The 72,089-nt window shown below is 42.0% G+C and overlaps 1 protein-coding gene across 3 annotated transcripts; it reads right to left on the bottom strand.

Moving 5' to 3' along the window:
* Nucleotides 1-47,752: 47,752 nt before the first annotated feature.
* Nucleotides 47,753-70,499, bottom strand: CHAF1B (chromatin assembly factor 1 subunit B). 3 transcript variants are annotated; one of them, XM_049874815.1, is made up of 14 exons: nt 70,415-70,499; nt 69,630-69,821; nt 68,861-68,993; nt 66,090-66,207; nt 65,618-65,721; nt 61,702-61,798; nt 59,729-59,813; nt 58,817-58,910; nt 54,445-54,514; nt 54,240-54,355; nt 51,964-52,126; nt 50,501-50,935; nt 48,601-48,695; nt 47,753-48,037 (listed from the first exon to the last, which is right to left on the bottom strand). In XM_049874815.1, exons 2-14 carry the CDS (start codon nt 69,753-69,755, stop codon nt 47,946-47,948), a joined length of 1,728 nt encoding a protein of 575 aa, XP_049730772.1. In that variant the 5' UTR covers nt 69,756-69,821; nt 70,415-70,499; the 3' UTR covers nt 47,753-47,945. The 3 variants fall into 3 exon arrangements, with proteins under 3 accessions (XP_049730772.1, XP_049730770.1, XP_049730771.1); XM_049874813.1 differs by lacking the exon at nt 70,415-70,499 and having other exon boundaries at nt 69,630-69,936; XM_049874814.1 differs by lacking the exon at nt 70,415-70,499 and having other exon boundaries at nt 54,264-54,355; nt 69,630-69,935.
* Between the last annotated feature and the right edge of the window lie 1,590 nt (nt 70,500-72,089).

Below are 72,089 nucleotides of genomic sequence, written 5' to 3'. Positions count from 1 at the left end.
GAGAGACAGCATGCAGAAATCCAAAAGATTAACAATAAACTTACAGAATTAGACAACACAATACGAAGTCAGAGGAGCAGACTCGAGCAATTAGAATGCAGACTGGGAAATCTGGAGGACCAGGGAATTAACACCAACATAGCTGAAAAAAAATCAGATAAAAGAATTAAAAAAAATGAAGAAACTCTAAGAATCATGTGGGACTCTATCAAGAAGGATAACTTGCGTGTGATTGGAGTCCCAGAACAGGGAGGGAGGACAGAAAACACAGAAAGAATAGTTGAAGATCTGCTGACAGAAAACTTCCCTGACATCATGAAAGACGAAAGGATATCTATCCAAGATGCTCATCGAACCCCATTTAAGATTGATCCAAAAGGAAAAACACCAAGACATATTATCATCAAACTTGCCAAAACCAAAGATAAAGAGAAAATTTTAAAAGCAGCCAAGGATAAAAGAAAGGTCTCCTACAAGGGAGAATCAATAAGATTAAGTTCAGACGACTCAGCAGAAACCATGCAGGCAAGAAGGCAATGGGATGACATGTACAGAGCACTGAAGGAGAAAAACTGCCGCCCAAGGATCATATATCCAGCAAAACTCTCTCTGAAATATGAAGGTGAAATTAAGATATTTACAGATAAACACAAGCTTAGAGAATTTGCAAAAACCAAACAAAAGCTACAAGAAATACTAAAGGAAATTGTTTGGTCAGAAAACCAATAATATCAGATACCAGCACAACACAAGGTCATAGAACACAACATCCTGGTATCAACTCAAATAGGGAAATCACAAAAACAAATTAAGATTAATTAAAAAAAATGCTCAAAACAGGGACTCATTGAAGTCAATATATAAAAGATCACAATAATCAAAAAAAATCAAAAAGAGGGACTAAATACAGGTGGCATAGAACTGCCATATGGAGAGGGATACAAGGCGATATAGGACAATACAAGTTAGGTTTTTACTTAGAAAAATAGGGGTAAATATTAAGGTAACCACAAAGAGGTATAACAACTCCATAACTCAAAATAAAAACCAAGAAAAACGTAATGACTCAGCAAACATAAAGTCAAACACTATGAAAATGAGGATGACACAATTTACAAAGCAAAACGTCTCACCACAAAAAAGTAAGTGGAAAAATGAAATTGTCAACAACACACATAAAAAGGTATCAAAATAACAACACTAAACATCTACTTATCCATAATTACGCTGAATGTAAATGGACTAAATGCACCAATAAATAGACAGAGAGTCTCAGACTGCATAAAGAAACATGATCCGTCTATATGCTGCCTACAAGAGACACACCTTAGACTTAGAGACACAAACAAACTCAAACTCAAAGGATGGAAAAAAATAAGCAAACAATAAGCAAAAAAGAAGAGGAATAGCAATATTAATTTCTGACAAAATAGACTTTAAACTTGAATCCACCACAAAGGATAAAGGACACTACATAATGATAAAAGGCACAATTGACCAGGAAGATATAACCATACTAAATATTTATGCACCCAATGACAGGGCTGCAAGATACATAAATCAAATTTTAACAGAGCTGAAAAGTGAGATAGACACCTCCACAATTATAGTAGGAGACTTCAACACACCACTTTCGGAGAAGGACAGGACATCCAGTAAGAAGCTCAATAGAGACACAGAAGACCTAATTACAACAATCAACCAACTTGACCTCATTGACTTATACAGAACTCTCCACCCAACTGCTGCAAAATATACTTTTTTTTCTAGCACACATGGAACATTCTCTAGAATAGACCACATATTAGGTCATAAAACAAACCTTTGCAGAATCCAAAACATCGAAATATTACAAAGCATCTTCTCAGACCCCAAGGCTATAAAAGTGGAAATCAGTAACAGAAAAATTAGGGAAAAGAAATCAAATACTTGGAAACTAAACAACAACAAAAAAAAGCTGGGTTATAGAAGACATTAAGGAGGGAATGAGGAAATTCATAGAATGCAAAGAGAATGAAAATACTTCCTATCAAAACCTTTGGGACACAGCAAAAGCAGTGCTCAGAGGCCAATTTATATCAATAAATGCACACATTCAAAAAGAAGAAAGAGCCAAAATCAGAGAACTGTCCCTACAACTTGAACAAATAGAAAGTGAGCAACAAAAGAATCCATCAGGCACCAGAAGAAAAGAAATAATAAAAATTAGAGCTGAACTAAATGAATTAGAGAACAGAAAAACAATTGAAAGAATTAACAAAGCCAAAAGCTTGTTCTTCGAAAAAATTAACAAAATTGATAAACCATTGGCCAGACTGACTAAAGAAATACAGGAAAGGAAACAAATAACCCGAATAAGAAACGAGAAGGGCCACATCACAACAGACCCAACTGAAATTAAAAGAATCATATCAGATTATTATGAAAAATTGTACTCTAACAAATTTGCAAACCTAGAAGAAATGGATGAATTCCTGGAAAAACACTACCTACCTAAACTAACACAATCAAAAGTAGAACAACTAAATAGACTCATAACAAAAAAAGAGATTGAAACGGTAATCAAAAAACTCCCAACAAAAAAAAGTCCTGGCCCGGATGGCTTTACTGCAGAGTTCTACCAAACTTTCAGGGAAGAGTTAACACTACTACTACTAAAGGTATTTCAAAGTATAGAAAAGGACGGAATACTACCTAACTCATTCTATGAAGCCACAATCTCCCTGATACCAAAACCAGGTAAAGACATTACAAAAAAAGAAAATTACAGACCTATATCCCTCATGAACATAGATGCAAAAATCCTCAACAAAATTCTAGCCAATAGAATTCAACAACATATCAAAAAATTAATCCACCATGACCAAGTGGGATTTATACCAGGTATGCAGGGCTGGTTTAATATTAGAAAAACCATTAATGTAATCTACCATATAAATAAAACAAAAGACAAAAACCACATGATCTTATCAATTGATTCAGAAAAGGCATTTGACAAAGTCCAACACCAATTTATGATAAAAACTCTCACCAAAATAGAAATTGAAGGAAAATTCCTCAATACAAAGCCAACAGCCAACATCACTCTAAATGGAGAGAGCCTGAAAGCATTTCCCTTGAGAACGGGAACCAGACAAGGATGCCCTTTATCACCGCTCTTATTCAACATTGTGCTAGAGGTCCTAGCCAGAGCAATTAGGCTAGACAAAGAAATAAAGGGCATCCGGACTGGCAAGGAGGAAGTAAAATTATCTCTATCTGCAGATGACACGATTTTATACACAGAAAACCCTAAGGAATCCTCCAGGAAACTACTGAAACTAATAGAAGAGTTTGGCGGAGTCTCAGGTTATAAGATAAACACAGAAAAATCACTTGGATTCCTCTACATCAACAAAAAGAACATCAAAGAGGAAATAACCAAATCAATACCATTCACAGTAACCCCCAAGAATACTTAGGAATAAATCTTACCAAAGATGTAAAACACCTATACAAAGAAAACTACAAAGTACTACTACAAGAAATTAAAAAGGACATACTTAAGTGGAAAAACATACCTTGCTCATGGATAGGAAGACTTAACATAGTAAATATGTCTATTCTACCAAAAGCCATCTATACATACAATGTACTTCCGATCCAAATTCCAATGTCATTTTTTAATGTGATAGAGAAACAAATCACCAACTTCATATGGAAGGGAAAGAAGCCTCGGATAAGCAAAGCATTACTGAAAAAGAAGAAGAAAGTGGGAGGCCTCACTCTACCTGATTTCAGAAGCTATTATACAGCCACAGTAGTCAAAACAGCCTGGTACTGGTACAACAACAGACACATAGACCAATGGAACAGGATTGAGAACCCAGATATAAATCCATCCACATATGAGCAGCTGATATTTGACAAAGGACCAGTGTCAGTTAATTGGGGAAAAGATAGTCTTTTTAACAAACGGTGCTGGGCATAACTGGATATCCATTTGCAAAAAAATGAAACAGGACCCATACCTCACACCATGCACAAAAACTAACTTCAAGTGGATCAAAGACCTAAACATAAAGACTAAAACGATAAAGATCATAGAAGAAAAAATAGGGACAACCTTAGGAGCCCTAATACAAGGCATTAACCAAATACAAAACATTACCAAAAACGACGAAGAGAAACCAGATAACTGGGAGCTCCTAAAAATCAAACACCTATGCTCATCTAAAGACTTCACCAAAAGAGTAAAAAGACCACCTACAGACTCGGAAAGAATTTTCAGTTATGACATCTCTGACCAGCACCTGATCTCTAAAATCTATATGATTCTGCCAAAACTCAACCATGAAAAGACAAACAACCCAATCAAGAAGTGGGCAAAGGATATGAACACGCACTTCACTAAAGAAGATATTCAGGCAGCTAACAGATACATGAGAAAATGCTCTCAATCATTAGCCATTAGAGAAATGCAAATTAAAACTACGATGAGATTCCTTCTCACTCCAACAAGGCTGGCATTAATCCAAAATACACAAAACAATAAATGTTGGAGAGGCTGCGGAGAGATTGGAACTCTTATACACTGCTGGTGGGAATGTAAAATGGTACAACCACTTTGGAAATCTATCTGGCGTTATCATAAACAGTTAGAAATAGAACTACCATACAACCCAGAAATCCCACTCCTCGGAATATACCCTAGAGAAATAAGAGCCTTCACACAAACAGATATATGCACACCCATGTTTATTGCAGCTCTGTTTACAATAGCAAAAAGCTGGAAGCAACCAAGGTGTCCATCAAAGGATGAATGGATAAATAAATTGTGGTATATTCACACAATGGAATACTACGCATCGATAAAGAACAGTGAGGAATCTGTGAAACATTTCATAACATGGAGGAACCTGGAAGGCATTATGCTGAGCGAAATGAGTCAGAGGCAAAAGGACAAATATTGTATAAGACCACTATTATAAGATCTTGAGAAATAGTATAAACTGAGAAGAACACATACTTTTGTGGTTAAGAGGGGGGAGGGAGGGAGGGAGGGAGAGGGTTTTTTTACTGATTAGTTAGTAGATAAGAACTGCTTTAGGTGAAGGGAAGGACAATACTCAATACATGGAAGGTCAGCTCAACTGGACTGGACCAAAAGCAAAGAAGTTTCCGGGATAAACTGAATGCTTCAAAGGTCAGCGGAGCAAGGGCGGGGGTTTGGGGACCATGGTTTAAGGGGACTTCTAAGTCAATTGGCAAAATAATTTTATTATGAAAACATTCTGCATTCCACTTTGAAATGTGGCGTCTGGGTCTTAAATGCTAACAAGCGGCCATCTAAGATGCAACAATTGGTCTCAACCCACCTGGATCAAAGGAGAATGAAGAACACCAAGGTCACACGATAACTAAGAGCCCAAGAGACAGAAGGGGCCACATGAACCAGAGACCTACATCATCCTGAGACCAGAAGAACTAGATGGTGCCCAGCCACAACCGATGACTGCCCTGAGAGGGAGCACAACAGAGAACTCCTGAGGGAGCAGGAGATCAGTGGGATGCAGACCCCCAAATTCTCATAAAAAGACCATACTTAATGGTCTGACTGAGACTAGAGGAATCCCGGCAGTCATGGTCCCCAAACCTTCTGTTGGCCCAGGACAGGAACCATTTCCGAAGACAACTCATCAGACATGAAAGGGACTGGACAGTGGGTAGGAGAGAAATGCTGATGAAGAGTGAGCTATTTGTATCAGGTGGACACTTGAGACTGTGTTGGCATCTCCTGTCTGGAGGGGGGATGGGAGGATAGAGAGAGTTGGAAGCTGGCAAAATTGTCACGAAAGGAGAGACTGGAAGGGCTGACTCATTAGGGGGAGAGCAAGTGGGAGTACGGAGTAAGGTGTATATAAACTTATATGTGACAGTTTGACTTGATTTGTAAACGTTCACTTGAAGCTCAATAAGAGTTAATAAAAAAAACTCAGCTGGTATTCCATCAACTCCTGGAACCCTGTTTTTCTCCAATGCCTTCAGAGCAGCTTGGTCTTCCTTCAGTACCATTGGTTCCTTCTTATATGGTACCTCCTGAAATGGTTGAATGTTAACCAACTCTTTTTGGTATAGCGACTCTGTGTATTCCTTCCATCTTCTTTTGATGCTTCCTGAGTCAATTAATATTTTCCCCACAGGATCCTTCGATATTGCAACTCAAGGCTTGAATTTTTTCTTCAGTTCTTTCAGTTTGAGAAATGCAGAGCGTGTCCTTCCCTATTGGTTTTTCAACTCCAGGTCTTTGCACTTGTCATTATAATACTTTACTTTGTCTTCTCAAGCTGCCCTCTGAAATCTTCTGTTCAGCTCTTTTGCTTCATCATTTCTTCCTTTCATTTTAACTATTCAAGAAAAAGTTTGAGAGTCTCTTCTGACATCCATTTTGGTCTTTTCTTTCTTTCCTGTCTTTTTAATGACCTCTTGCTTTCTTCATGTATAATGTCCTTGATGTCATTCCACAACTCGTCAGGTCTTTGGTCATTAGTGTTCAATGCGTCAGGTCTAGTCTTCAGATGGTCTCTAAATCCAGTCTGGGATATACTCCAGATCGTATTTTGGGTCTCATCAACTTGTTATGATTTTCCTCAGTTTCTACTTGAACTTGCATATGAGCAATTGATGATCTGTTCCGCAGTCAGCCCCTGGCCTAGTTCTGACTGAAGATACTGAGATTTTTTCATCGTCTCTTCCCAGAGATGTAGTCAACTGATTCATATGTATTCCATCTGGTGAGGTGCATGTGTATAGTCACCGTTTAAGTTGATGAAAAAAGGTATTTGCAATGAAGAAGTCCTTGGTCTTGCTAATTCTATCATGCAATCTCCAGCATTGTTTCTATCATCAAGGTCATATTTTCCAACTACTGATCCTTCTTCTTTGTTTCCAACTTTTTCATTCTAACCACCAGTAATTATCGATGCATCCTGATTGCATGTTCAATCAATTTCAGACTGCAGAAGTTGGTAAAAATCTTCAATTTCTTCATCTTGGCCTTAGTGGTTGGTGTGTAAATTTGAATAATAGTTATATTAACTGGTCTTCCCTATAGGCTTATGGATATTACCCTATCACTGACAGTGTTGTACTTCAGAATAGATCTTGAAATGTTCTTTTTGATGATGAGTGCAACACCATGCCTCTTCAAGTTGTCATTCCCAGCATAGTAGACCATATGATTGTTTGATTCAAAATGGCCAATACCAGTCCATTTCAGCTCACTAATGCCTAGGATATCAATGTTTATGCATTCCATTTCGTTTTTGATGACTTCCAATTTTCCTAGATGCATACTTCATACATTTCACATTCCAATTATTAATGGATGTTTGTGGCTGTTTCTTTTCATTTTGAGTCGTGCCATATCAGCAAATGAAGATCCCAAAAGCTTTACTCCATCCACGTCATTAAGGTCTACTCTACTTTGAAGAGGTAGCTCTTCCCCAGTCGTCTTTTGAGTGCCTTCCAACCTGAGAGGCTCCTCTTCTGCCACTATATCAAACAATGCTCGGCTGCAATTCATAAGGTTTTTCACCGGCTAATTCTTTTCAGAAGTAGACTTCCGGGTCCTTCTCCCTAGTCTGTCTTAGTCTGGAATCTCAGCTGAAACCTGTTTGTCATGGGTGACCCTGCTGATATTTGAATACCATTGGCATAGCTTCCAGCATCGCAGCAACATGCAAACCCCCACAGTAAGACAATCTGACAGACACATGGGGGATCATGGATTGGCAGACTCAATACTGTTAAGACAGCAATTGTTCTCAAATTGATCTATGGATTCAACTCAATCCAAATCAAAATTCCTGCAAGTTTTTTTGTAGAAATTGATAAGCTGATTCTAAAATTTACATTGAAGTGCAAAGCACTTTTTATAAAGTGGAACAAAGTTGAAGAATTCACTCTATTTACCTTCTAGACTTACTAGAAAGCAATAGTAATCAAGAGTTTGGTATTGTTGACATACAAATAGGCATATAGATCCACAGGGCAGAATGGACATATAGATCGATAGAACAAAATAAAGAATCCAGAAATAGACCCCTACATATTTGTTCAATTGGCTTTTTTAATTTTTAAATGTATTTTGTTGTTGTTGTTGAGAATATACATAGGAAAACATACACCAATTTAACAGTTTCTACATGTACTATTCAGTGACGTTGATTATATTCTTTGAGTTATGCAACCATTCTCACCATCCTTTTCTGAGTTGCTGTCAATTGGTTTTTGACAAAGGTGCTGAAGGAATTCAGTAGACAAATGAAAGTCTTTTCGAAAAATAGTGCTGGATCCACCGGACATTTGTGTGGGAGTGGGATATAAGCAACAAATACTTTTGCATTAACTCAAAATGAATCATAGACCTAAATATAAACCTAAAACTATAAAACTTTTAGAAGAAAACATCAATCCAGAAACTGTGGAAAAATATTCACAACACATATATCAGACTTGTATTCAGAATATATAAGCAACTCTTATACCTCAGCAATAAAGAGATCATAATCATACAAAAAAGAAAATGAGCAAAAGATTTGAACAGATAATTTACAAAAGAAGTTATATAAATATCTCACAATAAACATATGAAAAGTTCAATATCATTAGTGATAAGGGAAATACAAACTAAAACGATAATGAGATACCACAACACATTCATTAGAAAGGTAAAAAAAAAATCTTTACCTACTATACAGCCACCATAGTCAAAACAGCCTGGTACTGGTACAACGACAGACACATAGGCAAATGGGACAGAAGTGAGAATCCAGACATAAATTCATCCACCTATGAGCAGCAGATACTTGACAAAGGCTCAAAGTCTGTTAAACAGGGAAAGACAGTCTCTTTAACAAATGGTGCTGGCATAACTGGATATCCATCCGCAAAAAATGAAGAAAGACCCATACCTCACGCCATGCACAAAAACTAACTCAAAATGGATCAAAGACCTAAATATAAAATCTAAAACAATAAAGATCATGGAAGAAAAAATAGGGACAATGCTAGGAGCCCAAATCCATGGCATAAACAGTATACAAAACGTTACTAACAGTGCACAAACACCAGAAGAAAAACTAGATAACTGGGAGCTTCTAAAAATCAAACACTTATGCTCATCCAAAGATTTCATCAAAAGAGTAAAAAGACGACCTACAGACTGGGAAAATAATTTCAGCTACAACAAATCCCATCAGCATCTAATCTCTAAAATCTATAAGAATCTGCAAAATCTCAACAACAAAAAGACAAATAACCCAATTTTAAAAAAATGGGCAAAGGATATGAATAAGCACTTCTCCAAAGAAGACATCTAGGCGGCTAATAGATACATGAGGAAATGCTCACGATCATTAGCCATTAGAAAAATGCAAATCAAACTACAGTGAGATGCCATCTCACCCCAGCAAGGCTAGCATTAATACAAAAAACACAAAATAATAAATGTTGGAGAGGCTGTGGAGAGATTGGAACACTTATGCACCGTAGTAAGAATGTAAAATGGTACAACAGCTTTGGAAATAGATTTGGCTCTTCCTTAAAAAGCTAGAAATAGAAGTATCATAGGATCCAGCAATCCCACTCCTTGGAATATATCCTAAAGAAATAAGAGTCATCACATTAATAGATATATGCACACCCATGTTCATTGCAACACTGTTTACAATGGCAAAAAGATGGAACCAACCAAGGTGCCCATCAACAGATGAATGAATAAACAAATCATGGTACATTCACACAATGGAATTCACACAACGTCTTTTTGTTGTTCTTTATTGTTATAAAGAACAAAGGATGAATCCCTGAAACATCTCACAACACAGAGGAATCTGGAAGGCATTATGCTGAGTGAAATTTGTCAGTCACAAAAGGACAAATATTGTATGAGACCACTATTATAAGAACTCAAGAAAAGGTTTAAACACAGAAGAAAACATTCTTTGATGGTTATGAGGACAGAGAGGAAAGGAAAGGGGTATTCACTAATTAGATAGTAGACAAGAATTATTTTAGGTGAAGGGAAGGACAACACACAATACAGGGGAAGTCAGCACCACTGGACTAATCCAAAAGCTAAGAAGTTTCCTTAATACAACCAAACACTTTGAGGGATAGAGTAGCAGGGGTGGGGGTCTAGGGACCATGGTTTCAGGGGACATTTAGGTCAATTTGCATAAGAAAGTATACTAAGAAAATGTTCTGTATCCCTCTTTGGTGAGTAGCATCTGGGGTCTTAAAAGCTAGCAAGCAGCCATCTAAGATGCATCAATTGGTTTCAACCCACCTGGAGCAAAGGAGAATGAAAAACATCAAAGACACAAGGAAAATATGAGCCCAAGAGACAGAAAGAGCCACATAAGCCAGAGACTCTATCAGCCTGAGACTGGAGGAACTAGATGGTGCCTGGCTACCACCAATGATTGCCCTGACAGGGAATACAACAGAGAATTCCTGATGGAGCAGGAGAAAAGTGGGATACAGGCCTCAAATTCTCATAAAAAGACCAGGCTTAATGGCCTGACTGAGACTGGAGGGGACCCAGAGATCATGGCCCCCAGACTCTTTGTTAGCCAAAAACTAAAACCATTCCCAAAGCCAACTCTTCAGACAAAGATTAGACTGGACTATAAGACACAAAACGATACTGGTGAGGTGTGTGCGTCTTAGCTCCAGTAGATATCTGAGACTATGTGGGCAGCTCCTGTCTGGAGGCAAGATGAGAAGGCAGAGGGGAACAGGAACTGGTTGAATGGACATGGGAAATACAGGCTGGAGAGAAGGAGTGTGCTGTCACATTGTAGGGAGAGCAACTAGGGTCACGTAACAATGTGTGTATAAGTTTTTGTATGAGAAACTGACCTGAATTGTAAACTTTCACTTAAAGTGCAATTAAAAAAAAAATGGTTTTGACTAATAAACTCCTTCAATTTTGAATAAAAAAAAAAAAGTGGGCAAGGGACATGAACAGACACTTCACCAAAGAAGACATTCAAGCGGCCAACAAAAACATGAAGATATGCTCACCATCATTAGCCATTAGAGAGATACAAATAAAAACAACAATGAGATATCATCTCACCCTAGCAATAATGGTAATTAAACAGAAAACAACAATGCTGAAGAGGCTGTAGGGAGATTAGAACTCTCATGCACTGTTGGGGGGCTTGTAAAATGGTACAGCCACTGTGGAAAACAACATGGCACTTCCTTGAAAAGTTAGAAATAGAGATACCTTATGATCCAGCAAGCGCACTACTAGGTATATATCCTAGAGAAATAAGAGCCATGACATGAATAGACGTATACACACCCATGGTCATCGCAGCATTATTCATAACAGGAAAAAGATGGAAACAACCTAAGTGCCTGTCAATGGATGAATGAATAAACAAATTACGGTACAAACACACAGTGGAATACTACACAACATTAAAGAATAACGATGAATCCGAGAAACATCTCACAACATGGATGAACCTGGAGGACTTTAAACTGAGTGAAGTAAGTCAATCACAAAAGGACAAATATTGTATGAGAACACTATTACAAAAAGTCAAGAAAAGGTTTACACACAGAAAGAAACGTTCCTTGATTGTTACCAGGGTAGGAGGCGGAACAGAGAAAGGGAAAATCACTAACTAGACGGTAAACATGTATTAATTTGGGTGACGGGAAAGGCAGTACACAATAAGGGGGATGTCAGCACAACATGACCAAGGCAAAGAAAGACGCTGAGAAGAACACAAGGTAAAAGGAAATAATGGTAAATACATACACAAGCCTGCAATAACAGTCAGTTACGAGGGGATACGTAGGTAGACATGTAATGGAAATATTTGTTGTCCTGATCACAGTGATGGTTTCAGAGATGTATGTGTATGTATATGCAAGTATAGAAGTCCCGTGGTGGTGCAAATGCTTAACGTCCTTGGCTGCTAATTGAAAGTCTGGCTGTTTGAACTCACCAGGGATGCCTGAGAAGACAGGTCTGGCGATCTGCTTCCAGAAGTTCACAGCCTTGAAAACCCTACGGAGTACAGTTCTACTCTGCACAGATGGGGTCGCCATGCGTCAGAGCCAACTCTACGGCAACATGCGTGTGTATACACACATAAACTGACCGAGTTATACGTATTATGTGTGTACAATTTAATGAACTTCAATTATAATTGAAAAATATTGACTTAAAGATGTCATCCACTTCAGAGATAAAATAAAAAATCTATTGCTCAGAACTGGGGGAGTCCTAGGATAAAAAATCCGTATTGAGCACTGAATCTATTAAATATAAATTATATCCATATAATTCAGAAATTCTAATGACAAGAATGTAATTATTATAATTCCTGGGGGAAGAAGGGCTATTTATTTATTTTTAATTGACAGTGATATAAAGTAGGACAAAAACTGCAGAACAAGAAAATGAAAGTGGGGGCGGGAGGAATAGGCGGTCCAAGAGTACTAATTTTCTCATCTTTTACATAAAAGAATAAAGAGGGACGGTTTTTGTTAATGAGGTTGATACATTGTGAAATCCAGGCTTAAGCCTACTAGAGTTATAAAGGTAATTACTAGTACAACTCAAACAGACTCTATGCCTTCGAAATTCAAAGACAAAAAAAAAGAAGTCCAAAAAAAGAGAGTAGAGGGAGAGAGCAGGCTGTCTCATTAGGGGGAGAGTAATGGGGAGTGTGTAGCAAGGTGTATATGGCTTTTTGTGTGAGAGACTGACTTGATTTGTAAACTTGTACTTAAAGCACGATAAAAATTATAAATAAAAAAAAGTACACATAACAAAAAGTAGAAAAATAAAAAGCAGCCAAGAAGTGTTATAAAACACACGCCAAAAAATATGCTTTCCAACAAATTTAATCAATTCTAAAATAATCTGATAAACGCAATAAAAACAAAATTTCTCACATTGGATTAAAAAATAAAATCTAAGTCTATGCTGAATCAGAAAGGCTAAAAATAATATTAGAGGCAAAATGATTGGTAAATTATGGGTAAAACTTCAGGTAAATAAAAATCAAGCAAGGGAAGGTGGATAATACTAGTATTAGAGAAAGCTAAGCTAAGGGACTGGGTTGGTAAGCTAAAGGAAAACTCCTTGGGTTATACACAAAACTCACTTTATCACAATGACCTTTATAAATCCATAGTGAAAAGATACCGCTCCTGAACTGGAAAAAAAAATGACAGAAAGACATTAATAGTGAAATGTTTGAATTCGCTTCTTTTGGTCACTATCACCAAGTAAGAAAAAAAAGATACACATGGTCTGAATAATCAAATGAATAAGGTTGATTTTATACAGGCAGTCCTGGATTTCCAACAAGTTCCGTTCCTAAATCTGTCTTTAAGTCAAATTTGTACTTAAGTCAGAACAGTTAGGTACAGTTCATATAATGCCAGTTAGTCAAATGTTTGTCTTAGTATATAATATATAGTGTACTTTTCTAGGCATAAAAAACATTACAGAAATATTTCCAGATACACTAAAACATCTTTAACATAATAATACAGTAATAACAATAATAATGTCTTGTGGCCATGTGTTATTATGAACCATTGTATGTACCTCGAATTTTTAATATAATAAGCTTTATGGGGGTTAGTTCTTACCTACGGGTTGTACGTAAGTCAGACATTCATAACCCGGTGACTGCTTGTACATGTATATCTAACTCCGCATCTTGAAAAAAAAGAGAAAGTACAGTACACCATCTTTTCAAAAACAATAGAAGACTTACACAATTTTACAATATATTAGATCACAAAGGAAACCTCAGTAACCCCCAAATAGTGAAATAGAAACCAGATCCTCAGGTTATCATAAACCTAAAAATAATAAAGTCAAAGTAAAAAATATATACATCCAACCGATCAGAAATGTAAGAATAAAAAATCTTGTTTTTCTTTATTTCAAAAAGGAAATCAAACTGGAACTGCAGCCTGTGTATAAAATTACTGCCATGAAGATATTATATACCCAAATCCCTCGGGACAGGGTCAAAACTGAAGGCAAAGTAATAATTATATACTTAAACACTTCATGGAATACAAAAACTAATTTAGCGTTCTGGGGAAAAAAGCTAGAAAAATTAATACAAAACTTAAATGAAACAGAAGAGGGGAAAATAAGAAAAATTGAAAATGAATTCAAGAGCTAGTTCTTTTTGAAAAACAAAGTGGAAAAACCACAAACTAGCTTCATCGCTTTCTTTAAAAGGCAGATGTGGAGGAACACAAACACATAAAATCAGGATTAAGTAAAGGAGATAATTATAAGGCAAAAGTGCAGGCAACATTATGCTAACACCATGTGGTCGGAGCAGAACTGTGTTCCACAGGGTTTTCAGTGGCTGGTTTCTTCGAAGTCGATGGCCAGGCCTTTCTCCCAGGACACGACTGAGTGAGCTGAGACGGCCAGCCTCTCAGCTAGTAGCTGCATGCTTTCACTGTTTGCAGTATCCAGGGACTCCAACTACTGGTATGGCAACTTAGAAATCATTATTGAAGAAATTGTTGATTTATAATATTAACATAAAATATTTTTTAAAAGAAATAAATTTGAAAAAATATACAGGGTCTATATGAAGGATTTTTTTTTTTTTTAACTCTGTTAAGAGAAATAAAAACTTTGAGTAAATAGAGAATTACTCCTTGTTTAGGGAAAGGATGACTCCAGTTTAAGCACTGTGCCACTAAAAAAAAAGTAGGGCTTCTTAATGGGTAAGGATGTCCTTTTCCCCAAAATCAATCTGTAAGTTCCATGCAATTGAATAAAAGCTTTAATGTTTTTTTAGAACTTGTAGAAGCTATTTTTAAATGTTCACATATGAGAATAGCCAGGAAATTCCTGCAAATGGGAAGAAACAAAGGGATACATGACATACAAGATATTCAAACTTATCAGTGACCAGGAGGCATCTCTAGCTCTTGCCACCAGCATTCACTCACCCTTATTGTTTTATTTTGGTGACACACCCCACTTTTCCTTTGTAGAACCAAGTTCTCCCCCATCTCACCCCAAGTTCTTTAGGTTAAGCTGACTCCACCTCTGGCAGTGACTTGGGCCTGTCCAGCAGATCACATTCCTCTGGCCACAGTAATTGGTCGAGGGATGACCTGGAGCAATATGATCAATATGACCTAATATGCCCCAGTATGACCAAGATGACCCAATATGACCTATATGACTCTGGACCAATATGCCCCAATATGACCTATATAACTCTAGACCAATATGACCTATATGACTCTGGACCAATATGCCCCAATATGACCTATATAACTCTAGACCAGTATGACCTATATGACTCTGGACCAATATGCCCCAATATGACCTATATGATCCTGGACCAATATGACCAATATGACTCTGGACCAATATGACCTATATGACTCTGGACCAATATGACCAATATGACCCAATATGACCTATATAACCCAATGACCCTAAATCAATATGACCCAACCAGTGCCAATGAGAGGCAATGGCACATTTGCTGTAGCCAGAGAGAGGCAGACTAGACTTGAACCTGAGAATCTGGAGTCACTAGCCTAGACTGAGCAAAGTTGAATGATGGGAAAAGTAAGGGCCCTGATGACTTACTGCACTTCCTGATGGCTTTTCAGTTGCTTGAGTCAACATATTCCTCTGTTCTTAAACCAGTTTGAGAATGAACAACAGAATGAATTCTAACTGATATCCAAAGCTACAGTAATTAAGACAGTATGGTACTGGCACATCAATAGACAGATTCATGGATAGATTCATGGAATAGAGAAGAATACAGAAATAGATTTACCAATATATGGATATTTTTTAAATAATAAAAATGGCATTACAAATTAATTAGAGAAATATAAATTACTCAAAAAAATGGTGTTGGAACAGCTGGCTAACCATTTGGAAAAGAAACCCTGGCTTCCAACCTCATTTCTGACACGAAAATAAATTCCATATAGGTGAGGATTAAATCCTTGAAAAGAAACTGTAAAACCCGGAAGAAAAGAAGTGAATATTTTTATAACCTTGAGGTGGTAATGGCCTTTCTAAGCAGTAAAAGAAACACAAGCCATTTGGTTATATAATAAATATAAAATTTAAAGTTGGCCAAAAAAAAGCACACATAAAATATCAAAAGACAAACCATAAACTGAAATAAATATGTATAAAAAGGAACTCTGGTGCAGTGGTTAAGTGTTTAGCTGCTAACCAAAATGTCGTCAGTTCGCATCCGCCAGCTGCTCCTGGAAACCCTATGGGGCAATTCTACTATATCCTGTAGGGTCGCTGTGAGTCAGAAGCGACTCAAGGGCAACGGGTTTGGTTTCTTGTTTGTTTTCTGGTAAATCTACAAGAAAAAAAATGAACTGAAAAGAAAAACACAAATGACCAATGAAAAGAAGAAATTCAAGTGAAAGCAAGTTATTTTCAACTACCAGACTACCAAAGATTTAAAAGAGTGCTAGGCTGGTGAAACCGACACCCACACAATGCCGATGGAAGTGGAAATTAGAGTAACCGTTTACTAAACGGGGCATGTGTTACAACTTAACATACGCGTATCATTTGACTCAGTAGTTTCTATTCCGGGCTTTGTCCAAAAGAGAAATATTTTCATATGTTAACAAAAATACACGCACAAGATGTTCATCATAGCATTGCTTTCATTAGGGCAAAAAATAGAAACAACCCTTCGGTCCATCATTAGAACAACAAAACCAACCAGTTGCCTTTGAGTTGATAGGAGTTGATTCCGACTCACGGCAATTTCGTCTGTGTCACAGTAGAACTTTGTTCCATAGGGTTTTTGTTTCTTTTTTTATTTTATTGTGGTTAAAGTATACCTAACAAAACATACGCTATCTCAACAATTTCTACCTGTACAATTCAGTAACATTGATTACATTCTTCCAAGTTGGGCAACCATTCTCACTATCCGTTTCCAAATCATTCCACACCGTTAACACAAACTCCGTGCCCCCTAAGCTGAAACTCCACCTCCCCCCGCTCCTTTCCACCCCTGGTAACCACTAATAGTCTTGGTTTCTATATATTTGCTTACCTCACATAAATGAAATCATACAATATTTGTCCCTTTGCGACTGATTTATTTCGACCAGCATGATGTTTTCAAGGTTCATCCACGTTGTGGCCTGCGTCAGGACTTCATCTCCTTTTATGGCTGAGCAGTATTCCATTGCGTGTATAGACCACATTGTGTTTATCCATGCATCTGTTCACGGGCATTTCCATTGTTTTCACTTTTTGGCTATTATGAAAATGCTGCAGTGAACACTGGTGTTCAGATTTCGCTTTGCGTTCCTGCCTTCACTTCTTCTGGGTATATACCTAGGATTGGGATTGCTGGGTTATATGGTATAGTTCTGTGTCGAACTTTTTGAGGAAATGCCAAACTGATTTCCACAGGGGTTGTACCATTCTACATTTCCACTAGCAATGGATAAGGGTTCTAGTTCCTCCACCACCTAGCTAACACCTGTTTGGTGTTTGTTTTTTATCATTGCCATTGTAATAGGGATTAGGTGGTATGTCATAGTAGTTATGATTTCATCTCCTAAAAGAGCCCTGGTGGAGCAGTGGTTAAGCATTCGCTGCTAAACAAAAGGTCAGCGATTCCAACCCGCCAGCCGCTCAACGGGAGAAAGAAGTGGCAGTCCACTTCTGTAAAGACTACAGCCTTGGAAACCTTGTGGGGCAGTTCTACTCTGTCCTATAGGGTCGCCATGAGTTGTAATTGACTCAACAGCAACTGGTTTGGAATAGTTAATGAGTTTTATTACTCACCTACTTTGTACATGTTACCAGGACAGACCAGTCCCGGGAGAAGGATATAATGCTTTGTAAAAGCAGGGGGTCAGTGAAAACGAGGAAGGTGCAGTTGTTAAGATCTCGGCTGCTAACTGAAAGGTCAGCAATTAGAATCCATCAGCCACTCCTCGAAAACCCTATGGGGCAATTCTGCTCTGTCCTATAGGGTCGCTATAAGTCAGAATCAACTTGACAGCAACGGGTTTGGTTTTGGTTTTCTCAAGGAGATGGATTGACACAGTGGCTGCAACGATGGGATCAAGCACAGCAACAATTGTGAGAACGGGGCAAGACCAGGCAGGCTTTTGTTCCGTTGTACATGGGGTTGCTATGAGTCAGAACCAACTCGATGGCATCTAACAACAACAACAATGGCTAATGATGTTGAGCATCTTTTCATGTGCTTATTGGCTATTCGAATATCCTCTTTGGTGAAGAAGATTTTAATTGAGTTGTTTTTCTTTTTGCTGTTGTAAAAGTTCTATTACATTTACATGATAAAACCTGTTACGTACCTTTTAGATATAAGACATTTCTATTTTTTTTAATAGAAGTTAGATATTAGGACTGATCAAATATATGATTCCCAAAAATCTTCTCCCAAACTGTAGATTGTCTCTTCACTTTGTCGATAAAAGTCCTTCGATGAGCAAAATATTTAATTTTTATGAGGTCTCATTTATCTCTATTTTGTCTTTTGCTACACTTGCTTTTGTCATATCCAATAATGATTGTTAAAAACCAGGTCCCAGAACCTCGATCTACATTTTCTTCTAAGAAGTTTACGGTTTTAGTTTTCACATTTAGATCATATCCATTTTGAATTGTTTTTGTGTACGGTATGAGGCACGGATCTTGTTTCATTCTTCTGCATGTGGAAATCCAATTTTCCTGCCACCGTTTATTGAACGGACTCTTCCTTCTCTATCAAATAGGTTTAGCACCTTTGTCAAAAATCAGTTGACCAGAGATGTATAGATTCAGTTCTGAACTTTCAATTCTATTCCATTGGTCTATATGTCTGTTATTATACCAGTACCAGGCTGTTTTAATTACTGTGGCTTTGGAGTATGTTTTGAAATCAGGAAGTGTGAGTTTCTTCAAGATTGCTTTAACTCTTCCGGGTCCCTTACCCTTCCATATAAATTTGAGGATTGGTTTTCCTATTTCTGTAAAGAAGACTGTTGGATGCACTTCATAGGGTTTTCAATGGTTAATTTTTGGGAGTGGATCACCAGGCCTTTCTTCCAAGATGCCTCTGGGTGAACTTAAACTTCCAACCTTTTGGTAAGCAGCTGAGCTCATTAACCATTTGCACCACCCAGGGACTCCCTAGTATGTATATAGTAAGGTGCATTTTCTTTAAAGCCACATTTGCGTGGAAGACTGATGTTAGCCATTCCCAAGTTACTACATTCCAGTCTGGTTTCTGGCTCCTTCTAAATTGGAAATCAGCTGCAAACAGACTTATGAATGTCCTCAAAACTCAACAAGCCTTGTACTCCTCTCCTGTTCCCTTAACCTGCCTAATACAAGTCTGCTTGCTGTTATTGTTGTTAGGTGTCTTCGAGTCAGTGCCAACTCATAGTGACCCTATGTACAACAGAAAAAAACACTGCCCAGCCCTGAGCCATCCTAACAACCGTTGTTATGCTCGAGCCCATTGTTGCAGACAGTGTGTCAATCTGTTTCATTGAGGATCTTTTTTTTTGATGACCCTCTAATTTACCAAGCATGATGTCCTTTTCCAGGGACTGGTCCCTCCTGATAACATGTCAAAGTACATGAGATGAAGTACAGCTTGGACTTCTTCCTTCAGTACCATTGGTTCTTGATCATATGCAGCCTCCTGAAATGGTTGAACGTTGACTAATTCTTTTTGGTACAGTGACTCTGTGTGTTCCTTCCATCTTCTTTTAATGCTTTCTGTGTCAGTCAATATTTTCCCTGTAGAATTCTTCAATAACACATCTTAAGGATTGCATTTTTTCTTCAGTTCTTTCAGAGTGTTCTTCTCTTTTGGTTTTCCAACTCCAGGTCTTTGCACATTTCGTTGTAACACTTCACTTTGTCTTCTCAAGCTGCCTTTGAAATCTTTCATTCGGCTCTTTACTTCATCATTTCTTCCTTTCATTTTAGCTACTCGACGTTCAAGAGCAAGTTGGAGAGTCTCTTTTGACATCCATTTTGGTCTTTTCTTTCTTTCCTGCCTTTTTAATGACCTCTTGCTTTCTTCATGTATAAAGTCCTTGACGTTGTCATTCCACAACTCTTCTGGTCTTCGGTCACTAACATTCAGTGCGTCAAATCTATTCCTGAGATGGTCTCTAAATTCAGGTGGAATATACTCAAGATCTTATTTTGGTTCTTGTGGACTTGCTCTACTTTTCTTCAGCTTCAACTTGAATTTGCATATGAGCAATTGATGGTCTGTTCTGAAGTCAGCTGCTGGCCTTGTTCTGACTGATGATACTGAGCTTCTGCATCGTGTCATTCCACGGATGTAGTCGATTTGATTCCTGTATCTTCCATCTGACTAAGTCCATGTGTATAGTCACCATTTTGTTGTTGAGAAAAGGTATTTACAATGAAGAAGTCATTGGTCTTACAGAATTCTACCATCAGATCTCTGACATTGTGTCTATCCCCAAGGCCATAGTTTTGAACTACTGATTCTTCTTCTTTGCTTCCATCTTTCACATCCCAATCATCTTGATTGCATATTTGACCAATTTCAGACTGCAGAAATTGGTAACAATCTCAGTTTCTTCATCTTTGGCCTTAGTGGTTGGTGTGTAAATTTGAACAATAGTCATATTAACTGGTCTTCCTTGTAGGTGTATGGATATTATCCTATAACTGACAGTGCTGTACTTCAGGATAGATCTTGAAATGTTCTTTTTGCCAGTGAATGTGATGCCATTCCTGTTCAATTTGTAATTCCTGGCATAGTAGATCATACGATTGTTCAATTCAAAATGGCCAATACCAGTCCATTTCAGCTCACTAATGCCTAGGGTGTTGATCTTTATGCATCCCATTTCACTTTTGATGACTTCCACTTTTCCTTGATTCATACTTCATACATTCCATGTTCTGATTATTAATGGATGTGTGCAGCTGTTTCTTCTCATTTTGAGTCATGCCACATCAGCAAATGAAGGTCCCGAAAGCTTGACTGCACCCACATCATTAAGGTCAATTTTGCCTTGAGGAGGCAGCTTTTCCCCAGTTGTATTTTGAGTGCCTTCCAACCTGAGGGACTCATTTTTCTGCACTGTATCAGACAACGTTCTGCTGCTTTTCTTAAGGTTTTCACCGGCCAATTTTTTCTTAAGTAGGCTGCCAGGTCCTTCTTCCTAGTAGTCTTAGTCTGGAAGCTCTGCTGAAAACTGTCTACCAAGTGTGACCCTGCTGATATTTGAAATACTGGTGACAAGGCTTTCAGTATCACAGCAACACACAACCCACCATATTACGACAAACTGATAGACGCGTGTTGTTGTTGTTAAGTGCGGCCAAGTTGATTTCAACTCACAGCAGCCCCATGTAACAGAATAGAACTGCTCCATAGGGCTTTCTAGGCTGTAACCTTTACAGGAGCAAATCACCAAGTGTGGATTCTGGCTGATAGGTGGGTAGGTGGTGAGTGGGTAGGCTGGTGGCTAGTAGGTGGTTAGATGATAGGCGATGTGCTGGATTGTGGATGTGGGTGGGTGGCTATATGATAGTTGGTGTGGTTGGACTGTGGTTGGAGGATAGGTGGGTAGTTAGATGATAGCTGGTTAGGAGGATTTTGGCTGGTCCATGGGAGGGTGGTTAGGTGATAGACGGTGTAGTGGATTGTCGCTGGTAGGTGGGTGGGTGGGTGGATAATTGCATGATAGGTGACGTGGTGGATTGTGGCTGATAAGTAGATGAGAAGTTAGATGATATGTGATGTTGTGGATTGTGGCTGGTGGGTGGGTCGGTAGCTAGATGATAAGTGGTGTGGTGGATTGTGGCTGGTAAGTAGATGGGAAATTAGAAGATAAGTGGTGTGGTGAATGGTGGCTGGTAGGTGGGTGGGATAGTGGTTAGATGATAGGTGATGTGGATTGTGGCTGGTAGGTAGGTGTGTGATTAGGTGATAGGTGATATGGTGGATTGTGGCTGGTAAGTGGGTGGGCGTTCAGATAATAGGTGGTGTGCTGGATCGTGACTAGTGGCTGGGTGGGAAATTAGATGATAAGTGGTGTGGTGGATTGTAGGTAGATGGGTACTTCCATGATAGACGGTGTAGTGGATTGTGGCTGGTTGGTAGGTGGGTGCGTGTTTAGATGGTAGGTTTTGTAGTGGATTATGGTTGGTAGGTGGTTGGATAGTTAGATGTTAGGTGATGTGGTGGATTGTGGCTGATAGGTGGGTGGGTGGTAAGATGAAGCTGGCTTGGGGGATTGTGACTGGTTGGTGTGTGGGTAGTTAGATGATATGTGGTGTGGTAGACTGAGGCTGGTAGGTGGGTGGGTGGTTAGATGATAGGTGGTGTAGGGTATTGAGACTGGCAAGTTGGTGGATGGTTAGATGATACGTGATGTCTTAGTCATCTAGTGCTGCTATAACAGAAATACCACAAGTGGATGGCTTTAACAGAGAGAAATTTATTTCCTCACAGTAAAGTAGGCTAAAAGTCCAAATTCAAGGTGTCAGCTCCAGGGGAAGGCTTTCTCTCTGTGTCGGCTCTGGAGGAAGGTCCTTGTCTTCAACCTTCCCATGGTCAAGGAGCTTCTCAGGCACAGGGACCCTGAGTCCAAATGATGCACTCTGCTCCCAGTGCTGTTTTCTTTGCGGTATGAATTCCCCAATTCTCTGCTTCCCTTTCCTTTTATATCTTGAGAGATAAAAGATAGTGCAGGCCACGCCCCAGAGAAACTCCCTTTATACTGAATCAGGGAGGTGATCTGAGGAAGGGTGGCACTACAATCCCACCCTAATCCTCTTAGCTTAAAATTACAATCACAAAATGGAGGACAACCACGAATACTGGGAATCATGGCCTAACCAAGTAGACACGTATTTTTGGGGGGACACAATTCAATCCATGACACATGATGTGGTGCATTTTGGCTGAAACTGCGTGGATTGTTGATTACAGGTAGTATGGTGGATTGTGGCTGGTAGGTGGGTGGGTAGTTAGATTGTAGGTAGTGGATGAATAGATTAATGGATGTTGGTTAGAAGGGTAGGTGGAGAGTAGGTATTGGGGTGGACTGTTTTTGGTAGGTTGGTGGGTGGTATTGAGTGAATACATGGGTGGAAGAGTGGGTGGCTACAATAAAGAAGCTGAGAGCTTAAAAACCTATTTTCACAATAGCTTTAAAAGGGAAACGACCAATGTTCACCATGATTTACAATGATTACAACAAATCCTCTGGGCAAACAGCTATTTGAGAGACAAATGTTCCTCATTGGTTTAATGTTTTCCAGCTTGTCGGTGCTATTCACTCACTCTTCGCGAAATGTGGATCTTCAGCCAAGCTTTATCATTTCCCAGCTTTCGTTTCTACCACCTCACAACAGTTACAGTTCTCTTACCTTAATGAATAATTAATTCATTCAACCACTATTTACTCATCATTTTGCTTTATCAGGCACCAGGCAACATTTCTTTATTCAAATAAAAGAAATACTTACAGTCTAGAATCAGCAAACATTTAAAAAGCAACAAGAAGGAGGCGGACCCGAAAAAACAAGTGAAACGAGTATATTTGTCACAAGCGGGGAGTCCTGAGCATCAAAGGCAAGCTTAGACAACAAACTGAGGGGCAGGGGGAGGAAGAGACCGTTCAGAAGTGGAGAGGAGTTACTGGACCTGAATCACGGGGCATCCTCAGACACCATTCCCAGAGAGGTGGCGGCAGCGGCAGCGGCAGTGGCAGGCTGGTACTAGATTGCGGCTGCAGTTTCCTCAGGGAGAAGCAGCCAGCCACACAGCCTACCCACACCTCCGGAACCTGAGGAGAACAGCGTTCTCAGCAAAAGCTAAGTACTTGCATATATCTTAGCATGCCCCCGCCACCCCCAAGCCGACTGCAGTGGCTGAATCCCTGGGCCTGAAATAGACCCTGGTGAGCACCTAGAGCCATCCTCCCGGACTTGGGGAAAGAAAAAAATTGCAACTAGTGGGAAAAGATAATTTGCTAGCTCCATTAATTGGGGGAGCTCAAGACAGAAGCAGCTCCTATCCATGCATAAACCGACCATGGACCTTGAGCACCTTTTCCTTCTACATGAACCTGTGTGGGCCTATTTCGGGAGAATAGGCCCTTGTTGACAAACTCCAACCATTTCAGCTGTACGGTGGAGAGGTGGGTGTTTGACGTTTGACATTGCTTTGCTTATTAAACAAAGTCCTCACCTACCCACACCAGGGACCTAAGGACTGGTAGCTCCACTCAGGTCACCCAGCCACCCACGACAGGGGTCCAGAGATAACTGGTACCTCCCAGTCCTTACAAGCAAAAACTTGGGGTGTCCATGGTCCCTCTGCAGAACCTACCCACCAGCATGCTCTACGGAACAGAGACGTGTTTTCCTCAGAGACACTTGGGGGTCAGTTCTCAGACCCCTGCCTTGTTCAGAGTGTGACCCCCTGCTGCAATCAGATACTGGAATATACGACAATCACCCCCGCCCCTCTAAGACTGTAGGACAGAGCCTGTACCACACACTTGATGATCAGCTACCTGGAAACCTGAGCTGAATTCATTAAAAGAAAACTAAATGGACTACTAGACTGATATGCCTGATAACAGCTCTAGCCAGCTGGGGACAGGACACCAGAGCTCCAATGGCGAAAATAATCAAGCTAGCTCACTCAAGCAACCCATAGGGGTATACCAAAACAAAACAAAGCAAGCAGCTACGACACAGCAAGCAAGCATGAACTAATACAATAACTTATAAATGGCTCAGAGACAACAGTCAGTATCAAGTCACATAAAGAAACAGACCATGATCACCTCAACAGGCTCTCAAAGCAAAGAATCCAGGGATCTTCTAGATAAAAGTGTATTCCTGGAATTACCAGAGCCAGAATACAAAAGTTTAATATACAGAGCCCTTCAAGACATGAGGAAGGAAATGAGGCAATACACGGAACAAGCCAAGGAGGCCACAGATAAAGCAACTGAAGAAATTAGAAAGATTATTCAGGAACATAATGAAAAGTTTAATAAGCTGGAAAAATCCATAGAGAGACAGCAATTGGAAACTCAGAAGATTAAAAATAAAATTAGAGAATTAGATAGCTCAATAGAAAGTCAGAGGAGCAGAATTCAGCAAGTAGAAGCTAGAATTTCTGAACTCAAAGATAAATCACTTCGCACTAATATATTTGAAGAAAAATCAGATAAAAGAATTTTAAAAAATGAAGAAACCTTAAGAATCATGTGGGACTCTATCAAGAGAAATAACCTACGAGTGATTGGAGTACCAGAACAGGGAGGGATAACAGAAAATACAGAGAAAAATTGTTGAAGATTTGTTGGCAGAAAACTTCCCTGATACTGTGAAAGATGAGAAGATATCTATCCTAGATGCTCATCAAAATCCACATAAGGTAGGTGTTAAAAGAAAGTCACCAACACATATTATAATCAAACTTGCCAAAACCAAACATAAAGAGAGAATTATAAGAGCAGCAAGGGATAAACGAAAAGTCACCTACAAAGGAGGGCCAATAAGAAAAAGCTTGGACTACTCAACAGAAATCCTACAGGCAAGAAGGCAATGGGATGACATATTTAAATAATTGAAGGAAAAAAATTGTCTCCCAAGAATCATATATCCAGCAAAACTGTCTCTTAAACATGAAGGTGAAATTAAGACATTTCCAGATAAACACAAGTTAAGGGAATTCGTAAAAACCAAACCGAAACTACGAGAAATACTAAAGGGAGTTCTTTGGTTAGAAATAAATAATATCAGGTATCAACCCAAGACTAGAACACTGGGCAGAGCAACCAGAAGTCAACCCAGACAGGGAAATCCAAAAAAACAAAGCAAGATCATTAAAAAAAAAAATGCCAAAAACAGGGTAACAGGAATGTTATTATATAAAAGAAGACAACATTAAAATAACAAGAAGGGACTAAGACATGTAATCATACACCTTCCATATGGAGAAGAAGATACGGCGACACAAAGAAATAAAAGTTAGTTTTAAATTTAGAAAAATAGGGGTAAATAATAAGGTAACCACAAAGGAGACAAACTATCCCACTCATCAAAATAAAATACAAGGGAAAAATAGAGATTCAGCAGAAACAAAATCAACAACAACAAATATGAGGAAAGGACAATATATAAAGAAAATCTACTCAGCACATAAAATCAAGTGGGAAAAAGAAACTGTGAACACACAAAAAAAGACATCAAAATGATAGCATTAAATTCATACCTATCCATAATTACCCTGAATGTAAATGGATTAAAGGCACCAATAAAGAGACAGAGAGTGGCAGAATGGATTAAAAAACAAGATCTGTCTATATGCCGCCTACAAGAGACACACCTTAGAAGTAGAGACACAAACAAACTAAAACTCAAAGGATGGAAAAACATGTATCAAGGAAACAACAATCAAAAAAGAGCAGGAGTGGCAATATTAATTTCTGACAAGATAGACTTTAAACTTAAATCCATCAGAAAGGATAAGAAAGGACACTATATAATGGGACAATACACCAAGAAGATATAACCATATTAAATATTTATGCACCCAATGACAGGGCTGCAAGAAACATAAAACAAACTCTATCAGCATTGGAAAGTGAGATAGACAGCTCCACAATAATAGTAGGACATTCAACACACCACTTTCATTGAAGGACAGGACATCCAGAAAGAAGCTCAATAAAGACATGGAAGATCTAAATGCCGCAATCAACCAGCTTGGCCTTGTAGACATATACAGAACACTCCACCCAACAGCAACCAAGTATACTTTCTTTTCTAGTGCACATGGAACATTCTCTAGAATAGACCACATATTAGGTCATAAAGTAAGCCTTAGCAGAATCCAAAACATCGAAATATTACAAAGCATCTTCTCTGACCATAAGGCCATAAAAGTGGAATCAATAACAGGAAAAGCAGGGAAAAGAAATCAAACACTTGGAAACTGAACAATACCTTGCTCAAAAAAGACTGGATTATAGAAGACATTAAGGATGGAGTAAAGAAATTCAGAGACTCCAATGAGAATGAAAACACTCCCTATCAGAACCTTTGGGACACAGCAAAAGCGGTGCTCAGAGGCCAATTTATATCACTAAATGCACACATTCAAAAAGAAGAAAGGGCCAAAATCAAAGAATTATCCCTACAACTTGAACAAATAGAAAGAGAGCCACAAAAGAAACCCACAGGCACCAGAAGAAAACAAATAATAAAAATTAGAGCTGAACTAAATGAAATAGAAAACAGAAAAACAATTGAAAAAATTAACAAGACCAAAAGCTGGTTTTTTGAAAAAATCAACAAAATTGATAAACCACTTGCCAAACTGACAAAAGAAAAACAGGAGAGGAAGCAAATAACCCGAATAAGAAATGAGGTGGGCGATACTACAACAGACCCAACTGAAATTAAAAAAATCATATCAGATTACTGTGAAGAACTATACTCAAACAAATTTGAAAACCTAGAAGAAATGGATGAATTCCTAGAAACACACTACCTACTTAAACTAACATGAACAGAGGTAGAACAACTAAATAGACTCATAACAAAAGAAGAGATTAAAAAGGTAATCAAAAAACTCCCAACAAAAGAAAGCCCTGGTCCGGATGGCTTCACTGCAGAGTTCTACCAAACTTTCAGAGAAGAGTTACCACCACCACTACTAAAGCTATTTCAGAGCATAGAAAATGACGGAATACTCCCAAACTCATTCTATGAAGCCACCGCATCCCTGATACCAAAACCAGGTAAAGACACCACAAGAAAAGAAAATTATAGACCTATATCCCTCATGAACGTAGATGCAAAAATCTTCAACAAAATTCTAGCCAATAAAATTCAACAACATATCAAAAAAATAATTCATCATGACCAAGTGGGATTCATACCAGGTATGCAGGGATGGTTCAACATTAGAAAAACAATTAATGGAATTCACCACATAAATAAAACAAAAGAATCACATGATTTTATCAATTAATGCAGAAAAGGCATTTTACAAAGTTCAACACCCATGCATGATAAAAACTCTCAGCAAAATAGGAAAATAAGGAAAATTCCTCAACATAATAAAGGGCATTTATACAAAGCCAACAGCCAACATCACCCTAAATGGAGAGAACCTGAAAATATTCCCATTGAGATCGGGAACCAGACAAGGATGCCCTTTATCACCGCTCTTATTCAACATTGTGCTGGAAGTCCTAGCCAGAGCAATTAGGCTAGATAAAGAAATAAAGGGCATCCAGATTGGCAAGGAAGAAGTAAAAGTACCTCTATTTGCAGATGACATGATCTTATACACAGAAAACCCTAAGGAATCCTCCAGAAAACTACTGAAACTAATGGAAGAGTTCAGCAGAGTATCAAGATACAAGATAAACATACAAAAATCAGTTGGATTCCTCTACACCAACAAAAAGAACATTGAAGAGGAAATCACCAAATCAATGCCATTTACAGTAGCTCCCAAGAAGGTAAAATACTTAGGAATAAATCTTACCAGAGATGTGAAAGACTTATACAAAGAAAACTACAGTACTCTTCTGCAAGAAACCAAAAGAGACTTACGTAAGTGGAAGAACATACCTTGCTCGTGGATAGGAAGACTTAACATTATAAAAATGTCTATTCTACCAAAAGCGATCTATACGTTTTGCAATTCCGATCCAAATCCCAAGGACATTCTTTAGTGAGATTGAGAAATAAATCACCAACTTCATACGGAAGGGAAAGATGCCCCGGAAATAAGGCATTACTGAAAAAGAAGAACAAAGTGGGAGGCCTCACACTACCTGATTTTAGAAACTATTATACCGCCACAGTAGTCAAAACGGCCTGGTACTGGTACAACAACGGATACATGGACCAATGGAACAGAATTGAGAATCCAGACATAAATCCATCCACATATGAGCAGTTAATATTTGACAAAGGCCCCAAAACAGTTAAATGGGGAAAAGACAGTCTTTTTAACAAATGGTGCTTGCATAACTGGATATCTATCTGCAAAAAAATGAAACAAGATCCATACCTCACTCCATGCACAAAAACTAACTCAAAATGGATCAAAGACCTAAATATAAAATCTAAAATGATAAAGATCATGGAAGAAAAAATAGGGACAACATTAGGAGCCCTAATTCATGGCATAAACAGTATACAAAACATTATAAAGAATGTAGAAGAAAAACTAGATAACTGGGAGCTCCTAAAAATCAAACACTTATGCTCATCCAAAGACTTCAACAAAAGAGTAAAAAGACTACCTACAGGATGGGAAAAAGTTTTTAGCTCTGACATTTCTGATCAGCGCCTGATCTCTAAAATCTACATGATACTGCAAAAACTCAACTACAGAAAGACAAATAACCCCATTAAAAAATGGGCAAAAGATATGAATAGACACTTCACTAAAGAAGACATTCAGGTAGCTAACAGATATATGAGGAAATGTTCAACATCATTAGCCATTAGAGAAATGCAGGTCAAAACTACAATGAGATTTCATCTCACTCCAACAAGGCTGCCATTAATCCAAAAAACACAAAATAATAAATGTTGGAGAGGCTGTGGAGAGATTGGAACACTTATACACTGCTGGTGGGAATGTCAAATGGTAGAACCACTTTGGAAATCGATTTGGCACTTCCTTAAAAAGCTAGAAATAGAACTACCATACGATCCAGCAATCCCACTCCTTGGAATATATCCTAGAGAAATAAGAGCCTTTACACGAACAGATATATGCACACCCATGTTTATTGCAGCACTGTTTACAATAGCAAAAACATGGAAGCAACCAAGGTGCCCATCAATGGATGAATGGATAAATAAATTATGGTATATCCACACAATGGAATACTACACATGGATAAAGAACAGTAAGGAATCTGTGAAACATTTCATAACATGGAGGAACCTGGAAGGCATTATGCTGAGTGAAATTTGTCAGTTGCAAAAGAACAAATATTGTATAAGACCACTATTATAAGAACTTGAGAAATAGTTTAAACTGAGAAGAAAACATTCTTTTGTTGTTACGAGGAGGGGAGGGAAGGAGGATGGGAGAAGGGCATTCACTAATTAGATAGTAGATAAGAACTACTTTAGGTGAAGGGAAAGACAGCACACAATACTGAGGAGGTCAGCACAATTGGACTAAACCAAAAGCAAAGAAGTTTCCTGAATAAACTGAATGCTTCGAAGGCCAGCGTAGCAGGGGTGGGGGTTTGGGGACCATGGTTTCAGGGGACATCTAGGTCAATCGGCATAATAAAATCTATTAAGAAAACATCCTGCACCCTACTTTGGAGAGTGGCTTCTGGGGTCTTAAATGCTAGCAAGCAGCCATCTAAGATGCATCAATTGGTCTCAACCCACCTGGATCAAAGGAGAGTGAAGAATACCAAGGACACAAGGCAATTATGAGCCCAAGAGACAGAAAGGGCCACATAAACCAGAGACTACATCATCCTGAGACCAGAAGAACTAGATGGTGCCCAGCTACAACCCATGACTGCCCTGACAGGGAACACAACAGAGAACCCCTGAGGGAGCAGGAGAGCAGTGGGATGCAGACCCCAAATTCTCATAAGACCAGACTTAATGGCCTGACTGAGACTGGAAGGACCCCGGTGGTCATGGCCCCCAGACCCTCTGTTGGCCCAGGACAGGAACCATTCCCGAAGCCAACTCTTCAGACATGGATTGGACTGGACAATGGGTTGGAGAGTGATGCTGGTGAGGAGTGAGCTTCTTGGATTAGGTGAACACTTGAGACTATGTTGGCATCTTCTGCCTGGAGGGAAGATGAGAGGTGGATGGGGTTAGGAGCTGGCGAAATTGACATGAAAAGAGAGAGTGGAGGGAGAGAGCGGACTGTCTCATTAGGGGGAGAGTAATTGGGAGTGTGTAGCAAGGTGTATATGGGTTTTTGTGTGAGAGACTGGCTTGATTTGTAAACTTTCACTTGAAGTTCAGTAAAAATTATTTTTTAAAAAAGCAACAAGGAAATGAATGTATAATCATAAAATGTGGTCAATGCAAGGATGAGAATTGACATGGTGGAGTAAAAGAGAATGTTGGGGTAAAATACAACGAGGTAAGGGGGCCGGGGGAAACCTCTTGAGGGGGCGACATTGAAGCCATGTGCTGAAGGCCAGGAAAGAACCAGCCACATGAAGAGCAAGGAAAAGGGTATCTAGGCACAGGAAACCATTTGTGCAAAGGCCCCAAGTAAGTATATGGCTGGGATTTTCTGAGCAGAAAGGAGGCCAGCGTGGCTGACATGTAAGGATCAGGATGACCTCACGTCCAGTGTTCTTGGGACAGCCCCAGCTAACGCCTGTTATCCCAGTGTCTCCACAGTGTCTCCGTTTAGACAATCGATTACGTAGTCACCCTGATCATAAGCAAGAGGGAAATGGTAAGAAACAAGGTCAAAGGGGAGCAAATGGCAAGGAATTCTGTAGTTTATTTAATGGGCACTTAGAAGTGACTGGATAGGCTTTCTGCAATGCACTCATGGAGCTGGGAAGGGGAGCTCCTTCCCCTCCAGAAATGCCACACATCAACCCAGATAAGGGTGGGAAGAGGGATTGAGACTCTGCTGGTGGTGATGGGGGTAGGGGACCCAGGTCTGGACAGGGCCACCTTGAGGACATGTCTAGGCCTTTTGCTCTTCACACTGTGAAGGACCAGCTGCAAGCAAGACTAAGATGACTCTTGGATTTCCTAATGATTTAGGAGATAATATTGGAGTCATTATTCCCTGTCCTTGAGCACAGAGAATGTGACCCAGTCGGAACTAGACTCACAAGAACACATCAGCTGGGCCCTGAGGTTTAAAGACAATAGTTAGGACAATCTTGGAAAGTATCCTGTAGGAAAACTTTCTCAATAACCAGAAACCTTGGTGGCATAGTGGTTAAATGCTATGGCTGCTAACCAAAAAAAGGTCAGCAGTTCAAGCAAGTCTACCAGGCGCTCCTTGGAAACTCTACGGGGCAGTTCTACCCTGTCCTCTAGGGTATCTATGAGTCAGAATTGACTTGATGGCAATGGGTTTGGTTTTCGGGTTTTCACATGAACCAACTGAACAGAACACAAAAGACTTTCCACTCTTATCTTTTTCTGTTAGCATTTAGTTTACAAAAATTTGTTGGACCAATGAAGACCCTCCTGACTGTTGTTCCTGAACCTGTACCAAGAATACTCAAAATGTAGAATCACACTGATCTAGCGGTTTTTAGCCAATCAGTGAAAAGCTGTCAATGTTTTTATCCATTTGTGATGTTATTCCTCCTTCCTCAGCTTCGGGCAGACATTAGCTCTGGCAGCATGCTTGTCCACTTCCCACTTCTGCCCTTTTGAATACATAACGAATAAAACTTTCTTTTTGCTTAACTAGACTTTGTGATGTTTTTACGCTATAACACTATCAATGCTTTTCCAACTTAAAAACAGAACGACCCCTACCCCGCCCCATGCTCACTGAGTGCTTACTGCAGGGAAGCTTTGTGGGCCTCATTTAACCCTCCTGCAGCCCCAAGGGGAAAAGCTGATGCTACCCTCATCTTTCCTGTGGGAAACAGACGCACAGAGAGGCCAAGCTAGACTCCAGGCCACAGCTCTGCCTGCCGGCCCCCACTCTCTCTTCCCCCTTCTGCCAGTGGAAGCCCACCAGGTACATCACAGAAGCCAGGGAGTTCTCTAAGTAAGCTCTGTTTCCCCCTCGTCATCTACCCAGCCCTCCATGGAACATTCTGGGCTCCACACAGTTCACCTCCTGGCCTCCAGTGGGCCATTCCATCAGCATTACCATCAGAAAGGAGCCCCTGGAAGAAGGGCCAGGCCCCTCCCTACCAGCATTACAGAGCTGAGCCCTGAAAACAGGCCTAAAGGGTCTGCCCCGAGGCTGAGTCCCTCCCACTCGGAGGGTGTTGCTGGGCAGCCTCTCCCCCTATGCTCCATGTCCCACTCTCTCATTTAGTTCAGCACAATACACAGCCCCACACAGCACAGGAAAATACAACTGTAGTGACACAGAGGCCTCCCGCAGGTACATGTGCAGCAGTGTCCACTGCGGCATTTTTCACCACAGCCAAACCATGGAAACAACCCAAGTGCCCATCAACAGATGAATGGATAAACAAAATGTGGTATACCCATATAATGAAATATGACTCAGCCATAAAGAGAAATGAGGTCCCTAAACGTGCACAACATGGATGAACCTTGAAAACATGATGCTGAGTGAAATAAGTCAGACACACAAGGACAAATAGTGTGTGATCTCATTTATACAAAATGTCTAGGCCAGGCAAGTGTTCGGAGACCTAAGTTTGTTATGGTTACCAGGGGCTGGGGGAGAAGGGAATGGGAGCTGTTTATGAAGGGTTACTGCATTTCCAGGAGTCCCTGAGGGGTGCAAATGGTTAAGCGCTGGGCTACTAACCAAAAGGTTGGCAATTTGAAGCCACCCAGAGGTGCCTCAGAAGAAAGGCCTGGAAATCCAGTGCCAAAAGTTCATAGCCATGGAAAACCTGTGAAGCACATTTTTACTCTGACACACATGGGGTCACCATCCATCAGAATCGGCTTGATGACAACTTTTTTTTTTCTTTTCCTGAGTTTCTGTTTTGGGTGACATAAAACTTTTGGAAAGTGATGATGGTTGCACAATTCCAGGTCCCTGAAGTATATGTTTAAAAATGGCTAAAATGGCAAAATTCTATTATACATATTTTACCACAATAAAATTTTAAAAAAAAAAAAAGCTCATTGCATAATTCCCTTCATTCTGAGCTGATAAGCACCAGAAACCAACCAGCAAGGAAGGCAGAGAGCCACGTCCATGGTACCTATGACTCATGGGTGCACAGAGGTGCTGCCCCGACTGGGTGGGGGCGGCCCTGCTTTCCATCCCACAACTGAGCTCTGGTGGTCCGTCAGCACTCTGGTCCAAACTCAGAAGGGCTTTGTGTTGTACACAGGCCCCTGGATGGCCAGATTATATGTCCTCCATCAGCTCATCAACCAGGAAACAGGAGCCCTGATTAATCCGAAGCTTGGGCCTGAGAAGCAAAAATAGCCAGCAACTCACAGCCTGAGCCAAGACCAAACAGACCGTTTTTGTCACTGGGCCCAGACTGCTCCACGAAGCTGTTGTTTCTTCCGCTGCTGACACATCCCCTACCAGGCAGTACAGTGGTTTGGCAACTTGAAGGTTCAAGGGCCCCCTCTTCCTGAGGGCTGTTTAGCCTGGGAAAGAAATCCCAAAAGGAGAGGTAGTATTATCTTAAATACTGGAGGACCCTCAGCAGAAAGAGGATCCAGGCTACTCAGCGTGACTTGAAGTAGGAACCAGGGCCAGGTTTGGTTCCATATATGGAAGGACAACCTGCCAAAAGCTGATTGGAAGTGGAGCGGGCTTCCCCACACCGTGGCGATCTCCCCATCAGTGCAAAGGTTCACGCAGGGGCTGAGCAAAACCAGAGGGCAATGGAGGGAATGGTAGCCCTGCATTGGCTGGAAGATGGACTTTATGAGGAGTCTCTGGGTGGTACAACTACACGTCCAACAACTAACCCAAAGGTTGGAGGTTCAGCCCACCCAGAGGTGCCTCAGAAGAAAATCCTGGTGATCTGTTTCCAAAAAACCAGCCACTGGAAACTCTATGGAACACAGTTCTACTCTGCAACACATGGGGCCACCATGAGTGGGAATCAATTTGACAGCAACTAGTTTGGGTTTTTTCCTTTGTTTTCGTTTCGTTTTGGGGGCTCCATTTTTCCAGAAGCGAATTCTGCATCTGCACCTAACCTTCCCAGGCCTCAGTTAATCTTCACCTACTTGGGGGCTGAGAAAAATTGGGCAGACACAAGTTAGCCAACTAATGGAAGTTTTGGAATTTTCTATCATTAGCAAAATAGCTACAATATCTTAGAGTCACAGTCACTGCAAATTTTGCCATCTTAACCCCTAAAAAAAAAAAATTTTTTTTTTTTTTTTTTTAAGGCACCGTTAAATCTCCCCACCCTTCTGCTCACTCCTCCAGTGATCTGGTCCTGGCCCCATCTTCTGCTCCTGGAATATTGGAGTAGCTTACGGTCGGGGGCTGAATTGTGTCCCCCAAGACGACATGCTGAATGTGACCTTGTTTGAAAATATAGTCTTTGCAGGTATTCTCAAGTTACGATGAGGTCATTGAAGTGGCCCCTAATCCAGTGACCAATGTGCTTATAAGATGAGAAGAAGAGACATGGAGGGAAGACACCATGCGTCAACAGAGGCGAGGTTGGAGCGATCCAGCTACAAGCCACAAGCCAAGGAAAGCCAAGGATTGCCAGGAACCAACAGAAGCTGGGAGAGACAAGGAAGGATCTTCCCCTAGAGCCTTCAGAGAGAATGTAGCCCTACCGACAATTTGATTTTGGAATTCTGGCCCCCAGAACTGTGAGAGAATAAACTTCTGTTGTTTTAAGCCACCCATTTTGTGGTCCTTTGTCATGGCAGCCATAGGAGGCTAATATGCCTCCTGACTGGGGTTCTGCTTCCGTTCATACCCGTCCACACTCCATTCTCCATGCGGTACCCAGAGAGCTTTCTAGAATGCAGGTGAGAGCAGCTCACTCCAGAGGAGCCCCCTTTCCACTTTGAATACATTCATGCTCCCTTGCATGGTCCTGCCCTCTCCTCTGTCCTCGTCACAAAGCACCCTCCCTCTCATTCACAACACTCCAGCCACGCAGTCATCTGTCCGTCTGTCTGTTCCTCAAATAGGCCAGGTATTCTCACCTTGAGGCTTTTCTGGCTATTTCCTCTGCCTGAAGTGCCCCTCAACCCCTTTTGGTATTTCAGGTCTCAACTTAAATGTCATCTCTCACATCATCCTTATGTGACACTTTTAAAAATAGGCCTTTTGACAAAGTCCAACATTCATTCCTGATTAAAAAAACCTCTCAATAAAATAGGTATAGAAGAGAAATTCCTTAACATAATAAAGGGCATCTATACAAAACTAACAGCCAACATCATTCTTAATGGAGAGAGGCTGAAAACATTCAGCTTGAGAACAGGAACGAGACAAGCATGCCCTTCATCGCCACTCCTATTTAACATTGTGCTGGAAGTCCTAGCTAGAGCAATAAGGCAAGAAAAGGAAATAAAGGGCATCCACATAGGTAAGAAGTAAAACTGCCCCTATTGCAAACGATATGATATTATACATAGATACCCAAAAGACCCCATGAGAAAACTACTGGAACTAATAGAAAGATTCAGCAGAGGAACAGGATACAAAATAAACATACAAAAATCAGTTCAATTCCTATACACCAATAAAGAGAATGACAACAAGGAAATCAGGAAAACAATACCATTTATAATAGACCCTTAAAAAAAAAAAAAAAAACTCAGGAATAAATCTCAGTGGGGATGTAAAAGACCTATACATAGAAAACTTACAAAACACTACTGCAAAAGACCAAGAGATCTACATAAATGGAAAAACACACCATGCTCATGGACAGGTAGAGTCAACATTGTGAAAATGTCAATTCTACCCAAAGCAATCTACAAATACAATGCAATCCCAATCCAAATACCAACAGCACTCTTTAAAGAGATGGAAAAACTAATCATTAACTTTATATGGAAAGGGAGGAGCCCCGGATAAGAAAAGCACTATTGAAGAAGAAGAAAGGAGGAAGACTCACACTACCTGATCTCAGAACCTACTATAAGCTACTGTAGTCAAAACAGCCTAGTACTGGTATAACAACAGATACATTGACCAATGGAACAGAGCTGAGAACCCAGATGTAAATTCATCTACCTGATCTTCAACAAAGGCCCAAAGTCCATCAAGGGGTGAAAAGACTGTAAAAAGTCATGAAAAGGTTTACACACAAAAAAACCAGTCTTTGATGGTTACAAGGGAGGGAAGGGGTAGGGATGGAAGAACACTAACTAGACAATAGATAAGTGGTAATTTTGGTGAAGGGTAAGACAGTACACAATACTGGGGAAGCCAGCACATCTTGACCAAGGCAAGGTCATGGACGATCCATAGACACATCCAAACTCCCTGAGGGATGGAATTGCTGGGCTGAGGGCTGTGGGGACCACAGTCTCAGGGAACATCTAGCTCAACCGGCATAACATAGTTTATAAAGAAAATGTTCCACATTCTACTTTGGTGAGTAGCATCTGGGATCTTAAAAGCTTGTGAGCAGCCATCTAAGACATGTCTACTGGTACCATCCTGTCTGGAGCAAGGCAGAATAAAGGAAACCAAAGACACAAGGGAAAGATTAATCCAAAGGACTAGTGGACCACAACTACCACAGCCTCCACCAGACTGAGTCCAGCACAACTAGATGGGCCCAGCTACCACCACTGACTGCTCTGACAGGGACCACAATAGAGGGTCCTGAACAGAGCTGGAGAAGAATGTAGAACAAAATTCTAACTTGAAAAAAAAAGACCAGACTTACTGGTCTGACAGAGACTGAGAAACCCTGAGAGTATGGCCCCCAGATGCTCTTTTAACTCAGTACTTAAATCATTCCTGAGGATTCACTGTTCAACCAAAATTAGAAAGGCCCAATATTAGACAGGCCAAACAATAATACGCATAGCTCAACCACATATACGAAACTAAGTGGGCACACCAGCCCAGGGGCAAGGATGAGATGGCAGGAAGGGACAGAAAAGCTGGACAAATGGAAATGGGAACCCAAGATCAAGAAGGGGAGAATGTTGACATGTCAGGAGGTTGGCAACCAATGTCACAAAACAATATATGTATTAATTGTTTAATGAGAAACTAATTTGCTCTGAAAAACTTCATCTAAAGCACAATAAAAATAAAATAAAGTAGTCCCACAGTCCCCCTACCCTCACCGCACATTCTCCTTCGCTGCCTCTCTGACCTGCAGGCTCCATAAGGTAGGATGGGGGGTGAGGGGGGTAAATATTCTCTTTTGCTTTTGACCCCTAGGGCATCCTCTCATCCTCTCTTCACTTCAGGGCCCTCCCACGGACTGTGACTCCCATATCCCCTGTGGTTTTAGAAAGGACTCAGCCCAAACCCCTCAATTCATAGTTCAGGCTCAGAAAAGCTAAGCCACCAGGTCGCCATGCTGACTGGGTTTCTGGTGGGCAGTCTTTTGATTCCTTTCACTAGAGGAAGAAAAAATCATTTTAAGGCCTGCAGATGGGGTGAGCTACAGTTTGGTGTTGCTTCCCTTACTCACCTGGGGTGTCTCCTTTGTCCAGGTGACCCCTTTTCCTACTTAAAGATGGAATTCTGGCAGTGTAGCATAATGGATGACAGAGCAGACTCTGGAGCCAGATGGTCACTACCCAGTTACTAGCTATAATCTTAAAATCTTGAGTAAGTTTCTTAAGCTCTCTGTGCCTCAATTTCCTCATACCTCGTAAACTACAACAGAGGACCATATGAGCTAACACATGCCACTGGCAGCTAATTTTGGCAGTCCCCTGGGCAGGATATACTGTGGTCTCCTCTCCTCCAGCAAGCACTAACTTGAGTTTGTACTTCCTAAGGCAAAGGAGGAGACCTAGTGGCACAGTGGTTAAGACCTCAGCTGCTAACCAAAAGGTCAACAGTTCAAATCCACCCGCTGCTCCTTGGAAACGCTATGGGGCAGTTCTACTCTGTCCTGTAGGTTGCTGTGAGTCAGACTTGACTCAATCACAACGGGTTTTAAGGCAAAGGAAACCTTGGAGGGGCCCTGTCCAGCCAGCTGGAAACAGCTCAGAGGGCTTGCTGCATTTCAACAATTACGGCAGTTTCTTCCTGGTTTGGGTTTAGTCACCATCCACTATAAAACTGGCTTCATTTTCCAGCTAACATTCCTTGAAGGTCCATCCCATGACATTGTGTCCTGAGTTGAATAACCAAAACCAAACATGTTGCCATGGAGTTGATTCCGACTCACAGCGACCCTATAGGACAGAGTAGAACTACCCCATAGGGTTTCCAAGGAGCAGCTGGTGGATTCAAACTGCAGACCTCTTGGTTAGGAGCCTGAGCTCTTAACCATAGCACTACCAGGGCCCCACTGGGTTGAGTAAAAAAAAAACTCATTGCCATCAAGTCAATTCTGACTCATAGCAACACTATAGAACAGGGTAGAACTGCCCCACAGTTTTCAAGCAGTACCTGGTGGATTCGAACTGCCGAACTTTTGGTTAGCAGGCATAGCTCTTAACCACTATGCCGCCAGGGTTTCCACTGGGTTCAGCAGTGCCCCCAAAATTCATGTCCACCGCAAACTTAGAATGTGGCCTTGCTGGAAATATGATCTTTGCAGATGTCATCAGCTAAAGTGAGGTCGTGCTGTATTCGGGCAGGCCCTAATCCAATGACTTAAAAGAAGAGGGGAACTTGAGGAAACAAACACAGGAGAGGCGACAGCCACGTGAAGGCAGAGGCAGAGATTGCAGGGATGCTGCCACAAGCTAAGGAACACCCAGAGCTGCCCGAGGCTGGATGGGGCGAGGGAGACTCTTCCCCTAGAGCCTTTGGAGACAGCATGGCCCTGCTGACACCCTAAATTTGAAATTCTGCCTCCAGAACTGTGAGACAATGAATTTCTGTTGTTTTAAGTCACCAACTAGTCAAATACCTTCCTAGGAATCGCTAAATCTCTGTCAGAAAATAGAACTCAATTTTTCACGAAATAACAAAGTGGCATACAAGATAAAGGCTATCACTCGTAAGGATGGTGCTCTACCAAAAAGCCATCTGTATGCGACCAAAAGCTCAACAATTACTCTAAAGAAGATAAGATGGCAGGGAGACTAGAGTACTGGAAACGGAACCACCAGAACACAAGAGAATGTTGACTTATCGGAATAAATGTAACTAATGTCACTGAACAATCTGTAAACAAATTTTCAAATGGGAACCGAATTTACTGTATAAACTTTCACCAAAAACTCAATAAAATATTATTTTTAATTATATATATATTACAAAAAATCAATGATTGAAATAAATCACAAGAAATTAAAATTTATTAATTCTAAAAAAAAAAATGAAAACAGAGCTCAGCTTAAGAGGAAGGTACATATCTCCTTTAATCCTTTATCCACCATATGAGGCAAATACTGAATCCCCATTTTACAGATAAGGACACTGAGGCCTAGGGAGGTGAAGTAAAACATGCGAAGTCACACCACAATTTAGCAATTGAGAGAGAATTAAAACCCCGCCGTTTTTAACTCCAAAGTCCATGCCCTTCCACTGCCCCTCACCTGCTACACACACACATACACACACACACTCGCTCACTCCCACAGCCACACTGTGGGGAGAACCCCACAATCACTTGGCTTACTGGCCACCCTCAAGGACAAGCCTCTCATGGCTCTGCCACACACCAGCTCCAGTGCAGGGAGTGTGTGGGCTGGGGAGGTCACTGCTGGGGACAAACAGGGCACCTGGCCAGCGAGACAGCATGGCAGAGCAGTCAGACCCAGCAGCATCCAGGATTAAGAGATGGCTCATGTTTAAGGGCTGGAGGCTGAGGATTCTGTAGAAATCAAAAGGACAGGGCAAAAACCACACACTGAAATGCCTCAGTAGCCAACAACCAGGCCTGCCACCCTCCTGCTGACACGTGACAATCCCAGAGGGACTAGTCAGGCTCTGGGTGGGACAGTAATGGAGACAGATGCCTGTTACTGGCAGCTAGGAACTCAGCAACAGAGATGGCAGGAATGAGACATGGGCCCAGGAAGGAGCAGCAGGGCCAGGGCTTTTCTTGGCAAGCAGGCACTGAGTTGAAAACAGGAGAGAGAGCAGGAAGGGAAGAGCCTCCGGCAGTGCACGCCCAGTTTAGAATGGGCCGCGAGGAGGAAGTACCTGCCATGGGTAAGACAGGCTATGACCCACTGCCTAGGGCAGCGTTGTGGGCAGTGTTGTAAGTAATGTTCCAATTAACTGAAGTTTATATTGTTGTTGTTGTTGTTGTCGGTGGTGGTGGTGGTAGGTGCTGTTGAACCAGCTGCCTGCCAACTCACGGGAGCCCATGTGTTACAGAGTAGAATTCCTCCATAGGGTTCTCTTGGCTGTTATCATTACAGAAGCAGATCGCCAGGCCTTTCTTCCACAGTACTGCTGAGTGAGTTCAAACCACTAACCTTTACGTTAAGTTTTGTGCAAACCATTTGTGCCACCCAGGGAATCAGACTTCTGATGTCCCAAAAATGGTCATCTCAAGAACAATTGGGCATTTTTTATTTATTTTAATAAAAGTAAATTATGTACTTGTTACCAAAAACCCACTGTTGGTGAGTGGATTCTGACTCACAGTGAACCTATAGGACAGGGTAGAACTGCCCCATAGGGTTTCCAAGGCTGTAAATCTTTACAGAAGCAGACTGCCCCAACTTTCTCCCACAGAGGGGCTGGTGGGTTTGAACCGCCAACCTTTTGGTTAGCAACTGAGCACCTGAACCACTGTACCACCAGGGCTCTTTTTGTATGTAGCCTTCTAGAAAGCGTGTTTGCACATGCTCGTGTGCACACACACATCAGTTCCGCTCCATAGTTTTTGCTCTCCCATTTCTTGAACACCTTTCCACAGCAGTGCACACAATCCACCTAACAGCTGCATTACATGTGGCGCAATGGCGAAGCGCTCGGCTGTTAACCGAAAGGTCAGTGGTCGGAACCCTCAAGTCGCTCTGAGGGAGAAAGATGTGGCAGTCCGCTTCAGTAAAGATTTACAGCCTAGGAAACCCTATGGGGCTGTTCTACTCTGTCACATGGGGCCGTTATGAGTTCGAATCCACGCAATGGCACCCCACAACAACTGCTCTAACAGTGGGATTTAAAAATTCTCTCCTCAAAAATCCATTTAGTTAATAAATTTGGCTGTAAAGGACTGGCAATATCGCCCCCCAGTGGCTGATTCAAGTACTTACTCCATTAAAAAAAAAAATTCAGGGCTCCCCTAATCGCAGCTCAGTCAGCATCAGGGCCAGCTGTGTACTGGCCTAGCTCTTGAGGTAGCTCCAATAACAAGACATCTACTGATTCCTATAACTTGTGGGTAAAAGCAGAGAGACTCTGGAGCTGGGTGGTAAAGTTTCCTTTAAGATTCAGCCTCTTGGGTAGCTGAATGCCGATGCTCTTCATGGAATCACCGAACTCAAAGGCAGGTCAGTCCCTTCACTGGTGTACCTTGCAGACCTCACAACTCTCTGCTTGTGTCACCTGCACAGGTTTTCACCCACATATGCCTGGCCGCCACCTTCCTCCCCTATGAAGGCTCATACCTGGGGTCTGGGTGAAGGCAGAACCTGAGTTGGGTTTACTTATAATTTTTTTTTAATAATTTAGTATAATCTTTCAAAACTTTTTCAATGTGGCAAGATATATATAACATAAAATTCATCATTTCAACCATTTTTAAGTGTATAATTCAGTGGCATTAATCACATTCACAATGTATTTCCAAAACTTCATCATCACCCCAAAAAGAAACTCAATACCCGTCAAGCGACAACTCCCTATTCTTTCCTCCAAGCCTGTGGTAACGACTAACCCGCTTTCTAGTTCTGTGCATTAGCCTATCCTAGACATTTCACCTAAGTGAAACCATACAATATTTATCCTTTTATGTCTGGTTATTTTGTGAAGCACAATGTTTTCAAGGTTCAGCCATGTGGTAGCATGTATCAGAATTCCACTTCTCCTTATGTCTGATTAATATCCCATTGTATGGATAGACCACATTGTTTATCCACTCACCTGCTGATGGACACTTGGGTTTGGTTTGGGTTTTGAAGTTCCACGAGCAATCGGACGCACAACCAGGCTGGGAACCACAGTGCAGCCAGGTCGGTAGGCTTGGTGGGTGGAGGAGACACCAGAAAGGAGAGTGGTTGTGGGGTGGAGAGAAAACCTGGAGGGGCTGACACCTCACACTCACCTCATCCCAGGTAATATCCAAGCACACGTTTCTCCTCAGACCTGACAAGTGCTTGAACAAGGACAGAGAGATCCTGAGTTATTTCCACGACTTGCTACATTTGAAATACCTTTTCCAGGTCACGTTGTGACAGGAGTAGACATTAAGTAGTTTTAGCCATTAGGAAAAGAGGGCCAGTATATCGACCCACACGTAATGGTTGCCAAGCACTGGTTACGACATCTTTAAAAGAATAACACTTGTCACTTCACACCATCCCTCAGAGCCAAAACTCAAATCAAAATTAGCACTTCTGCAGGGGATCCTGGTTTCCTGGTTAGTGAAAGCAGTTCTCTCCATGCAGACCTTGTTTGTGGTGACCAAGGTCGGAGATAAGTTGTAGAGGCCAAAGTGAAGAAAATTCATTATTCCACACCACCACCTGACTGTTCGGCTATTTTAAAACAACAACAAAAAAAACTCCTGTTGGCTTGGAGCTGATTCCAACTATGACAAGAAAATGTGTGTCACACTGGAACTGGGCTCCATAGGGTTTTCTTGGCTGTAATCTTTGTGGAAGCAAACCGCCAGGCCTTTCTTCCACAGCTCTGGTTAACCTCTAGGTTAACAGTCTATCACAAAATGCTTAGCCTGAGTCCAGGGGACCAAAACACCCAACCTGCATGTGGAACGCATCAGACCCTGAGTTGAGAAGGATATTCTGCTCCTGGGAAAGCCCAAACACCCCGATCTGATGACTTTCTTCTCCACCCTCCCTGTTCTCCAATTCAACCTTCTTAAGGAGGTCTCCTGCCTCCTGTTTTTCACTGCAGCCTGCCCTGCAACCCAGCCCTCCCAGCACCTTCGCTGCTCTTTTTATCTTCCATCGTGCCTCCCTAATACTACATCATTTACTGTGTTTACTGTCGGTCTCCCTCAACCAGATTGTAAGCGCCATGGGGCAGAGATTTTTGTCTCGTTTTGGTCCTGACTGTACAAGAATGAATAAGCATTCATGTATTACTTCCTTAATCATCTCCCTGGCTCCCCTACCCCCATTGTTGACTAATGCTTCACTCTAGGTCTGGCCAGTGCCCAAGGCCACTCTGCTCCAGCTGCTCCCTGAGCCTGGCGGGGGCGCTCACACAGGGAGGAGGGGCTGCGCGGCCTGGGGGGACAGTCACTCCTCTCCTCCGATCTAGCTTTCGAGTCTAGGAAGCGCTACTTCAGAGCAGATCCAGTGGAGACAGTGCCCTCTAGGGGCCACTGAGGCTCACGCACGAACACAAGCGTCAGTTTCCTCAGTCACAAGGGAACAAAAATGACCATCTGGTATCTTCCAGCAGCTTCCATTCCATTTCTCATTCCTGTTCTCACCCCTCTCTCTGCCAGAGGGGGCAAAGTCAGAGATTTCAGAGCTGAAAAGAGATTCACTGCCACACCCTGATTTTTCAGGTGAAGAAACCAAGGTGCAGATCAATAAAACGGTTTGTCCAAGATCTGTCCGCCTCTCTCACACACACCCTATGTGAGAGGCAGCAAAGACTGAAATACAGCAAAATAACACAAAAAGAGAAGCTTCAGGACTACTGGGAGATTCCAGGTTGGAAACCCTGGTGGCTTAGTGGTTAAGTGATACGGCGGCTAACCAAAAGGTCAGCAGTTTGAATCCACCAGGCGCTCCTTGGAAACTCTATGGGGCAGCTCTACTCTTTCCCGTAGGGTCGCTATGAGTCGGAATCCACTTGACTCCAACGGGTTTGGTTTTTTGGTTTTGGGTTGAGAAAGGGCAATCGACCAGTTCACCCCTGACTCCCTCGCTCTTGCCACACAAAGTTCCCACAAGCAAGGACTGCGGACCTACGTTGTCCAAATGGCCGCTAACCATGATTTTGTAAGACAGATCAATGGCAGTTTAAAGATCAGATATGGGTGTTTCCAACAAACAGAAAAAAGTAAACAAACAGAAAAAAGTAAACAAACAGAAAAAAGTAAACAAAAGTAAACAAACAGAAAAAAGGCCTGATTGTGACCCCGCCCCTAACTCCTGGGCTGGAGCCTCTGCCCCTGCAGCATTCCTGTCGTTACCACTGCAGACCCAGAGGGGGCGCACACTGCGGGTCCCACCCGACAGTACAGGAAGGAGGCTCGTCCTCTGCTGTCCCCTTACAGTGCCGGCCTCCAGGGGTCACGTCAAGGTCTTCCTCCTCACCCACTTCTACTTAACTAGCAGCAGGGGTTAATATTTGACAGCTCACCGGGAAATGCTGGCCAAAACAAAACAAACAACCCACCCAACTACAAATCCAAAACGGTGAGGACCTGCTTCCAAACAGCCACCAGTTCTATGGACAAAATCCTGCCTGTCTTCAGCCTGGGCTCCTTCTGAAAAAGGCCTCCCCAGTAAACAACCCAGATGGGGGCAGGCAGTTTCAGATCAGGACCCTGAAGTAACATCAGCTAGTTTTTTATGGACGATTTTGTCGTTTGTGCTCAAGGATGACAGTTGATGAACACGCAGTTAGTCATTCCCAGGAATGCGCACTTCAGGTCTAAGGTACACCCTGCCTCCACCTCCAACCTTCCTGTTACCACTGCACAAGAGGCAGGTCTGTAAGGCCTACCATTGTTCCTCCACGGGGGCGAGGCCAGGGAAGCTGGCCTACTCCCTGGTCACTGTTTGCAAAGGGATCCAGTTACCCAGTTGCTATCAGGTCAACTCTGACTCATGGTAACCGCATGTGTGTCAGAGTAGACCTGTGCTCCATAAGGTTTTCAGCAGCTGATTTTTCAAAAGCAGATTGCCAGGCCTTTCTTCAGAGGCACCTCTGCATGGACTCGAACCTCCAGTCTTTCAGTTAGCAGCCATGCTTGTTAACCACTGTTCAAAAGAGATACTATTTGACATTTTTAGTTATTTTGATTTCGAATGTGGCCAGTACCTGCAACATTACAATTATGCAGTATTATAAGTACATATGTATTTGTCTTCCAGTTTCATCTACATTGTAAATTACCCCCGTTTACCACTCTCCCGTCTCAAGGGGAGCACACTCTTTTTCTGGTTTCCTAGGGTACAGGTTAAGCAACAATTGATGCTTCTTTCCAATTATTTTCTCTGTTGCTGCTGACTTGAGTTCAAGAGCGCATTCTTCCACTCCTCACTTTGATCAGGCCAGAGACTTAACTGGTAGGTTCTGAGCCCTTTCCCTTTGATCTGTTTCAAATCTGCAGGCTGCGAAGACTGGGAAGAGAGCCCCGGGTGTAGGCCTCTCACGTGTAGGACGCAGTGGTGTTCACTGCGTCAGAGGTGACACCAAGCACGAGATCCAGCTGGCAACCCTTCTAAGTGGGAGGCAGCAGCACTAGCACAACTGCCAGAGAACCACGCATCACGACCCAGGGGCACCTGAGCTAAGAGACAGCTCATCACTTTGTACCTCCTACCCCGCAACTCCCATTTTCACTTGTAACAGAAAAAGGGAACGTAATGTCATCCCAGGGACCTGAGAAAGCAAAGGCAGAGACAAACTGCTATATAAAGTTACTTTTTTTGCTTTGAAAACCAATTTTAAAAGTTAACTTATTGGGATACCAAATTGTGTCTAAAGTAAAGTCTCAACTCTCTCTCAAAAAGAAAAGAAAAAAAATGATAAGGAAACATGTCAAAATATTAACACAGGTTACTTCTGGGTGACTTCCATCTCTAGCCTGTTTTTTAATTCACCACAGTTCACTAACTTTCTAGAATAAGCATTGACTGTTACCTGTAGATTCAGAAAATAAACATAACTTGCAAAAATTAACCAACTAATTACAAGCTAAATCCAATAATCACTTCAAACGTTCTAAAATTCAACAGAATAAACCTCAAATTATTTCCTCCTCTTTCTGACTCCAACTTTAGGAGTCCACTCATAAAATTGCCCGTCCTTTCACATAAGTCTTTCAGGGAGGATTCACTGAGGCTCACACTAGATAATACTGAAATGCTTGTTTAAGCAGCTCATCAAAAAGAGGGTTTAGACTGTTGAAATGTTCGCATCCCCAAGTTAAAAACATATAGTGAACACCAATGTTCATTGTAGCATTGTTAATCATAGCCAAAAGTGGAAACAATCTAAATGCCCATCAACAGATGAATGGATAAACACAATGTGGTATACCTGCTGTTGCCCGTTGCCGTCAATTCCGTCTCATAGCGACTCTACAGGACAGAGCAGAACTGCCCCCACAGGGTTTCCAAGAAGCAGCTGATGGATTTGAACTGCCAACCTTTTGATTAGCAGCCGAGCTTTTAACCACCGTGCCACCAGGGCTCCATGTGGTACACCCATACAATGGAATATTACTCAGCCATAAAGAGAAATGAAACCCTGACACATGCTACCACACGGACGAACCTTGAAAACACTGTGCTGAGTGAAATAAGTCAGACACGAAAGGACAGATATTGTATGATCCCACTTATATGAAATAGGCAAAGTATAGAGACCAAATCTTAGTGGTTACCTGGGGTGAAAGGGAAAAGGAGAGTTAATGCTTAGGGGACCCTGAGCTTCTTCTAAGGGTAATGGAAAAAACTGGAAACAGATAGTGGTGATGGCTGTATAACCAACGTCACTCAATTATACATGTAAAGATTACTGAATTGGCTTATTTTTTATATGTAAATTATACCACAATAAAAAAAAAATGTATACTGAATACAACAGCAAACATACTTCTGGAGAAGAATCAGTACATGTGTATTTTCTGTTACAGAAATCAACTGACAAGTGTCTGTCATGCCCCGTTTGAGGCCACTGGTCCCAGGCATCTTCACCTCGGCTTCCCTGTACACCGGGGGTCCCATGCTGGGCAGAAGGCAGGTCTCATCAAGGATCCACACTCTGAGTGCTGCCACTGTTTTCACTGAGCCTGGGACGTTTTAGCTCTGGGTGACAGCCCTGAGTGTTTCCAGGTATCTCTGAAACGTGAAGAAACATAGGGTTTGCTAATTAATAAAGACTTCTTTAAATTAAGAACTGACATTTACAAAATAAATTTAGTGCCAAGATAAGGAACCAAACTGCCTGGCAAGATCTTATGTTGATTCAAGGAGAAGGATTTATACCAGTGGTTCCCAACTAGGGGTGATTTTGCCCCCCAGGGGACATCTGGCAAAGTCTGGAGACAGTTTTGGCTGTCATGACTGGGAGAGGGGTGATACTGGCATCTAGCGGGCAGAGACCAGGGATGCTGCTCAGCATTCTATGATACACAGGACAGCCCCTACAACAAAGAATTATCCACTCCAAATGTCAATAGCTCTGAGGCTGAAAAACCCTGACCTGTACATTTCCTGCACCCTGTTTCACAGTGACTGATTTCACGGTAGGAGAGTCCCCCTGCTGAGACATCACCATGAGGTTCAATGATGGCGCTGACAGGACGCATCCCTGCTGTCTCAGAACTCACTTGAAATCAGATGGTGTTCATTTCCAAAAGAACAAAAGAGAAGATATTCTAACAAGTAAAACTATCACTTACCTGACTGAATTTCTTCTGTGGAAGAGGCGAACGTTCCACTGGCTGGTATGATATTTGATGGAGTATCTGTCTTTAAGGGTGTTAAGTTTATCCTCCTTGAAGAAGAAGAAAAGAAGAAAAGTCAGAACTGTTTATGTATGATACCGAATCCCAAAACTACCAAAGGAAGAACCGAAACATTTCAGTTGACCATCATGGAAGGCGTCAAACATAAAATGTTGATGTCCCTACTTATCTAAAAAAAAAAAAAAAATTTTCTAGTAACAAAAAAAAAAAAACCAAACCTGCTGCCGTCGAGTCAATTCCGACTTACGGCGACCCTATAGGACAGAGTAGAACTGTCCCATAGAGTTTCCAAGGAGTGCCTGGCGGATTCGAACTGCTGACCTCTTGGTTAGCAGCCATTTAGTAACTAAGGATTATATTTATATAGTGAGTTAAACTATCGCATGTATCATGGTCAATTTAAACCTAAACTAGCCATTCAAAAGTTTCCAAACCTGTGTTTTGTTATTACCAACAGTGCGCTGAGCGCCCACCAGATGATATATACATGATACCAGTCATGGTTTCTACATCTGGAAAGCTTCAAAACATTGATAATTCTTTTACAAAATCCAGACTCTTCATTTTCAACTATGAGAAATACTTTAGAAGAAACTGAGAAAGAAAAAATGTTTTCTATCGAAGATAACAAAAAGAACATCTTCCCACTCCCTTCCTCCACCTAAACACCAACGGAAAAATAAAAATGCACCAGCGGGCTGCGGAAAGAGCCTGGAGATTAAACACAAGCCGCACACCTGGTCTGTATAATGAATTTGCCAGTGAAGCGAAATGAACCCATCTGAGAACAGGAGAAGTGTAGGGAGCTCAATTGTCACCCGTCACCCTCACCTCTTCCCTCGTCAAGGTCGCTGTCTGCACCCACCCCAGCCCTGGCCTGCAAAGCTCCGAAATCAGTAGATCAGGAAGGTTAGGAGGTAGAGGGGTCCGTGGAGAAGGAACTACAGAGTTAGGGGGATAAATGGATGTCAGAGGGGCAAAGGCAGAAAAGCCAAGTCTAACTGCTGCTTGCCGACAGAGAGGCAGCGACGAGTTCGTGGTTCTCCGGTTGCAGCGTGAGCTGTGAGCTCAGGCACGGATGTCAGCCAGACCGACGAGAACAGACAAGGAACCAGCTGTGGCATCACCACGACAGGATCTGATCATCAGGCCAGAAGAAACTGTTTACCATGAGCCAGTCTGTGGGAAACGGCAGCTACAGTCCTAAGAAGATGCTGCTTTGGTTTCCTACATGTGGTAAAGTGCCTGTGACCATCCTGGGGAGTAGAGCAGAGGAAAGAACTAGGGCTCTCGTCCTGTGCTTGAGGGACTCCTGCTCTACCAGGGAAAAGGAAGCACAAACCACCCCTTGCAATCGACATGACACGCTGTGACAGGCAGAAGTGTTGAGCAGCCCCCAAGGCCAGAAATAGAGGAGGGACATTCCACCAGGTCTCTCAGGAGGATGCTAGTGTCACCAAGGGGAGAAGACACCCTCCAGAGAAAGGTAAAGGCACAGGGGCCTCAGAGGGCAGCATGTACTCCAAGCTGGAGACTGAGGCACACAGGGAGCAGGGAATGAGAGGCCGGGGTCCACCCACAGGCTGCGGCCAGCCCACAGGCCATGTGCCGCCACCCACAGGAATCTGCACTTTACCCTACACCAGGAAACAAGGAACCAGCAGAGGTCTCTAGACAAGAACGTGACACTCTCAGACCTTGTGATCAGGACTCTCTCTAGCCACAGCACGCAGTATGTGCTGTACAGAATCCCCTCTAACAGGCTGGGGTTTTCAGTTTTTACTCAGTGTCTCACACTGTAATGACAATTTCTTGTTGTGTCCGCAGCTCTTACCGGGGCGGTGTCTTGCTCCAGGCCTGTAGGGTGTTCAGAGTGACCCTGCGGGGTGGGTGGGCTTTCATGCCGGGACCGGTGGGCTGTGGGGTCTTCTTCTCCTCTGCAGACCCTGGCAAGGTGCCTTTGATGCCAGGAGTCGTTGAGGGTGTGTCCTTGACTGCTGGCAGGGCTGGGGACGGTTTGCTCTGAGGGGGGATGGTGCTGGGACTGCTGGGGTCCTGGGCTCTGCTGGTGGGGGTTCCCTCCACTGATCTGGGTCCTGGTGAAGACCCTTGGTGTACCTGACTCTTAGTTTTCTTCAGGGTGTCAGGAGTTCTTACGCTCAAAACGGGCTTCTCTTTCAAAGGTATTCCAAGTTCATCTTTCTCAAACGTCACAAATGAGCAATAACCGTCCGTGGAAGAAATGGCCAGGAAGGCCCCATCGCTGGACCTTGTTCGCCAAAACAGGAGAGAGAAGTCAGAAACCTTGCCGAGGACCACACGCCACAGTGTGTCCACACACGGAAGCTCAGGCAAGATCACAACTTCGTCTGAAGGCAAAGGAGAAACCACAACTAATTTGTGTCATCTCCTTAGCCACAGTCATTCCTTTCCCAGCCCCATCTCAGTTTTCTAAATCACTGCAGCACACCTTCACTGGCACCATTGCTCACCTGAACAAAGGAGAGGTGACCTGTGCTTCAAGGTCAAAAGAAAATTAAAAGAAGAAAAACAGAGTTAGGAAGAAGAACAAGCCATAGACTGGGGGTTGCCAGGCCTCGACCAGTGCTCATGCTGGGCACAAGTCGGCCAAGGACACTGAATCAGGGGACCAAGAAGGGGCTCAGGGCTGATGGCAGAAAGGCAGAGTGGCTTCCGCAGGACAGTTCTGGTGCTCCAGCACCTCCGCCTGTCTTGGCACAAGGCCTCGCAGGTGCAGCCTTTCTCCCAAAGGGGCAGCTCTGGGGTTCTGCTGATTCCCCAATGCACCAGGCAGCCACAGGGCTGTCCCTCAGTGTACTGAAATTAGATGAATCCCATAGGGAAACCTAAATAGCATCAAAACACACTGCTGTTAAAACAGAAAGCAAATATTGTGGCAAACTATAAATGGCTTTCCTTTTAATGTTGATTCCTTAAAAAAAAAAAAAGGTAAACAAGGACGAAAAAAGCCATCTTTAGCGATGAAACACTCTCTAACCAAGGGTCTATTCCAGGGCAACACACACTATATCTTCTGCATTAGATGGCCTCTATCACCAGCTTGTCATCATTGTTGCCGCTGTCAAGTCAGTCCCAACTCATGGCAACCCCACACGCTGTGATCCACAGGGTTTTCACCAGCTGATTTTTCTAAATAGATCACCAAGCCTTTCTTCCTAGTCTGTCTTAGTCTGGAGGCTCTGATGGAAATCTGTTCAGTATGATAGCAATACGCAATCCCCCAATGACAGAAGGGTGGCGTCACCAGCAACTCACCATGAAATATCACTCAGGGTATGATAATGTATGTTAGACACGTAACCAAACGGGAAAGACTGCTGGGTGTCATATAAAAGCACAGAGTCTTCTGAAGCCACAGCAAACACCAAGCGGTAGGGCAGGTTGATCAGTTCCTGACCTGGCTCTTGTGATGATTTGTCTGCATGAGGGAAAACATGGGGACAAAGGAAAGAAAAGTAAAACAAATAAAAGCAAAGTTCCCAAAGGAAACAAATTCCCTCCAGAAAGCCTTCTCCCCAGGGACGTGACAAAATTTTACCAAAAGCTAATCTGTCTGATGCTTTATAAAAGAATTCAGTTTTTTGATACATATTTCATTATTTATTTATGCATAAATATACAATAACAGAGCGCCATGCAGGAACCAGAGAGGACAGGGTATCAGGAATCACAGGCACCTGAGGACTGAAGAAAAAGTGAAACAGACACAGGTGACCTGAGGGGTCACTTCCCAAAAAGGAAATAATAAGGGTTACTTTGAAACATTTTATCAAATGTTTTAATGCTCTGTTAATTATGTTCATTCACATATAGGATTAAAAAGTTAAAAACAGCGTCAGCTTTCAGCCGTAAAGTAACAGGGACTGGATTTACCCTCCCATCCGAAACAACTAAAATACCAGGCAAAATGTATAAAACAACAGTTTTTAAGTCACAGGCCATCACAAAGGACAGTCCCTGAGAAATAGGACACAAATGAGGTAAGTCCTACATGTGCCTCAGCTTACTGCCAGGAGTGTCCAGGCCAATCAAGGCAGAGGGAAACCAGGCAGAGCCCAATGGGCTCCCTGAGTTAGGAAGAAAAGCTGGGTGTGCAGGAAGGCCAAGGCAGCTAGGGTTCACAGGACAGAGTAACAGAGAGCTGCAGAGAGATCCAGAGAACTGCTGAGTCCCTCTTGACTCTTCAGGTGAGTCCTGATCAGTGGAAGCAGGTGAGGAAAATTCTCGAGGCTGGGAAAGAACTACTAGAAAGAAGCAGAACAGTCCTGGAAGGTCACACAGGGCCAGGAATAGTGTGTGTCCCCACCAACAAGGGTAGAAAACCTCATATTTCACATGGCACTGGTTACAGTACTCAAAGGGTTTTGCCTCAGTACTGGGGAAAGTTAGCCCTACACTAAATGCTGTTGTTACTCTACCTAACAAAAGCGAGATCCCCAAAATCAAAAATGTTTCCAAGTAACTTAACTGCACCCCATAATAAAGTTCAAGAATATTTTTAAGAATAAAAATGTATCCAGCATCCAGTAAGATATACTTCACAATGTCTGGCACCCAATCAAAAATTACCAGACATGGAATATGAAAGACCCAAATCAAACTTCTGTATGAAAACCACAATGCTGGAGATAAAAACATACTGGATGGGACTAAGGGCAGATGACAGAAAAGAAAAGATTAGTGAACTGAAAGCACAGCTATACAAAGTATGCAAAGCAAAACAATGAGAAAAAAGACTTTAAAAAGTACACAGAAGATCAGTGAGCTGTAGGATAATTCAACTGGCCTAATACATGTGTAATTGGAATCGCTGAAGAAGTATGAGCAGAAATGACAAAGAAGATTTTTGAAAATTTCCAAATTTGATGAGAACTATCAACCCATAGACCTAAGAAGTTCAACAAACTCCAAGCACATGAAACATGAAAAAAACTACACCAAGGCACATCATAATCAGATCGCTTAAAGTCACTGATAAAGAGAAAATCTTAAAAGCAACCAGAGGAAAAACAAGTTAAAAACAAACCTGCTCATACATAAATTTTATTGCACTGAAAATTCATAATAAATGACATTCAACCTGCTTTAGTAGAATAACAAAACTAGTACTTATATTCCTTTAAAGTTGCTTTAGGCAGGGAAAGTGTATTTGTACAATGCAAAAAAAAATTGATACATATTCCGATATCAACAGTATTTTTTCCAGCTTTTGAGAGTGACTAAACTAAACCAACGGAAACCCTGGTGGTATAGTGGTTAAGAGCTACGGCTGCTAACCATAAGGGTCGGCAGTTCAAATCCGCCAGGCGCTCCTCGGACACTCTACCAGGCGCTCCTTGGAAACTCAATGGGGCAGTTCTACTCTGTCTTATAGGGTCGCTATGAGTTGGAATCGACTTGACGGCTCTGGGTTTGGTTTGGTTTTTGGTTTAAACTAAACCAAACCTAGGTATTCACCTTTCCGCACAAGATAGAAACCAAATGACCACCTCCCGCAACTCTAGTGACCTGCCCCAGAGAGAAAATATTACCAAACCACGGTGCTCCAATGGTACCTGTTTCCACTACCGGCCTCAATTCAAAGTAGACCGGACAGCAGCGAACAGCAAGTGTTGCTTTTCCGGGACACGGAAGATGAGCAACAGGCCTAGAAGAAAAAGCAGTTGTACAAAAAGGCATTATTACTCGGCAAAAGCAAAAAGCATAAACATCTCAAATCTTTCCCTAGTTGCATACCTTTTAAGATTTCTCCTGGAGAAAACATAAGTTGTATTTGTTACATTTTCACCAGATTCCACACATCCAGCTGGGGAAACAGGGAAAGGGAGCGAGAGGAAAGAAAGTCAGTGTATTATTAACTATTTACCAACAAAAAATCAAGAGCATTCGATTTTGGTTTGTAAAATATTTCTCCCCAAAGACATATTCTCTAGACAATGTTTTCAAGACTGAGGACAAATATAAATTCTCTGTAACTGTTTGGTCTCACCCCCTGACTCCAGTTCTACCTATCTGTCACCTCTATATAAGAGCAGAACAGCCCTCCCTCCCTGAAGTTCCAGTTCCAGCCCTGGGCAGGAAGAACCTAAAACAGGGAGTCCTTGATACGGAAGACATTAGTCTTAGGATCCAGTCAATTCCTGCTGGTAAAACCCTGTGGCCAGTACTCAACCCTTTGCCTAGATCCAGCTACCCAGGCTCCACCTGGGCCTCTGACCTTCTATTCCTGGTTTCCAAACTCGGTTTCATCCAAAGTCTGAGATGCAGGCCTTTTGCCATCTGTCTGATTGAGCCATGAGGCTGCCAGAAGACCTAGCCCTCTACTGAAATCCCCAGCCCCTGCAGAACCTGACTTTGCTCCAGGAACAGCCCACTTTTAAGAGCTCTTCTAGAGTCATACCAGGATGTACTTAAAGCCAGGGCAGACCCTGTCTTGAGAATGACGCTCAGACACAGCTGCTCTTCGAAACATCTCCATGTTTTAATATTTCTTTGTACGTATGCACACATATGTAATTTTACGTGTCACCATTTCATATATACTGGGAAGGGGAGTAGAGACAGTATCAAGACACTTTTTATTAACTTTTTAACTATTACTTTTCTGCATAGCTCCCTTCTCCCCATCTCATCCCATCCTTCCATCCTCCGTGCTCATATAATCATTACACTACTTATATCTGATGGGTCTTTTTTTTTTTTTTTAATCCAATTGCTTTTCAAAATGGGGTACTATTTGCACTTCTTATTTTGTTTTTCTCAAATATTCTTCATAAAAGTTAACTTGCATAGCACTAACACACTCTTTTTTAGTAGTTGCACAATATTCATTGGTATGAAAATACCCTAATTCATTCACCTATCCTCTTTTAATGAGTATCACTTTGTTTTAGGTTTTTTTTTTTTTTACCACTAGGAATAATGCTTACAATAAGCATCTTTGAAAATATCCTCCTATAAACAATGCTTTCATTTCTTAAGGAACTTAGCCTCAGACATAAAACAGATGGATTGAAGGGTATACGTATTTAACTGTCACCAGACTGTTTTCCAAAAGGCTATGCCAATTCACATTTCCACCAGCAAAGGTCATATTCTCATGCCCATCAGCACTGGGTGGATTTTTTTTTTTCCAGTCTGAAGAGCTATCTAGTTGTTCTGTCACTTTGATTTGCATTTTCCTGACTATTAGCAAGTTTCAGAACCTCTTCCTATATGTGCTAATCACATATATTTGCTCTTCTATGAACTGCATTCTTACTTGTACTTGTTTTTTCTCCTTGGTTTTTCTTTCTTCGTCTCTTTTTTTCTTTTGTGTTCTTCTTGTCAATTTTGAAGAACACATTGCATATTATATATATTGTCTCTGTTTCCTGTAGCACAAATATTATTTTCCAGTTTCATCATTTGATAACTAAGTTGGCTTACCATATCTTTCGCCATACTAACACTGTACATTTACATACAGTCAAATAGGTCTACCACTTCTCTAAGAGCTTCTGGGTTTCCAGTCTTAGTTGGGTCTTCCTCATTTCTACACTGTCCTTCTAGATTTTCTTGAAGAGTTTTATATTTTTCTCTTTTACATAAGTATTAAGTCCACCTGGAATTTGTTTTTATATATGATATGTTAGGGGTCTAATTTAATTTTCTTCCAGGCTGCTGGCCACACCAACACACTCATTCAATAATCCATTCTTCCCACTGAAGTACCACTAGGTTATACATTAAACTCCAGGATCTATACTTATACTCCAGGATCTATTTCTGACTTCCCTGTTCAGGTCCACTAATCTAGTTGTTTGTTCTTATATCAATACCATATTGACTTGGTAACAGTAGCATTAAAGCATCTTCTAACATCTGGTGAGGCAATGGCCCTCTTAAGTATCATTCTTATTTTTCATGCTTTTCTGGCTATTCTTCAGCATTTATTCTTCTAAACAAAGCTGAGACTTCATCCAATTTAAAAAAAAAAAAAACTCTAGTGGGATCCTAAGGGGAAATAAACTGTTATGTAAATTTTTAGAACATGATAAAGCTTTCCATTTGTTCAGAACTTGTTTTATAATTTCCAGTAAGACTTTCTAGTTTTCATAAAGGCCCTGTACCACTCTTATTAAATTTACTTTCATGAATTTTATGGGTTTTGCACTACTGTAAATATAGTATTTTCTTCTTTCCATTTCTAAGCACTTATTGTTACCCATACCAATTGCCGCTGAGTCAGTTCTGACTCATAGCGACTCTATAGGACAGAGCAGAACTGCCCCATAGGGTTTCCAAGGAGCAGCTGGTGGATCTGAATTGCTGACCTTTTGGTTAGCAGGTGAGCTCTTAACCACTGCTCCACCAGGGCTCCAAGTATTTATTGCTAAATATGGAAAAAAGATAAAGATTTTTACATATTTCACAATATCCAACTACCTTACCACATTCTTTTTTTTTTTTTATTCTGATAGTATTTTTTAAATCTCTTGGGTTTTCTAGAAATGCAATCCTACCACAGGCAAAAAGTTTTCTCTTTTGCAATCTTTTTAATTTCATTGTCTCATTTCCCAGTGTTTACTAAAACCCTAAAGACAATCCTGGATAATAACGGTGATAGCAGACATTCATCTGCTCCCTGACTTTAACCAAAAATCTTTTTAAGAGCTGTCATTTAGTAGAGGACTTGTTGTTGTGTTTAATAAATAACTTTTATTATACTTAAGTAACTACTTAATCTTGATCCCAAGACCCCGTAGGCCCAAGGATCACCCCCCACATTCCCTTATGTTTCCTTTAAAAACTAGTCCATACAAATGCATACTGTATGATTTATACCTTTCCTGGGCCCATCCACCTGGCTAGAACTCCTAGTAGAAATCTGACCTGTGCCCTCCAGTCTGGCCCAACTCTGAGTTATGTCATCTTCTTCATATACAAGAGGGTACTCGAGCCATGGAGATATGCAGTTTTTCTTCTCTGAGAACACTCTGGCAATAAAACGGTCTAAGGTGCGCTTAACGTCTTGCCTTCTCAGAGACAATAAATCTGTCTTGTCCTTGCTAATCTCGCTGATTTTGTGTGACATTTTAACCACTGCCATTCCCACAAGTTAGTCCAACCAAGCTTGTTCCTGTGTCTATATCCTGACACAGAGGGTTGAGTCGTTATTGAAAAGACTAAAATATGATAACAGATACTTTATCTCTGGCTTTAGAACTACGATATCTCCATATACATGTCTAGTAAAAAAGCACTCATCCAAAGATTAAAACAGTTAACTTTTAAAAAAGTTGAACTTGTCAGACAGAAAATGTCTATCACTCTAATCCCGCGACTACCAATCCTAACGCACATTAGAGTCACCTAGGAACCCAGGTCCAATCCAGACCAAGCAAATCACAATCTCTTGGGGGAGGACCCTGGTATCAGGAGTTTCTGAAGCTTCCCCACTGTTTCCAGTGTGCAGACAAGTTTGGGAATGACTGTGCTAGTCAGAATTCACTGAACTGAAACGAAGCATCACAAAACTGGAAGCTCTGACATCACCAATGTTGCCATCAAGCCCTCAAATTCAAAGCTTCGTTTCTACACAGAAACGTGTCCACAAATGTTCATAGCAGCATTACTCATAATAGCCAAAAACTGGAAACAAAATCATTGATGGATAAATAGATAAATAGTGGTATATACATACGACAGAATACTATTCAGTCATAAAAAGGAATGAAGTGCTGATACATGCTACAGGTTGGATGAACCTTGAAAGTATCATGCTAAGTGAAAGAAGCCAGACACAAAAGGACAAATAGTGTACGATTTCTTTTATATGATATATTCATAACAGACAAACTCATGGACAGCAGATTAGAGGTTACCAGGGTGTGGGGGAGGAAGGGATGGGGAGTAATCACTTAATGGGTTGTTGTTGTTAGGTGTGGTTGTATGGCAAGTTTTCATAGGGTGATGAAAAAGTTTTGAAACTAGATATAATATGGTAATTGCACAAATTGTGAATATACTAAATACAACTTAATTGTAGACTTTAAAATGGTTAACTGTACATTATGTGAATTTCACCTCAATAGGGAAAAAAAAGAAAAATCTCTGCTAAACATACCTGGTGTGAGGAGCAAAGAGCCATCAGGAGTAAAACTAAGTCTACGAAAGAAGGATTTCATGCTGTCATCGTGAAACATCCGGTAACTTCTCGCCTGTGGCATACAAAGTTTCAGTATTATCCCAAATCTATACATTCACAAGAAAGGCATACCAATTCCTATAGTTTTTCTTTACATATTGTCATTTATCATCTAGAAACTAAAACATATTACAAATCAAATACTCATACAAGACTGCAAGAATAATCATTCATGAAAACCTATCACCCATGTTGTTAAATAAAGCTCTATGTGTGCGTATGTATGTATCTAGGTATGTATGTTTGTTGTTTCTACCCACCAGTCTTCCTGTTACCTAAGGCTGCGATCTTCCTAGATCAGCAGTTCTCAGACCTCGCTATGCCTTAGAATCATGTGAGAAGATCTAAATAAATAACCCTACCCACCCTGAAGCAAATGAATCAGATCGATATTTTGTTAATGCTTTCACACCGCATTTCAACAACAAGGTTGAAAACCACTATTCTCTATCATTAGGTCAACCCAGTCTCCAAAATTCCCCATTTCCTATGGACCAGCCCATCACACTAACTGAGCCTTTATCGGCTGAGTTGAATCCTTATTGTAATTCAGGTGTTCTATGCTTGAGGCCAGTGATCTAATTGCAAGGATACAGGAGGAGCTTAGGACTTCTTAAGTCCCAATTAACCCAGAGCCATAGAGTCAATTCCAACTCATAGCGACCCTATAGGACAAAGCAGAACTGCTCCCTAGGGTTTCCAAATAGCAGCTGGTGGATTCAAACTGGTGACCCTTTGGTGAGGACCAAAGTCTTAACCCCTGTGCCATCAGGGCCCCAATTAAATCCCAATTAAAGTACTGCCAAAATGCAAAGCCAAAGTATTTTATACCTCTCCTTCAGCCCCTATTCCAGAGAGCATCTTTGAAACATTAAAGGCCACACGTTTCTTCTGTGTGCTGTACACCCGCAGCACCCTGAATAAAGAACAAAGTCTGATTTACCTCTTCTAGGAAATGAGTTATGTTTCATAGAAACCATCTAAACTGAAGGCCACTTAAACAAGCTTCAGCCTGCAAACCTGTTTACCAACGACTTTCACTCTTAACTAATTATGACAAAGCAAATTTAACAATCTAAAGGAAATATGCAATAATTTCATTTTTTTATTTCATGTTTCAACTTCTCAAATAAAATGTTCTTTAGGCCTGGTCTTATTTTTCAGATCCTAGATATACGGCCCAGTGGTAATTTGTATAACTATAAAGAAATGTATTTTGTGTTGAACCATCTCATTTCCAGGGATTTGCAACAGTAAAGAAAACACCAAAAAGCAAATTTGTTTGTTGATAATTCACATTATTCCCACTAGGCAATCAGATTATTTCACTCCTGACTGCTTGAATAAAACACATACATCAGAAAATAAATAGCATTTGGACTATAACAGGAGTTTCTATGAAAAATAAACATTCACTCTTCTATGTTGCTTTTATTGCCATCTTAAGATCAATCTGTTATAATTAAAAGCAGCTTGATATGTATTCAAAAGGAGCATTTCAACTGTTAAGTAATATGCCTGTGACCCCTGATTTTTTTTTAACTCCTTTTCCAAGAACACAAATAAATGTAATTATACCAGTAAACATGCAATAAGACCTCCTTTCAGGAATAACAAATATTTTTACTTTTTATATTAATTTAAACAAAGTCATTAAAATTACTATATCACTGGGGACCATGGTTTCAGGGGACATCTAGGTCAATTGGCATAACAAAGTATATTAAGAAAACATTCTGCATCCCACTTTGGTGAGTGGCGTCTGGGTCTTAAAAGCTAGCAAGCAGCCATTTAAGGTGCATCAATTGGTCTCAACCCACCTGGAGCAAAGGAGAATGAAGAACACCAAAGACACAAGGAAAATATGACCCCCAAGAGAAAGAAAGGGCCACATAAACTGGAGACTCCATCAGCCTGAGAGCAGAAGAACTAGATGGTGCCCGGCTACCACCAATGATTGCCCTGATAGGGAACACAGCATAGAATCCCTGATGGAGAAGGAGAAAAGTGGGATGCAGAACTCAAATTCTAGTAAAAAGACCAGATTTAATGGTCTGACTGAGACTGGAGGGACACAAGAGGACATAGCCCCTGGACTCTCTGTTAGCCCAAAACTAAAACCATTTCTGAAGCCAACGCTTCAGACAAAGATTAGACTGGACTGTAAGACATAAAATGATACTGCCGAGGAGTGTGCTTCTTAGCTCAAGGAGACACATGAGACTATGTTGGCAGCTCCTGTCCAGAGGCAAGATGAGAAAGCAGAGGAGGGCAGGAGCTGGTTGAATGGACACGGGAAATACAGCGTAGAAAGAAGTGGTGTGCTGTCACATTACAGGGAGAGCAACTAGGGTCACATAACAACGTGTGTATAAGTTTTTGTATGAGAAACTGACCTGAATTATAAATTTTCACTTAAAGCACAATAAAAAAAGAAAAAATATTGTATCAATAAACTAATCAAAAAATGAAACAAATAGTCCAATTCTACCACTGACTACTTCTTTTTGTCTAAGTCATATTTAAAAAGGCATTTTTTTAAGTCTCCCATGAATTTCAAATGTACCTTAAAGCCTGATAGATGTTAGAAAGCTCTTTCTGCATTCATATAAGCACTGTGCCCTAATTAGTTTCCAACTTCTTATTACATTGTAAGACTAACAGTGAAACAAAATGCTTTACATCAAAACAAGAACGAAAACAGCTAGACTATGATTTATTTTGGTTTATTCATGATAAATACACCAATGCAGAAAATCTCAAGCAAATACAGATGAAGAAGACAACTTGCCGAACTAATGTACCTGTCACAGCTCAGGGTAGCAATATATTGGCCCAAAGGATCCCAGGTTACTCCTTGTACATAACTTTTATGTTCATTAAAAATGGAAATCTTTTGTCCTACAAAAAAAGCACACAACAGCATTACCAAAACCAATTCAAGCGCCAGTGGTAAAAACTATGACTTATATATTATTCTTCTTATACCATGCCACAGGAGCCCTGGTGGCACAGTGGTTAAAGCACTCAGCTGCTAACCAGAAGGTCAGTGTTTCAAACCCACCAGCCACTCCATGCAAGAAAGATGTGGCAGTCTGCTTCTGTAAAGATTTACAGCCTTGAAACCCTATGGGGCAGTTCTACTCTGTCCTATAGGGTCACTGTGAGTTGGAATCAACTCAAGAACAACAGGTGTGGTTTGATTTAATAAGTAAGCGGTGCCCTGGTGCACAGTGGTTAAGTGTCTAGCTGCTAACCAAAAGGTCGGCGGTTCGAATCCACCAGCCACTCCTTGGAAACTCTATGGGCAGCTCTACTCTGTTCTATAGGGTCAATATAAGTCAGAATCAACTCGACGGCAACAGGTTTGGAATGAATAAGGTGTAAGGCCAAGAATGACAAGATAAGGAAGAAAGGACACATGTTACACAGACCCTTGTGTAAAAAAAAGAAAAAGCCTCTGGATATTCAAGGAATGTGAAGCGATCTGCATTTTACAAGATGAAACTGGGGTTTAGAAAAGACCACAAAAAGGGTTACTAGGTAGGAGGTGCAAACTCAGCTGCTAACCTGAAGGCTGGAGATTTGAGTCTACCCAGGGGTACCTTAGAAGAAAGACCTGGCCACCTACTTTCGAAAAATCAGCCATTGAAAACTCTATGGAGCACAGTTCTACTCTGACACATACTGGGTCACCATGAGTTGGAATCAAATCGACTTGTTGACAACTGGTTAGTTAGGAGGTGATGTAGTAGACCAGGTAAGAGATGAGGGCCTGAACCAGGGCAGAGTTAATGGGGATGGAAAGGGGCTTCTGGGAAAATATTCAGAAGATAAAGCGAGAGCACACAGAAACCACCTGGCTACACAGACAGGAAGTTACCAAGCCTTAGCCTTTCTTTACAAACAAACAAAACAACCTCTTCTCTGAAGAATGGTCTACGCCCTCTCACTTACTTTCCTCACGTTCTCACCTTCCATTCACTCAGTGGAGCCCTGGTGGCGCAGTGGTTAAGAGCTCAGCCTGTTAACCAAAAAGGTCAGCAGTTTGAATCCACCAGCTCCTCCTTGGAAACCCTATAGGGCAGTTCTACCCTCCCCCATAGGGTCACTCTGAGTTGGAAACAACTCAATGGCAGAGGGTTATGGGATTCACTCAACGCTCTGCAATCTGGCTTCCAACCCCTGCTGCTCACTCAAACTGCTAATACTAAAGTTGTCAGTGACCTCCTGATTTAAAATATAGGCTCACTTCCATGCCCTCTCTGCCACATTTTACATCATTACTCTTTCTTTAAGCTCTTTCCAGGGAGTCAGCTGAGATTAAGGTGGCCGGGGGTTGAGAAGAGGGCTCAGACCTCTAGATTTTAAAATAGCAAGTGGGACGAGTAGGAGGGGGCTCTGACCCTGACGAGTAAAAGGACCCCCTGAGACTGGTGAGGCTAGGTTTGTAGCAGCCCAATTAAAAGGTGTATTATAACACCAATCCGGGGTTGGGTTTTGCCTTTGTGGGCAAGATGGAAAAAAAAGGGGCCCGAGGGATTGACTATGCTGGTGTATGGTCAACCTTGGGGAGCAAGCTGAATAGGGAAAATAATAGAGGCCAGAAGGGGCTGGCAGACCTGGAAGCAGGGCTCAGGGCTCAAGGAGGAAATAGGGCAGGAAGAGCGAGTAAAGGTGCTAAAAGAACCAGAAGATGAGGTTTTGGGGAAAGAGCAGAACATTTGGTTCAAGACGACATTGTTACTGCAGTTAAAGTGACAGAGGTGTAGGATGTGGTCTCAATTTCCATACTCCCTGCCAAACCACTCCTCTTCCTGGTGTTATTAATCTAAGAAAATGGTACCAATATTCACCTGGTTGCTTAGGCCAGAAAGCAACAGATCTTGTCAGCTCTTTCTCGAAATATATCCCAACCTTCCTCACCCCCTCTGTTCATCACTACCACCCTAGCCCATGCCATTATCACTCCTCTCCTGAATTACTTTAATTCCTATAACAGGCTTCCTTGCGTTCTCTTACGTCCCCTGTGGCCTATCATCCGTGTGGCAACCAGAAGAGATATTCTTTTAAAACATAAACAGGTTACTTTCCTGCTCCCTTCTGTGGCATCCTGTGACACTTAGAACAAAATCTAAAAGTCTTTCCATGGTCTACGAGGCCCTCAGCACTCTGACCCTCACCACCTTTCCAACCTCAGTTCCTGGCAATCCTCTTCTCGTTTACTCCACCCCTGTCCTGTTCCTAGGACTTGGCAGGCAGCTCCCGCCACAGGTCCTACCTAAGTGCTTGCTGCTCCCCCGGGCTGGAACACTTGTCCCCTAAATCATTCATGCAGCTTGCTCCCCAACTTCAGGCCTCTGTCCAAATGCCACAGGCTCAGAGCAACTTTCTTTGATCACCCTGTCACCCTCTAACCCCTTCATAGCACGTTATCACTACCTCACATATCCGTTTATACATCTGTCTGACACCACCACTGGAATGTAGCCGTTTTGTTTGTGGTTTGCTTCCAGCATCTGCAATAATGCCAAGCATACTGGCAATGTTCAAGGTCACCACTGCTGGCTTAAGAAGGGTGCTGGATGCACTAAAATTATCCAGGATGACAGCCAGATTTGGGGTAAAGGAAAACAGTGGCACCGGACCTCCATCTTGACAGAAGGTTGGAGACTGATTAGGAAGAGAATAACAGACACAAAGCAGGACAGAAGATGGTTTGGCCAGATGGCACAAAACTAGAAAGAACAAAGATTTTTAGAGTGGATGAAAGATGGACTGACACAGTGCTGAGGCCGAGCAGAATGCCATCTCTGGTTCCTGACTCCTTTCCAGGGCACTGGGGTTGTGGCGGAATTAGCAGCCTGCACATTAGAGAACAGCAGAGGAAGAAGTTTGGGAGAAAAATCATGTTTTAGTGAAGGTTGCGGGGGGAAAAGGCATTAGCCACATACTAGCTTTTGGATTTCACTCCTATTTCTTACACTATTTTATCATTTCTCATGTTTGTGTCTCCCCAATGAGAGAATGTTGACCCCCCCCCCACTCATGGTGACCTCATGCACGATGGAACGAAACACTGCCCAGTCCTGTGCCATCCCCATAACCGACTGTGGATCAGATCATTGTGACCCACAGGGTTTTCCTTGGCTGATTTTTGGAAGTAGATTGCCAGGCCTTTCTTCCTAGTCCCTCTTAGTCTGGAAGCTCTGCTGAAACCTGTTCAGCATCACAGCAACATGCAAGCCTCCACTGACAGACAACTGGCTGTACAAGAGGTGCACTGGCCAGAAAAAAAAAAAAAAAAAAGGTTCTTTAGAAACAGAAAAAAAATGTCCTTTGCCCTAACAGGCCTTCCCTTATCTCCTAAAAGAGAAATCTGATCTGATCCACCCCACCAAGTACACATTAATCTTCCTGAGTTTGTAAGCTTCATGAAGGGAGGGACCAGGTCTGTCCCGCTAATGTCTGCAACCGGGTGTGCGACTGGTCTTGCTTCAGCGTCAGCAGCTCACAGCACCACTGCTAAGCCTCCGATACTGTGATTTGGGCCCTGAAAGATGAGCTGGGTCCATGGTAAATGGGGCTAATCCCTTCCCCCTTGAGCCAATCACTTATTTTAGTTAACTAAGTTTTTCTTCTTGCCTTCAAAGTTAAGAAGGTTAAGGTTTTAGACACTTAGACTATTCCTTCCCCCAGTAATTAAAAAAAAAAAGTTACCTTTACTGACATCCCATATGATAGCTGTGTTATCCACAGAGGCAGAAGCCATTAAATTTCCATCAGTTGCCCAGCAAATATCATATACATCTTCCAAGTGACCCCTAGAATCCAAATTAAAGGGGGAAAAGCAATTATTGTCGTAAGGAGGGAAAAGCTATCGAAAATTCAAAGACAAACTCTAGAGCTATGCATTAGCACGGGATTTTAGAAATTTCCACTGGAACTAAATTAGCAATTTCAAGGATATTTGTATCTTTAAAACTGGTTCAGTTGTACTAAGGAAAATTTTCTGTCAGAGATAAAGAAAATCAGTTTTAATCATGTTTTTATCCTTTAAAGCTCTTCTCTGGTGACTGTTTTGCTAAGTAAAAGCTTTAAATTAGGGACAAACATCCACATGCATATTCTATTTAATGGATTCAGATCTTAGCAATAAATCAGTCAGTCCCATGGTCTCTCATCACATCACCTCAGGGTTTTTACAACAGTCCAATTCTCCTTATTCAGCTGAGCCTCCTCCTCATCCTGGAAAGCAATCTGTTCAGGCTCCTTGTTATCATTCACCTTCCACAGCAGGATAACAGCATCTGGGGAATGATTCAAATAGACCTCAGCCAAACTTTATCAAAAGCTTTCATTTCTGGACTTGGAGGCTACATTTATGTTGTTCAGTAGACGCTATGGCCACCATGATTTACTTCTAAGAATCCAGGCAGGAGAAATAGGTTTGCCTTCGGGACTGTTGTTAGTTACCATCGAGTCAATTCCAACTCATGGCGACCCCACGTGTGCAGAGTAGAACTGCTCCATAAGGCTTTCAAGGCTGTGACCTTTCCGGAGCAGATTGCCAGGCCTGATTTCCGAGGTGTCTCTGGCGGGGTTCAAACCACCAACCTTTCAGCTAGTAGTCAATTAGTAGTCAAGTGCTTAACTACTTATGCCACGCACGGACTCCACCCTTTGAAACTATAGCTACAAAATCAAACTCATACCAAATCAGAGTTATACAAAGTCATCTTAAACAGAAAGGTCCCCAGGTCAGCAAAATACCAGTGCAAGATGCCTGACTATATTAATTAATCTGAAGGTATAACATATAGATGGCTGAACAGGGGGAAAAAAAAACACTGAGGCAAGGGTTTGGCAAATCATTCCTAGCTGTGTAACCTTTAGCAAGTCACTTAATGTCGTAATACCTCAGTCTGCTCACCTGTAAAGTTGGGATAATAATGGTATACCTGCCTGACAGGGCTGCTGTGAGGATTAAATAAAGTAATATACATAAATAACTTAAAACATGATGCCTGGTACAAGGTAAGCTCCATGTAAGTGTTTTAAGTGTTACCTGTTAACATCATTATAGATGCATAATAAACCTTAGCCTAAACCAAAACCCATTATCCTTGAGTCGATTCCGACTCATAGCAACCCTATAGGACAGAGTAGAATGGCCCCATTGGATTTCCAAGGAGCAGCTAGTGGATTAAAACTGCCGACCTGCGGTTAGGAGCCAAGCTCTACCACTGCACCAACAGTGGCACTGCCATCAGTTGTCTGAATCCTCTGACTCCCCCTATTCTGACTCCATGCTCACCATATAACCTTCTGATTTGGCTTCCCGTCTTCCCGTTTAGGAATGGCCACAGGAGGAGAGCGATGAGCAAGTTACATGGACGTATGTCACTCATTTTAATTTGGAATTGTGGTTGCATACATTAGTCTGGTGAGCTTGGTTAAAATGAGATTGGCCCTCATAGGTAGAAAAGTTCTCCACGTGCTTACTGACTAAAAGCAGGTTTCTGGGCCTTCGAGGCCAAGGGACTTTGCAAAATGAGTGCTACCCTGGGCAACCCCACAGGAGACAGCATGCTGGCTGGCCTTACCCAGCGGGCACTCCCCATTCCCCACCTTCCGTTTTCACCAGGACTTCCAACTGGTTAGTTCCAGTTCAAACCCCTGCTAAGAATCTGCATTTCTAACAAGTTTCCAGTGTACTCTGTAGTGGTTCTCAAAATTTATTATACATAAGAATCACCTGGGGATCTTACTAAAATGTGGATTCTAAGTCAGTATATCTGGGGGTGGAAATGCAAATTCTCAGCAGAGGTTGGAACTGGAATGAACAGGTTTGAAGCCCAGCATTTCACACACACTATGGACATCATGGAAACCCTGGTGGCGTAGCGGTTAAGAGCTACAGCTGCTAACCAAAATGCTGGCAGTTCAAATACCCCAGGCGGTCCTTGGAAACCCTATGAGGCAGTTCTACTCTGTCCTATAGGGTCGCTATGTTATGAGTCGGAATCGACTCAATAGCAACAGGTTTCTTTTTTTTTTTTTTTTTTATGGACAGCATGGCACGGACCTCAACCAGGTCTCTTTTCCTCCATCTAAAAAAAACTGAGATTTCTGTTGTATTTTGTACCAGCTTCTAGACTATTTTGGTGTTAAAGCATGGTATATACCCCAAAGACCAAACCCACGGCCGTCAAGTCGAATCCGACTCATAGCGACCCCATAATGTTTCCAAGGCTGTAAATCTCTACAGAAGCAGCCTGCCACATCTTTCTCCCATGGAGCTGCTGGTGGTTTCAAACCGCCAAACTTCCACTTTAACCACTGCACCACCAGAGTTCCTAAAAAAACAAAAACCCCAGTGCCGTCGAGTTCTTAAAGCACGGTATAGAGACTTACTTTTTGGGGATAGTTTTATCCCATTTAAGCACAAGCAGAAAATATGAACCAATCCACTACCACCAAGCAAACAAAATTACAGAGCCATTTAGAAGATAGTCCCTAAGCCAACTATTTAATTAATTAATTACACAGAGACACGGAACAGACTGTGATCACTGCAGACACTAAACTGACAATCAAACAAGGCCGGAACAGTTGCCGTGGGACTGACAAAACAGCAAGCACCTTTCCTACCCGTCCCCAGCCCAGCCCAGTGGGAGCAAGGGGAAAAGGAGCCATTTCAAACAGGTCTTCTCAGCTTGAGTTTGCTGTCCTCCACCCCTCACTCTGAAATACTCCCCAGAATATTATTTTACTCAACTATCTGAGTCAGAATCAACTCGATGGCAATGGCTTTGGTTTGGTTTTTGGTATCTAAATGATAGATTAAAAAGGTCCAGTGGCCTCTAAAATTAAAAGGCATATCCAGCTCTAATCTCACTATTGGACATGAAAACATAGAGGAATTTGGTTTCTAGAGAATTTTAGAAGAACAATACTCACCATCTCCTCCTGATGCTAAAATTTCCCCAGATGGAGAAAAACGCACAACGTTGACAGCTTTGGTATGACGAGCAAGATTGGACAAAAATTCCACAATGGCTTTTCCATCTGGTCCTTTTTCTACTTTCCAGATCTGTTCATACCAAAACATTCATTATAGAAGAAACATACACTGAGCATATAAAAAATATATACTACTATATTGTACATGCTAAAACAGCCTATTTTTGCAAAGGAAAATCTAGGTTTTTGGTTTTAATACAAAATGAAGGAGCGTCTCCTATCTAAAACATAAACTAAAAATCCCACTGCCTGGTGCCCTTCACCCTACCCCTTCCTAACACACACTGTTCCCCAATAGGAACTGGGCTCAGGATTCTAAAATAAGAGGCATCCCATTACATCAATCAGCCACCAGTCACCAGCTGCCGTCTAGTTGTGGTGACCCCATGTGTGTCAGAGTAGAACTGTGCTTCATAGGGTTTTCAGTAGCTGATTTTTCAGAAGCAGATGTGCAGGCCTTTCTTCCGAGGTGCCTCTGTATGAACTCAAACCTCCAAACTTTCAGTTGTACCACCCAGGACTCCTACATCAATCCAAGAAAGCAGCTCTCTTGCTCTCAGGGTTCACTCCAGGGTCTGAGAATCTATCATTCCGAACTAGATGACTAGGTAGTTTGAGTTTCTCAACATTAGTTTTAAATAAAAGAATGAAGAACGCAGCATCAGGTGGGGCCTCCCTGTGTTTTTCCATCTCTGCCCCCATTTACCCTCACAGTGGTGTCCACGCCTGCCGAGGCCAGTCTGTGGATCCGCCCAGCCGTCCCATACTGGAAGTCCAGGCTGTACACCGGCTCCTTGTTGTGCCACGCTATCTCACAAGTGATGACTTTCATCTTCCGGGGTCTCAAAGGGGCAAAAAATTCTTCAGGCAGCGTTCTTTTTCCAAAGACAGGGTAAAGCTGGAAAGCGTTGGCAATGAATTGAACAACCATATTGCAGCACCAAACATTTATTGAGCGCTTAGTATCAGCCCGGAACTGGGCTAATCATTTCAAATGCATGTTATTTTGGGAAAGGATGTTAATGTCGGTATCTGATGGAACATTTACCAGGTTCCACATACAATACAATGCTTTGCTGAGCCATAGCTTCTAAAAGGTTATGGTTCTCCTGCTACAGCCGGGAAAGCAAAATGAAACACCCTGACAGAGGCAACCCAGGGGCCCAGGCCGGGCTGTGTAACCCACCCCGCTTTGTGGAGGTGGGGGCGCGCCCCGAGAGCCAGGGGCGGGGCCGCCCGGGTAAGGAGGCCAGGCTGCGAGGAGGGAGGGGACCCCTTCCCAGGGACAAGGTGGTCAGCCCGGGAGGCCGAGACCGGGCCAGGCGGGGAGGAGGCCGCGCAGGGTCCGGACCGGGTGCCCGCGCTCGCCGCCCGGCTCCATGCCAGGCCCCGCGAGCTGCCCGCCCCACAGCGAGCGCCTCTCGCCCCCGGCCCGGCCCACTCGGACCCGGAGGCCCGCGGGAACGCGGGGCCGGCATCCTAGAACGGTACCTGCCGGAGCTCAGTCAGCCTGCAGCGCCGCCAAGCCCGCCGCCAGCGCGCGCCGCTTCCCGCGCGCCGCAAACCCCGCCCCAGTGGGCGGGGCTCCGTCGCGCCCCGCCCCCGTCGCGCCCCTAAGCGGGAAGTCGTCTCCCCGCCCAGCCCGCCTCGTCCCGGTCTGGCCCCAACTCCTGGCCGGCCCCGCCTTTAAGGAGATTCGCCGCCGGGCGTACCGAAAGGTCAATGAATGGATGTATTCATGGATTCTTTCGTTCGGTCGTTTCTTCCCTCGCTAATTCATTCTTCTAGCAAATACTTATTGAGCACGAGCTATATGCTAGGCCATACGCTGGCGTAGTGGAAAGCGAAGCAGAAAGACAGACGCGCCCGCCAGGAATTTACAGTCTCATAAGAGGAAAAGGAGAGCCCTTCTTCAGGATCCCTGAGGAGACTCGGCGGCTGAGACCCACCCAAAACTACCAAAATGTCGTTCGTTTATTGATGGAGCGAATATTTGAGAGCAATACCTAAAGGTTGACAGTTTGAACCCACCAAGAGGCACACCACGAAAGAAAGACCTGGCAATCTGCTTCAGTAAGATCGTTGTTCTTAGGTGCCATCAGTCAGTTGTGACTCATGGCGACTTTAGGTACAACAGAAGGAAACACTGCCTGAGCCTGCGCCATCCTCACAGTGGTTGCTATGTATGAGCCCACTGTTGCAGCCACTGTGTCAGTCCATCTCCGTTGAGGGTCTGCCTCTTTTTCACTGACCATCTACTTCACCAAGCATGATGTCCTTCTCCAGGGACTGGTCCCTCCTGATAACATGTCCAAAGTAAGCGAGACAAGGTCTCGCCATCCTCGCTTCTTAGGAGCACTCTGGCTGTGCTTCTTCCAAGACAGATTTTCTGTTTCACCTTATGAAAAACACTTTGGATATGGATAGAGGTTATGTTTGCACAACGTGGTGAATGTAATTAGTCACTGAATTGTACATTTAAAAATGGTTAAATTGAAGCATGTTTTGTTATATACATTTTACCACAATAAACATTTTTAAACAGTTAAAATGGCAAATGTGTTGTTACATATTTTACCACAATTTTTTAAAAGTATAGACACACACAGTAACGAATGAAGAAATATTTTGGCAAGCACAAGAAACATACGGAAGAGTACAGTTTCATTCATATCACTCAAGAACAGGAAAAACTAATATATGAAGAAACTTGCAAAATCGCCTGGTGCAGTTCTGACTTTCTGTGATAGACCCCTTCTTTCCCTTGCTGTTTTTCTCAACCTTCCGGGATCCCTTGTGCATGCGTAGATAGCAGTCAGACAAGATTCACCTTCCTGCCCTTTCTTGGAGGCCCTTCTAAATGTCCAGATGTTTTGCAAACCCAGGATTCTGTCCTCTAACAAACAGAGCCTATAAAGACATGATTTTTCCCTGCCAGCCTGAGCAGGGCAAGAAATGCCTTCAGGCAAAAAAGGCAGTGGCTCACAACTGTTGGCCTGAATTCAAACTTCTAGTCTCCTAGACCGTGAGAGAATAAATCCCTCTTTGTTAAAGCCACCACTTCTGGTATTTCTGTTATAGCAACTGGATAACTAAGACACCTTTATTTCTTTTTTTTTGCCTTATAGCTTGTCTTAGTCATCTCGTGCTGCTATAACAGAAATAC

Source organism: Elephas maximus, chromosome 2, assembly GCF_024166365.1.
Source record: "Elephas maximus indicus isolate mEleMax1 chromosome 2, mEleMax1 primary haplotype, whole genome shotgun sequence".
Taxonomy (NCBI): Eukaryota; Metazoa; Chordata; class Mammalia; order Proboscidea; family Elephantidae; genus Elephas; species Elephas maximus.
This window is presented reverse-complemented; position numbering and strand designations above follow the sequence as displayed.

Excerpts from the sequence above, each read along its gene's own strand:
- CHAF1B (XM_049874813.1), bottom strand. The coding sequence starts at position 69,854 with ATGGTTGTTCAATTCATTGCCAACGCTTTCCAGCTTTACCCTGTCTTT. Across the intron at positions 68,994-69,629 it reads GCGTGGACACCACTGTGAGG|ATCTGGAAAGTAGAAAAAGG; the intron begins GTAAATGGGGGC and ends TGGTATGAACAG. Across the intron at positions 48,038-48,600 it reads CACAGAAGAAATTCAGTCAG|AGATACCTGGAAACACTCAG; the intron begins GTAAGTGATAGT and ends TTCACGTTTCAG.